At 45.1% G+C, this 72089-nt stretch overlaps 2 protein-coding genes and 1 long non-coding RNA gene across 3 annotated transcripts; all 3 read left to right on the top strand.

Moving 5' to 3' along the window:
* Positions 1-15828: 15828 nt before the first annotated feature.
* Positions 15829-20503, top strand: LOC140722942 (uncharacterized; the record flags this gene model as incomplete). The annotated part of the gene is made up of 1 exon (XM_073037566.1): positions 15829-20503. A coding segment is annotated over one exon (2832 nt), but the record flags the coding sequence as incomplete, so codon positions are not given.
* Positions 20504-22351: 1848 nt separating this feature from the next.
* LOC140722935 (uncharacterized) lies at positions 22352-25367 on the top strand. Its single transcript, XR_012097775.1, has 2 exons — positions 22352-22458; positions 22963-25367. It is a non-coding gene; the product is annotated as an uncharacterized lncRNA (long non-coding RNA).
* Positions 25368-50559: 25192 nt separating this feature from the next.
* On the top strand, positions 50560-65000 carry LOC140722941 (uncharacterized; the record flags this gene model as incomplete). Its single annotated transcript, XM_073037565.1, has 3 exons — positions 50560-53074; positions 58559-58646; positions 64841-65000. A coding segment is annotated over one exon (1629 nt), but the record flags the coding sequence as incomplete, so codon positions are not given.
* Positions 65001-72089: the final 7089 nt, after the last annotated feature.

Here is a 72089-nt window from a genome sequence, read left to right as displayed (position 1 = left end):
AGATAGAAAAGAGCAGACAGATCGAATAGACCTGCGGGGCAATCTCAATACGCAGAGGCAGTGAGTACCTGGATTAAGCTGTTCGGTGTTTGCATCGTTGGTTATCTACCTCGGGTTCAGTATCCTCACCATGTTTGGGAATTCCCACTCACTGTCGTCTGTCTGTGAGCAGCTGGAAATTAAAGAAACACTCAAGATGCTGGAGACCTGAAATCACATCAGAAATTGTTTGAAGCCATTCCGACACAGGGTGTTGGAGCTGAAACTCTAACTTTGTTCGTCTCCACAGATGTTCTTCATCCATTGAGTGTTTCTTGTATTTGCAGGGTTTTTTTTAGAACGTTTCATTGGAATAATTTAAATCTCCTGCGAAATTGGACTGGTATAGGACGAACAATGTAATTCATTCTCTTACAGCAGAGAATCAGGGCTTTCAGCCCATCTGGTCTTTGCCATTCTCTGCCTGAGCCCAGCCATGTGCACCCAGAATCTAGATGTCAATACCTCTCTCATCCATGTACCCAGACAAACTTCTCCTCAATGCTGAAATTGAACCTGCATCCATGTTCGCATCACCTTCTGAGTGAAGTAAAAATCACAACGAACAGGGTTGTTGGAAAAGATCGGTTCAGAACACTCCTGGGTACCGGCTTCCAGAGAGAATACGCTTCTCACTCTACCAGCACCCTCTGCCTCTGTGGTCAGGTCATTTCAGTATCCACAAAGCCAAGTTCTCCTGGACCTCTGTTTCCTGCCACCCTGACCCGGACTAATTTGGGGAAAGTTATCAAAATTCTCACTAAAATCCAGTTTGTTCTTCTGCATGAATTTCAATAAATACTCCTGAATACCTGAAGTGCGGTGAGCAGTGAAAAGATAAGCACAGAATATATCGAAAAGTGAAAAAGACCAAAAAAATGAAGTTCCATTTGGACAAATAAATTGAAAAACGTGTGTGTGTGTGTGTGTGTGTGTGTGTGTGTGTGTGTGTGTGTGTGTGTGAGAGAGAGAGAGAGAGAGAGAGAGAGAGAGAGAGATCCTGTGAACGTATGTATTTTTGTGAGGGAGAAATTGACAGAAACATAGATGGAAGATAGAAAAATAGATAGATGGACAGAAGCACAGATAGACAGAGATATTTCCCCATTGCAGGAAAATTCACTGCTGTAACATGACAGAAAAAAAGAGATCGGTGTGGACAGAAACACCGGCATTGGACATCGTAGACCTCACTACACACATCGATGCTGTGAAACTCCATGGACAAGGTGGAGTGAACTGCCCGCTTACATGAGCAGAATATGTTGATTGCAGAGGGTCATTGTCTGGAAGGGCGGGACAAGAGGAACTGTATCGCTATTGCTCCACTGCCTTTTCTTACCAGATTACTCCCTCTCCAGCCCGTTACCTTTCATACTCACCGGGCTTCATCTGTCACTTTCCCCTCCCCATGATATTTTATTCTGGCGCCTTCCCCGTAACTTTCCAGAACTGAAGAAAGGTCTCGGCCCGATATGTCCACTGTTGATTAATTTCATAAATGCTGCTCGACCTGCTGAGTACCTCCAGCAATTTCTGTGTGTGTTTCTTTGGATTTCCAGCATCTACAGAAATCCACGTGTTTAGGATATTGAAATGTACATACCTTTTGAAAATTGGAAATGGATGGAGACACATGGATGAGTGAATCCATAAGACCATCAGATATAGGAGCAGAAGTAGGCCATTTGTCCCTTCGAGTCTGCTCCACCATTCAATAGTGAGCTGATCCAATTCTTCCAGTCATCTCCACTCCCCAGCCATCACCCCATACCCTTCAATGCCCTGGCTAATCAAGAACATATCTATCTCTGCCTCAAATAAACCCAATGACTTGCCCTCCACGGCTGCTCGTAGCAACAAATTCCACAGATTCACCACCCTCTGACTAGAGTGATTTTTCCGCATCTCAGTTCTAAATGGATGTTCTTAAATTCTGAAGTCGTGCCCTCTTGTCCAAGAATCCCCTACCATGGGAAATTAATAAATCCCCTACCATGCAGATGATACTAAGGTAGGTGGTGTTGTGGATAATGAAGTAGGTTTTCAAAGCTTGCAGAGAGATTTAGGCCAGTTAGAAGAGTCGGCTGAATGATGACAGATGGAGTTTAATGCTAATAATTGTGAGGTGTTATATTTTGGTAGGAATAATCCAAATAGGACATACATTGTAAATGGTAGGGCATTGAGGAATGCAGTGGAACAGAGAGATCTAGGAATAATGGTGCATAGTTCCCTGAAGGTGGAATCTCATCTGGACAGGGGGGTGAGGAAAGCTTTTGGTATGCGGCCTTTATAAATCACAGCATTGAGTATAGGAGTTGTGATGTAATGTTAAAATTGTATAAGGCATTGGTAAGGCCGAATTTGGAGTATTGTGTACAGTTCTGGTCACCGATTATAGGAAAGATGTCAACAAAATAGAGAGAGTACAGAGAAGATTTACTAGAATGTTACCTGGGTTTCGGCACCTAAGTTACAGGGAAAGGTTGATCAAGTTACGTCTTTATTCTTTGGACTGTAGAAGGTTGAGGGGGACTTGATAGAGGTATTTAAAATTATGACGGGAATAGATCGGGTTGACATGGGTAGGCCTTTTCCATTGAGAGTACGGGAGAGTTGGGGGCAAAAATTTAAGGTTAACACTAGGGGAATTTCTTTACTCAGAGAGTGGTAGCTGTGTGGAACGAGCTTCCAGTAGAAGTGGTAGAGGCAGGTTCGGTATTGTCATTTAAAGTAAAATTGGATAGGTATATGGACAGGAAAGGAATGGAGGGTTATGTGCTGCGTGCGGGCCAGTGGGACTAGGTGAGAGTAAGCGTTTAGCATGGACTAGAAGGGCCAAGATGGCCTGTTTCTGTGCTGTAATTGTTATATGGTTATATGGTTATGGTTATTAACTTTACCATATCTAATCTCTTCAGGCCTTTTAACATTCAAAGTGTTAGTATAAATCCCCCTCATTCTCCTGAACTCCAGGGAATACAGCCCAAGTGTTGCCAGATATTCCTCATACGGTAACCCTCTCATTCCTGGAATAACTCTCCTGAATCTTCTCTGAACCCTCTCCAATGTCAGTATATCGTTTCTAAAATAAGGATCACAAAACCGCACACAGTACTCCAAGTGTGGTCTCCGGAGTGCCTTATAGAGCCTCAACATCAAATCCCTGCTCTTATATCCTATACGTTGAGTAATGAATGCCAACATTGCATTTGCTTTCTTCGCCACTGACTCAACCTGGAAGTTAACTTTAAGGGTATCCTGCACAAGGACTCCCAATTCCATTTGCCTCTCTGCATTTTGAAGGATCTCCCCATCTAAATAATACTCTGCCCGTTTATTTCTTCCACCAAGGTGCATGACCATCCATTTTCCAACTTTATATTTCATTTGCCATTTCTTTGCCCGTTCCCCGAAATTATCTGAGTCTCTCTGCAGTCTTTCTGTTTCCTAAACACTACCCGCTCCTCCACCTATCTTTGTATCATCGGCAATTTTAGCCACAAATCCATTAATGCTGTAGTCCAAATCATAGACATATATCGTAAAAAGTAGCGATCCCAAAACTGACCCCTGTGGAACTCCACTGGTAACTGGCAGCCAGACAGAATACGATACATTTATTCCCACTCTCTGTTTTCTGCTGACCTAGCAATGTTCAACCACGGTAGTAACTTCCTGTAATTCCATGACCTCTTATCCTGCTAAGCAGCCCCATGTGCGGCACCTTGTCAAAGGATTTCTGAAAATCCAAGTACACTATATCTATTTCATGTCTTTTGTCCACCTGGCTTTTAATTTCCTTTAAAATTTGCAGTAGGTTTCTCAGGCAGGGTTTTCCTTTCAGGAATCCATGCTGGCTTTGGCATCTCTTTGGCTTTGGCATGTGTCTCAGGTACTCCGTAATCTCATCCCTAAAAATCGATTCCAACAACTTCCCAAACCACTGATGTCAGGAATCCATGCTGGCTTTGGCATCTCTTGTCATGTGTCTCAGGTACTCCGTAATCTCATCCCTAAAAATCGCTTCCAACAACTTCCCAACCACTTTTGCCGGGCTAACAGGACTATAGCTTCCTTTCTTCTTCCTCCCTCCCTTCTTAAATTGCGGGTAACATTTGCAATTTACCAGTCATCTGGTACAATGCCAGAATCTGTCGTTTGCTGAAAGATCATCGTCAAGGCCTCTGCAGTCTCTCCAATTACTTCCTTCAGAACCCTAGGGTGCATTCCATCAGGTCCAGGAGATTTATCCACACTCAGACCATTATCTTCCTAAGCACCTCCTCAGTCATAATTGTCACTTCCCTGATACTCTTGAATGTCTGATATACTACAGACATCTTCCACTGTGAAGACTGATGCAAACTACTCATTCAGTTCCACTGCCATCTCTGCATTTCTCATTACAATATCTCCAGCATCATTCTGTATTGGTCCTATATCTACCCTTGACTCTCTTTTACATTTTGTATACTTAAAAAAGCTTTTAGTATCCTCTTGGATATTAGTCCCATGCTTACTCGCATCATTCATCAGTTCCTTCTGAATGACCTTCCTAGATTTCTTCTGCAAGTTTTTAAAAGCCTGCAATCCTCTATCTTCCCATTAGCTCTGGCTTCCTTGTACACCGTCTTTTGCTTTTGCTTTGGCTCTGAATTCACTTGTCAGCCTTGCTCTTTTCAATGTTTTGGGTGATTTTCACTAATTTCAAAGGACTGTGCCTCAGACAGCTGGGCTGTTGCAATGCATCTCTAAAGTCTGACAGCAGAGTAAGGAGTGAATCTTCGATGGAGCAGAGTCAGAAACCAAAGAGTTGCCAGCCTGAGTCAGGGCTTTGGGGCTCCAGAAAGAGATGGGGCCTGGAGTTTACAAGGAGGAGGAAGATGAGGAATCAGACCAACAGGATGTCGTTACAAATGAAAGATCAGAAACATTTGGAAACTGGTTGATCGAAAAAAAAGGTGGTTTATTTCTGCAAAATACTGGTGGAAATCAACAGATCAGGAAGCAAATGTGGAGAGGAATAAATAGACAACATTTAGGCCGAACCCCTTCAGCATGTCTGGACTGTGTACTCCTCTGCTTAACTGCTGCATGCATTGCAGAGTTCCTCCTGCATTTTATGTGTATGTGTCTACATTTCCAGCAACAGCAGAATCTCTTGTGTTTCATATCTGCATTTTTAAGAATATTCTACTTTGGCATTAAACGCGCAGAAAGTTTGCTGATATTAATTGTATTCATTATGGGGGCTGCTTTCTGTGTTAAAAGAGCTGCTGAGTTTTCTATACACCAAAAAATTGATATGGACATGTAACTGGTGCCTGCAGAAACCTTTAATGGCACCTTGATTACCCAGAAAGCGCTGCATTTGAAAAATTCGGCATCTTTGACGCCTGCGCTGAAGCCCGATTGAATGCGCAGGCGTCAAAGATGCCGATGTGCCCGAATGTTGCGCATGCGCAGTTCACAAAAGGCCTCGGAAACTCGGCGCAGGTAAGAACGATTTTCTGGGTCAGCCTTTACAATACCGACTGAGGGACAATTGCAGTGAGTCCAGTCACTCGACCCTCAATCCCGGCACAGTCCTGCTCTCGTCCCTCTTTCTCAGCCCCACGATCCTTATTCGGGCCCCGGGGAGCTTCCGGCTGATGAGGGAATGGGAACCGATGTGTCTCTCAGACAGAGCTGAGCTCCAGCTATCTAAATGTAAGGATTGGGAACTCGGAGATAGGGCACAACAATCTTTTACATCAGCTGTTGAGAAAATCACATTTGTTTTAACTCCAATCCCAAACAGGAGAAAATCTGCAGATGCTGGAAATCCAAGCAACACACACAAACTGCCGGCGGAACTCAGCATTAGTACTCTTTTCCATAGATGCTGCCTGGCCTGCTGAGTTCCTCCAGTATTTTGTCTGTGTTGCTTTGTTCCACCTCCTCCTGGTCTGAACTTTTCTGCCCGTGAGAACATGTTTTGATTCATTCTCTCTGGGAAGGTAATTATATCAAACAGCTTTTTGCCCTGGGCAACGATTAGCTTTCACATCACAAATGTGCCAGATGTCTCCAATGAGACAGGCTACTGCCCTTCCCTTCAGATTCATTGGCATTGCCATCAATGAGTTCACCTAGGGGAGGGTTCGGGGAAATATTTATGTACAATACAGAAACTGGTATTATCTGTGTCTATTGTGGAGATGCAAAAGTTGCTGGAGAATTTACAAGTGGGAAAAAGTGGAGTGATACTTGGATATGTGACTTTTTGAAGTGTAATTTAGCAAGAAAACCACATATGGACAAAGTGCAAAAGCTCTGGTGAGAAAATCCTTCATTACCCGTTACAGGCCTGTTACATAGGTTGTGTGAGAGTGCAGGTGAACTTGATCAGACCCAGAGGAGATCAAAGTTCCTATCGACAGTGATTTGCTATCTGTTAAAATGAATACCTCTCTATATAAAATTCACTGTGCACATGTTGACACTGGATTAAAAAAATGCACAATACAGGCTTCATGTGCACACTGGTCATTAGAAATTAGAGGGGACATTGGTGGGAAGATGGGGCGACCTCCATTGTCCCTGTTGCCCTCACCTACAAGATGTGCATCCAGATGCAGCTTGTAACCCTGCACTTAAGGAGTTGGAGCTGGAAATGGATGAATTCCGGATCATCCAAGGAGTTGGAGGAGGTGATAGATATGATATGAAGAGAGGTGAGTTACACCCAAGGTGCAGGACACAGGAAACTGGGTGAGAGTCAGGAAGGGGAATGAGGTTAAACAGCCCTCACAGAGTACTCTTGTGGTCAACCCCACAACAACAGGTAGACCACTTTAGAAACTGGTTGGGGGGGTGGATTACCTGGCAGAGGTCATTCAAGGGGTTGATAGAGGATTTGTTAGTTAGGGGAACAGAACAAGAGGGGACTAATACCTTTGTGGTAAGGCTTACTACAGCTAGTGTCGGGGGAGGGGGGGCTGATGTGGTTAAAATAAGTTGTAAGGGGAATGGGAGCCAGAATGAGAGCACAGATAGTGGAAAGGGTGAATTGAATTGAATTTATTACATACATCCTTCATATACATGAGGAGTAGAAATCTGTTGGTTATGTCTCCATCTAAATGTGCAATGTGTAATTTGTAGTAATTCATAATAAATAGTTTGCACTTAGGACAGTCAATATAACATAGAAATCAATTAATCAGTCTGATGGGCTGGTGGAAGATGATGTCCTGGAGCCTGTTGGTCCTTTTGCTGTGGTACTGTTTCCTGGATGGTAGCAGCAGGATCAGTTTGTGGTTGTGGTGAATTGGGTCCCCAGTATCCTTTGGGCCCTTCTTCCTCAGTACAGCTGTTCACCCTCTCAACAGCAAAGGGATTTACCCTGTCTCCATTCCTTCTGTAATCCACAACCAGCTCTTTAGTTTATATGACATTGAGGGAGAGGTTGTTTTCTTGACACCAGACAGATGTTGTTCAGACCTGTTAATTTGTAACAGCTTCCCAATATTTTTTGCTCTATTATTTACCCTCTCTTTAGCTTTTATGTTGGGTTTGGCTTCTCATTTCAGCCATGGTTGTGTCCTCCTGCCATTCTAATGCTTCACTGGGATGTATCTACCGTGCACCTCCCGAATTGTTCCCGGAAACTCCAGCCATTGCTGCTCCATCGACATTCCTACCAGTTTCCCCTTCCAATCAATTTTGTCCAGCTTCTCTGTCATAGAAACCTGGAGAAGTTCAGTGCAGAAACAGACCATTTGTCCATCTAGACAATGCTGAAAACATTTAGGCTGTCTGATGCAATGACCTGCACTGGGATGATAGCACTCCATACCCCTACCATCCAGCTGCCTATCCAAACTTCACTTAAATGGTGAAATCGAGCTCACATGCACCAGTGCTGGCATCTCATTCCACACTCTCACAGTCGATTCAGTGAAGAGCTTTCCCACATGTTCCCATTAAATTTTCACCTTCCTCACTTACCCATGACCTCTGGTTGTCATCCCACCCAACCTCAGTGGAAAAAACCTGCTGCATTTACCCTATCTGTACCTTCATAATTTTGCATACTTCCAACAAATCCTCAAAACAATGTATAGTTTCCTTGTTTATGCTTAGAGCCTTGTTTAGGTGCATAAGATGATGAGGGGCATTGATCAAGTGGATAGTCAGAGGCTTTTCCCAGGGCTGAAATGGCTAACAGGAGGGGGCATAGTTTTAAGGCGCTTGGAAATAGATACCGAGGGAAAGTCAGGGGTAAGTTTTTGCATAGAGAGTGGTGTGTGGGTGGAATGCACTGCCAGCAGCGGTGGTTGAGGCAGATACAATAGGGTCTTAGACAGGTACATGGAGCTTAGAAAATAGAGGGCTCTGCGCGAGGGAAACTCTAGGCAGTTTCTAGAGTAAGTTGCATGGTTGGCACAACATTGTGGGCTGAATGGTTTGGAATCTGCTGTGGATTTCAATGTTCTGTGTTGAACAGTGAAATAACTTTGGCTATCCTACAACCCTCTGATAACCACCCTCCCCCCACCCCCCATTCACTAAGGATGATTTGGTTATCTCTGCTAGGGGCCCGACAATTTCTGCACTTGCCTCCTGTAGGGTCCGAGGGAGCACCATGTCATGTCCTTTTCCACACTCCCATAGACCCTGTGTCCATCTCCTGAGAAAATAGAGATGAAAACATATTTAACATCTCCCCATCTGCTTTGGTTGCACACGTGGATTGCCATTCTGGTCTTCCAGAGGACCCACTTTGTGCCTTGTAATCCTTTTGCTCTTAATCTATCGCTGGAATCCCTGATGATTATCCTTCATCTTTTTTGCGACAGCAACCTCATGCCTTCTTTTAGTCATCCTGATTTATTTCTTATGTGTTCTCTTGCATTGCTTATACTCCGTAACAACCTACCTGCCTATCCCTGTTATACAACTCCATTTTGTGCTTCACCAGGGTCTCAATATTTCTTGAAATCCAAGGTTCCCTACAGTTTCTATCTTTACCTTTTATTCTGAGAAGCACATACCCACTTTGCACTTTCAAAATTTCACTTTGAAGGCCTGCCATTTACCAAGCACACCTTTGCCATAAAGGAGCCTGTCCCAGTCCACAGTTGCCAGATCCTAGTGTCATAATTCCAGGTGTTGATCCATGCCCTGAACACATCCGCCTTTCCTACGCTGCTCCTTACATTGAGATATGACAGTGAGAGTAGGAATGGAATTAGGTGGAGGATGAATGCGTGGTTGAGGGATTGGAGCAGGGGGCAGGGATTCAAGTTTCTGGATCATTGGGACCTCTTCTGGGGCAGGCGTGACCTGTTCAAGAAGGACGGGTTACACTTGAATCCTGGGGGGACCAATATCCTAGCGGGGAGGTTTGCTAGGGCTACAGGGCAGACTTTAAACTAGTAAGATGGGGGGGCGGAAATCAATTTGAGGAAACTATGGGAGAGGAGGTTAGTTCACCAGTAGAGCAAGTAAGTAGACAGTGTGTGAGGGAGGAAAGGCAGGTGATGGAGAAGGGATGCGCTCAGCCCGAAGTTGTAGGGGAGAAGAAAGAAAAGGATAATAAATTTGAATGCATTGCTAGGGATGAAAAGAGAGGAGGAGGTGGAGAGTATCTTAAATGTATCTATTTTAATGCTAGGAGCATTGTAAGAAAGGTGGATGAGCTTAAAGTGTGGATTGATACCTGGAATTATGATGTTGTAGCTATTAGTGAAACATGGTTGCAGGAAGGGTGTGATTGGCAACTAAATATTCCTGGATTTAGTTGCTTCAGGTGTGATAGAGTAGGAGGGGCCAGAGGAGGAGGTGTTGCATTGCTTGTCCGAGAAACTCTTATGGCGGTGCTTTGGAAGGATAGATTACAGAGCTCCTCTAGGGAGGCTATTTGGGTGGAATTGAGGAATGGTAAATGTGTAGTAACACTGATAGGAGTGTATTATAGGCCACCTAATGGGGAGCGTGAGTTGGAAGAGCAAATGTGTAAGGAGATAGCAGATATTTGTAGTAAACACAAGGTGGTGATTGTGGGAGATTTTAATTTTCCACACATAGATTGGGAAGCTCATTCAGTAAAAGGGCTGGATGGTTTAGAGTTTGTGAAATGTGTGCAGGATAGTTTTTTGCAACAATACATAGAAGTACCGACTAGAGATGGGGCAGTGTTGGATCTCCTGTTAGGGAATGCGATAGGTCAGCTGACAGATGTATGTGTTGGGGAGCACTTCGGGTCCAGTGATCACAATAGCATTAGCTTCAATATAATTATGGAGAAGGACAGGACTGGACCTAGAGTTGAGATTTTTGATTGGAGAAAGGCTAACTTTGAGGAGATGTGCAGGGATTTAGAGAGAGTGGATTGGGTCAAGTTGTTTTATGGGAAGGATGTAATAGAGAAATGGAGGTCATTTAAGGGTGAAATTATGAGGGTACAGAATCTTTATGTTCCTGTTCGGTTGAAAGGAAAGGTTAAAGGTTTGAAAGCGCCATGGTTTTCAAGGGATATTAGAAACTTGGTTTGAAAAAAGAGGGATGTCTACAATAGATATAGGCAGCATGGAGTAAAGGAATTGCTCGAGGAATATAAAGAATGTAAAAGGAAACTTAAGAAAGAGATTAGAAAAGCTAAAAGAAGTTACGAGTTTGGTTTGGCAAATAAGGTGGAAGTAAATCCGAAAGGCTTCTACAGTTATATTAAAAGCAAGAGGATAGTGAGGGATAAAATTGGTCCCTTAGAGAATCAGGGTGGTCAGCTATGTGTGGAGCCGAGGGAGATGGGAGAGATTTTGAATGATTTCTTCTCTTCGGTATTCACTAAGGAGAAGGATATTGAATGGTGTAAGGTGTGGGAAACAAGTAAGGAAGTTATGGAACTTATGACAATTAAAGAGGTGGAAGTACTGGCGCTTTTAAGAAATTTAAAAGTGGATCAATCTCCGGGTCCTGACCGGATATTCCCCAGGACCTTGAGGGAAGTTTGTGTAGAGATAGCAGGAGCTCTGACGGAGATCTTTCAGATGTCATTAGAAACGGGGATTGTGCCGGAGGATTGGCGTATTGCTCATGTGGTTCCATTGTTTAAAAAGGGTTCTAGAAGTAAGCCTGGCAATTATAGACCTGTCAGTTTGACATCAGTGGTGGGTAAATTAATGGAAAGTATTCTTAGAGATAGTATTTATAATTATCTGGATAGACAGGATCTGATTAGAGAGTAGCCAGCATGGATTTGTGCGTGGAAGGTCATGTTTGACAAACCTTATTGAATTTTTTGTAGTTACGAGGAATGTTGATGAGGGTAAGGCAGTGGATGTAGTCTATATGGACTTCAGCAAGGCCTTTGACAAAGTTCCACATGGAAGGTTAGTTAAGAAGGTTCAGTCGTTAGGTATTAATGCTGGAGTAATAAAATGGATTCAACAGTGGCTAGATGGGAGATGCCAGAGAGTAGTGGTGGATAATTGTTTATCGGGATGGAGGCCGGTGACTAGCGGGGTGCCTCAGGGATCTGTTTTGGGCCCAAATGTTGTTTGTAATATACATAAATGATCTGGATGATGGGGTGGTAAATTGGATTAGTAAGTATGCTGATGATACTAAGGTAGGAGGTGTTGTGGATAATGAGGTGGGTTTTCGAAGCTTGCAGGGAGATTTATGCCGGTTAGAAGAATGGGCTGAACGTTGGCAGATGGAGTTTAATGCTGAGAAGTGTGAGGTTCTACATTTTGGCAGGAATAATCCAAATAGAACATACAGGGTAAATGGTAGGGCATTGAGGAATGCAGTGGAACAGAGAGATCTAGGAATAACAGTGCATAGTTCCCTGAAGGTGGAGTCTCATGTAGATAGGGTGGTGAAGAAGGCTTTTGGAACGCTGGCCTTTATAAATCAGAGCATTGAGTACAGAAGTTGGGATGTAATGTTAAAATTGTACAAGGCATTGGTAAGGCCAAATTTGGAATATTGTGTACAGTTCTGGTCACCGAATTATAGGAAAGATAGCAATAAATTAGAGAGAGTGCAGAGACGATTTACTAGGATGTTACCTGGGTTTCAGCACTTAAGTTACAGAGAAAGGTTGAACAAGTTAGGTCTCTATTCATTGGAGCGTAGAAGGTTGAGGGGGGATTTGATCGAGGTACTTAAAATGTTGAGAGGGATAGATAGAGTTGACGTGAATAGGCTGTTTCCATTGAGAGTAGGGGAGATTCAAACGAGAGGACATGATTTGAGAGTTAGGGGGCAAAAGTTTAAGGGAAACATGAGGGGGTATTTCTTTACTCAGAGAGTGATAGCTGTGCAGAATGAGCTTCCTGTAGAAGTAGTAGAGGCCAGTTCAGTTGTGTCATTTAAGGTAAAATTGGATAGGTATATGGACAGGAAAGGAGTGGAGGGTTATGGGCTGAGTGCGGGTAGGTGGGACTAGGTGAGATTAAGAGTTAGGCACGGACTAGGAGGGCCGGAATGGCCTGTTTCCGTGCTGTGATTGTTATATGGTTATATACAGGGCTCAGCATATTCACTGCAACATGCTCAACGTTTTTCATTCCTGACCTTGTCTGAGGTCTGAACAACATCTGTCTCCACAACCTCTCCTCTATCTGTTCTGTCATTCCCCCTGCAACTTTAGTTTACCCACCCCCCCCATGCCCCACCCCCCACCATGCAGCTCTATCACCCCTTTGGCTTTCATCTCCCAGATCAATAAAAAGGAGGTGCATACCAGGTACAGGCAGATAGGAACAAATGGGCTACTTATGAGATACAGGAAATTCAAGTGAACACTGATGAAAGAAGGCATGAGGTTGCCCCAGCAGACAAGGTGAAGGAGAATCCTCATGGATTCTGCAGATATGTTAAGTGGAAAAAGATTTCAAGGGAAAAAATTAATCCTTTGCAAAATTAGAATGGTAATCCGTATGAGGAGACAAAATAGATGGGGGAGATTTTTTCTGCATTCGTATTTACTCCGGAGGTGGACACAGAGTCTATAGAAGTGAGGCAAAGCAGCATCAACTTCATGGACCCTGTACAGATTACAGAGGTGGAGGTGTTTGCCGTCTGAAGGCAAATTGCCATGGATAAATCCCCAGGGCCTGACAAATTGTTCCCTCGGACCCTTTGGAAGACAAGTGCAGAAGTTGTCGGGGCCCAAGCACAGATATTTAAATCATCCTTAGTGACAGGTGAGGTACTGGAGGATTGGAGGACAACGAATGTTGTTCCGCTGTTCAAGAAAGGCTCTAAAAATAAACTAAGAAATTGTACATTGGTGTGCTTGACATCAGTAGGGGGAAAGTTATTGGAACTTATGTGCAGGAAATGGATATATAAGTATTTGGATAGATGTGAATTGATTAAGGATAGACAACATGGCTTTGTGCTTGGTAGTTCATGGCTCACCAATCTTATAGAGTTTCTCGAAGTTATCAGGAAATTGGATGAAGGCAAGTCAGTGGATGTTGTCTACATGGACTTCGGCAAGGCACTTGACAAAGTCTCATATGGGAGGTTGGTCAAGAAGGTTCAGTCACTCAGCATTCAAGATGAGATAGTAAATTGGACGAGACACTGGCTTTGGGAGAAGCCAGAGTATGGTAGCAGATGGTTGCCTCTCTGACTGGAGGTCTGTGACTAGTTGTGTGTCATAGGGATCAGTGCTTGATCTGTTGTTGTTTGTCTTCTATATCAGTAATCTGGATGATAGTGTGGTTAACTGGATCAGTAAATTTGTGGATGACACCAAGATTGGGGTGTAGTGGACAGCGAGGAAGACTATCATGGCTTACAGTGCGACCTGGACCAGCTGGAAAAATGGTTTGAGAAATGGAAAATGGAATTTAATTCAGACAAGTGTGAGGTGTTGCACTTTGGTAGGACCTACCACTGTAGGTCTTATACAGTGACTGGTTGGGCACTGAGGAGTGTTGTAGAGGAAAGGGACCTGGGAATACAAGTCTGTAATTCACTAAAAGTGGTATCACAGTTAGGTAGAGACGGAAAGAAAGATTTCAGCCCATTGGCCTTCATGAACCAAAGCACTGACAACAGTAGATAGATGAAAGTTGTAAAAGAGGTTCCGAGAGTTCAGAGAAAATTCACAAGGATTTTGCCAGGTCTGGAGGACTTGGGTTACAAGGAAAGATTGAACAGGTTAGGACTTTATTCCTTGGAATGTAGAAGATTGAGGGGAGATTTGATTGTGATAGAGGGGCATAGATAAAATGCAAGTTGGCTTTTACCACGGAGATGGTGTGGAACTACAACCAGAGGCCATGGGTTAAAGGTGAAAGGTGAAATGTTAAGGGGAACATGAGGGGAAACTTCTTCACACAGATGGTCATCTGGGTGTGGAATGAACAGCCAACACAAATGGTGAATGCGAGCTGGATTTCAACATTTAAGGAGTTTTGTGTAGGTACCTGAATGGTTGGGGTGTGGGAGTGGGGAGTTTAAATAGTTTAGCACAAGCTAGATAGCCCAAAGGGCCTGTTTCTTTGTTGGTACTTTTCTGCAAGAACCTTTAACAGCTGTGCGGACCAACCATTCATCTCAGCAAGAAATTTTTATAAGGCATTAAAATTGTGGCACTTTAAGTTAATAATACATATAAGAAAATCCCAGCTGCACGTCAAGAAAGACTATTTGTGTGAGAATTTTTCAGTTACTCTGTGGCCAGGCACCCATGCAGCTCAGCAGGAACAGGGAATAATACCAATGGAGGGAGCCAAACTGAGCCAAGGCACAAACTGGAGACCACAGAAATGCCCCATTCCTATAGAAACAAGAAGAGCATCAGGGAATTGATGGTTATTTCAGATACCAGCACTGTGCCCAGTTAGAAGATGATTTCTCTGTGCAACTTGGGTGGAACCTCACTGTAACAGTGTGATGCTGGATCAAACCTTGGCAACTCAAACCTTGGCAATCTCATCCGAAGTGTTGACCTACACCCATTGATGGATTTTGTAAATCTTTTTACAGGTTAAAAACGAGAAGGAATTTGTCTCCCGGAAGCTCAGACATGGCACACCAGTTTTCCTGTCTCTGTCTAGATATTTAAGAAGTGAAGCAAGGGATTCAATCGACCATCCTACCTGATCAGACTACGGGGCAGGATTCACTCAGTCATTTGACCAACTGGCACGCCCGTCATTTTACACAGGGGAGAGCCCATTCTTCTGCTCAGACATTGGGAATGGATTCAGACAGTCATCTCAACTGAAGGTACATCAGCAAGTTCACACTGAGCAAGGTCATTCACCTGTTCTGTGTGTAAGAAAGCACTTAGTCTGTCATCCCACATGTGGACACACCAGTCAGAAACTGGTCATCTGCTGATTTTCTGGGAAAGGATTCACTCTGTCATCTGACCTGATGGCACACCAGCGAGTTCAGACCGGGGTGCGGCCGTTCACTTGCTCGGACTGTGGGATGAGATTCACTCGGTCATCCACCCTACAGAGACACCAGAAAGTTCACACTGGGGAGAAGCCGTTCACCTGCTCAGTCTGTGGGAAGGGATTCACTGAATCATCTAAACTGAAGGTACATCAGCGAGTTCACACTGGGGAGAAACCGTTCACCTGCTCAGTCTGTGGGAAGGGATTCACTGAATCATCTAAACTGAAGGTACATCAGCGAGTTCACACTGGGGAGAAACCGTTCACCTGCTCAGTCTGTGGGAAGGGATTCACTGAATCATCTAAACTGAAGGTACATCAGCGAGTTCACACTGGGGAGAAACCGTTCACCTGCTCAGTCTGTGGGAAGGGATTCACTGAATCATCTAAACTGAAGGTACATCAGCGAGTTCACACTGGGGAGAAACCGTTCACCTGCTCAGTCTGTGGGAAGAAATTCACTTTGTCATCCAGCCTGCAGAGACATCAGTCAGTTCACACTGGGGAGAAACCGTTCACCTGCTCAGTCTGTGGGAAGGGATTCACTGAATCATCTAAACTGAAGGTACATCAGCGAGTTCACACTGGGGAGAAACCGTTCACCTGCTCAGTCTGTGGGAAGGGATTCACTGAATCATCTAAACTGAAGGTACATCAGCGAGTTCACACTGGGGAGAAACCGTTCACCTGCTCAGTCTGTGGGAAGAAATTCACTTTGTCATCCAGCCTGCAGAGACATCAGTCAGTTCACACTGGGGAGAAACCGTTCACCTGCTCAGTCTGTGGGAAGGGATTCACTTGGTCATCCCACCTACAGATACATCAGCGAGTTCACACTGGAGAGAGGCCGTTCACCTGCTCAGTCTGTGGGATCGGATTCACTCAGTCATCCACCCTGCAGAGACACCAGAAAGTTCACACTGGGGTGAAGCCGTTCACCTGCTCAGTCTGTGGGAAGGGATTCACTGAATCATCTAAACTGAAGGTACATCAGCGAGTTCACACTGGGGAGAAGACGTTCATCTGCTCAGACTGTGGGAAGGGATTCACTCGGTCATTTGACCTAATGGCTCACCAGCGAGTTCACACCGGGGAGCGTCCGTTCACCTGCTCAGACTGTGGGAAGGGATTCATCAACTCTTCCAGCCTACTGACACACCAGCGAGTTCACACTGGGGAGAAGCTGTTCAACTGCTCGGACTGTGGGAAGGGATTCATCAACTCTTCCAGCCTACTGACACACCAGCGAGTTCACACTGGGGAGAAGCTGTTCAACTGCTCAGTCTGTGAGAAGAGATTCATCAACTCTTCCAGCCTACTGACACACCAGCGAGTTCACACTGGGGAGAAGCCATTCACCTGCTCAGAATGTGGGAAGAGATTCACTGATTCATCCACCCTACAGAGACACCAGAATGTTCACACTGGGGAGAAGCCGTTCACCTGCTCAGTCTGTGGGAAGGGATTCACTGAATCATCTAAACTGAAGGTACATCAGCGAGTTCACACTGGGGAGAAACCGTTCACCTGCTCAGTCTGTGGGAAGAAATTCACTTTGTCATCCAGCCTGCAGAGACATCAGTCAGTTCACACCGGGGAGAAACCGTTCACCTGCTCAGTCTGTGGGAAGGGATTCACTGGATCATCTAAACTGAAGGTACATCAGCGAGTTCACACTGGGGAGAAACCGTTCACCTGCTCAGTCTGTGGGAAGAAATTCACTTTGTCATTCAGCCTGCAGAGACATCAGTCAGTTCACACTGAGGAGAAACCGTTCACCTGCTCAGTCTGTGGGAAGGGATTCACTTTGTCATCCAGCCTGCAGAGACATCAGTCAGTTCACACCGGGGAGAAACCGTTCACCTGCTCAGTCTGTGGGAAGGGATTCACTCAGTCATCCAACCTGCTGAGTCATCAGTCAGTTCACACTGAGGAGAAACCGTTCACCTGCTCAGTCTGTGGGAAGGGATTCACTTTGTCATCCAACCTGCAGAGACATCAGTCAGTTCACACCGGGGAGAAACCGTTCACCTGCTCAGTGTGTGGGAAGGGATTCACTCAGTCATCCAACCTGCTGAGTCATCAGTCAGTTCACACTGGGGAGAAGCCGTTCACCTGCTCAGTCTGTGGGAAGGGATTCACTGAATCATCTAAACTGAAGGTACATCAGCGAGTTCACACTGGGGAGAAACCATTCACCTGCTCAGTCTGTGGGAAGGGATTCACTTACTCATCCAGCCTGCAGGGACATCAGTCAGTTCACACTGGGGAGAAACCGTTCACCTGCTCAGTGTGTGGGAAGAAATTCATTTTGTCATCCAGCCTGCAGAGACATCAGTCAGTTCACACCGGGGAGAAACCGTTCACCTGCTCAGTGTGTGGGAATGGATTCACTGAATCATCTAAACTGAAGGTACATCAGCGAGTTCACACTGGGGAGAAACCATTCACCTGCTCAGTCTGTGGGAAGGGATTCACTCAGTCATCTAACCTACTGAGACACCAGCGAGTTCACACTGGGGAGAAGCCATTCACCTGCTCAGAATGTGGGAAGGGATTCACTCAGCCATCTAACCTACTGAGACACCAGCGAGTTCACACTGGGGAGAAGCCTTTAACCTGCTCAGAATGTGGGAAGGGATTCACTCAGTCATCCAGCCTGCAGAAACATCAGCGAGTTCACACTGGGGAGAAACCGTTCACCTGCTCAGTCTGTGGAAAGGGATTCACTTCGTCATCCAACCTGCAGAAACATCAGCGAGTTCACACTGGGGAGAAACCGTTCACCTGCTCAGTCTGTGGAAAGGGATTCACTTCGTCATCCAACCTGCTGAGTCATCAGTCAGTTCACACTGAGGAGAAACCGTTCACCTGCTCAGTCTGTGGAAAGGGATTCACTCGGTCATCTAAACTGAAGGTACATCATCGAGTTCACACTGGGGAGAAACCGTTCACCTGCTCAGTCTGTGGAAAGGGATTCACTCGGTCATCTAAACTGAAGGTACATCATCGAGTTCACACTGGGGAGAAACCGTTCACCTGCTCAGTCTGTGGGAAGGGATTCACTCGGTCATCTAAACTGAAGGTACATCATCGAGTTCACACTGGGGAGAAACTGTTCACCTGCTCAGTCTGTGGGAAGGGATTCACTCAGTCCTCCACCCTACAGAAACACCAGTCAGTTCACACATTTTGAACTATTCACCTGCTCAGAATGTTGGAAAGGATTCATTCAGTCATCCCAACTACTGGCACACCAGTCAGTTCACATTCTTATTAATTCCTTACTTTTGCTTGCTGAGGACATTCATTTTAAGAGAGCGAGTGATTAAGAAGGCAAATCAGTCGGGCTTGCAGCTTGTTTACATCGCTCACAGCTTGTTTAGTTTTAACCGAGGACTCAGACACTCAGAGTCAGATGGAGATGAAGGAGGAAAAATGGAAGGATCGGAACCAGGGAACTAGTAGCCAAGGGTCACTGTTTAGAGCTTTCCTATGCCCACAAGGGTGGGTTAAGTGTTGATTCACCATACATCGAATGTGTGGTTATCACCTCATTTGATCCATAGGTGTGGATCGGATTTGGGGTATCCTGTGAAGACTACTTATGTGTTAACGCTTGGCTGGGTGTGGTGTGATAATTCACTTGAAGGCGATACCCATTGTGACAAGTCACTTTCGGTGATAATTCGTATGTGGATTTGAAACGATGAAGCATAAAATCTACAGCAACTGTTCTCTCGTTTCACCACAATGGAACCTTTGGAAATCGACGTAATTGCCTTCTCTCGACATTTACCCTGGATTACAAATATCTCTCTCTCATCACCTATTCCGTGGATGAACTGAACTTCCATACTTTACCATCTCAAGACTCTAAGCCTTGTTTCCCCCGAGCTCAATAGTTTGGGAGTTATATTTTGTTACGCCTGTGCCCCAACTCTGAGGGGCTGAAGGGTACAAAGTAGCCCCCACCTTTTTGAGAATCGCAAGATCGTTATTAATTCAGGTCAGGAGACGCAGGAAATGAGAGAAAGACACGCAGAATCCGCATGGGGTTTGGAATGTCCTGGCCCCTCAGCGATACAAAGCCACGGGAAATGGCCATTGTCTCTTGGAGACGGAATTGTGTATTGAGTACTGTACTATTTATTTGAAGCCCTCAGGGAATGAGCCGAGGGGGCTGGCTGAGGGATTGCATCATCCCAACCTGATTGACATTTAAGACCCCGTGAGTAAGGATAAAAGAGGGTCTGGGGAACAACCCCTTTAGACACACCAGGAGAAACGATAGAAATCCCGTGACAGCGTTTAATAGCAACTGCCGGTGGTGACTTGTGTGTGTGTCCATCCTTGCTCGGATGATGAGTTTTCCACGGAACGGCTTAGCTAAAGGACCGACTACAAAAACAGAACTCTCGAAGGATCGACATCATAAAAAGGAAAGCAGGCAAGTTTAAAACATCTGTCTCTCTTGACTCCAACAAAAGGCTGCAGCCTGCATGAACTTGAGTGACTTTTATATTTCCATCGGACAATACATTATCCCCTACACAACGATAGAGTTATTTCTTATTGATTATTATTATACCCGCGCTTTTAGATTTAGTATTGATGATGTATATTATCTGTATGTTTGCATTGATATTATTTTTGTGTATTTTTATCAATAAATACTGTTAAAAATAGTACCATCAGACTTCAACGGACCTCTCTATCTTTGCTGGTAAGTGACCCAGTTTTGGGGTACGTAACAATTTACACACATATATACACATAAAACTGTTAACTTTTGTTTATCTTGCTGAATTTACTTTATTATAAGTAGATACTAATAAAGATAGTGGTTTTAACATCAAAACTAGGCTCCAGGAGTAGTCTATTGTTGCTGGTTAATTTCTAAAGCTTTAGTTTCTAAATATTTGTTCATAACAAAATTGGGGCCTGCATCTGGGATATGAACAAATTTGAGGGCGTGTTGATTAATTAATTATTGATTTCATTGGGGAAATCCCTTTTGATTTATTTGTGTGTGCAAAATCAGCAGCAATGGATGTTGATAAATGTCTGGAAGCACCAACCTCTGAGTCACTAGAGGACGCCAGAAGGATCGTGTTGTTGTGTATTGTGAAAAGGTTTAAACTTGCTAAGGTGAAATTGACAATGAGGAAGGCACAGATGCAGAGGATTATAGCTGAACATCATGTATCTGAGGTGTGTTTAAAGTGGAGGAGTTGGAGGTGTTTCTTGAAAGTAAACCTAGTGAGCTTGAGCTCCATTACAAGTAGGAAAAGTTAAAGATGGAGGCTGCGGAAAGGCAGAGGCAGTTTGAGGCCAGAGAGGCAGAAAAACAGAGGGAGGAAGCAGAAAGACAGAGGGTGTTCGAGCTGGAAAAGATAGAGAGATTGCAGAAAAGGGGTCTAGCGTTAGACTCTGGTGATAAGTTTGAGGACAGTCGGGAAGTTAAATTGGTACCTCCACTTGACGAGGCAGAGGTTGATAAATACTTTCAGCATTTTGAGAAGTTGCTCAGAGTTTAAAGTGGCCAAAAAGGGTTGGGCTATTCTTTTACAATGTGTAATTGAGGGGAAGGCTCAGCAAACCTATTCTGCTTTGACAGTTGATGAAGCAGCTGATTATGACATAGTGAAACAGGCTGTGCTCAAAGCTTACAAGTTGGTCCCAGAATCATACAGGCAAAAGTTTAGAAATTCAAGGAAATCTGTGAACCAGACTTATATGGAATTTTCTTGTGAGAAGTTTGTGTTTTGGCTGGTGCACATATAAAAATATAAATGATGATTTTAACAGCTTGAAAGAGTTGGTTGTAATTGAAGAATTCAAAAGGTGCGTCTCTGATGACATAAAGACGTATTTAGATGAAAAAGATGCTGCTACATTGCAAGAGTCTGCTAGATTAGCAGATGAGTTCGCTTTAACTCATATTGTTAAATTTACCCAGTATAAGAGTTTCCAAAAAGAGTAGCAGGGATCACCAGGGTAAACCAGAAATTAAAGCTGGGACTAGTGATACGAGTAAGGATGTCGGGAAGCAGTTGAAGGAGAAATATTCTGGTCTTACTTGTTACTATTGTAAGAAGCTGCTCATATGATGGCTAACTGTTCTATCCTGAAGAAGAAAAAGAAAAAGGAGGCAGTCCCAAATGCCTGTGTTCAGTATGTTGAAGCACCTATAACCCCACAGGGTTCTGAACATTCTGTTGAGACTCAGTTAAGTACTGAGAGGTCTGACCAAGTTAAGAAGGGATTTGATTATTTTATGTCCGATGGGTTTGTATTAGTAAAGGAAGGGTCTACGAAGGTACCAGTGAAAATTCTTCAAGATGCTGAGGCTTCTCAGTCACTTATATGAGACAGCGTTCTAAAGTTTGGTGATAAGACTGACACTGGTGAGGTAAATCTTATTAAAGGTATTGGGGGCGGCGTGGTTTTTGTGCCATTGCCCAAGGTACCTTTACAGTCAGGGTTGGTTTCCAGACCTGTTAAGATCAGATTGTGCTCCAGTTTACTGGTGGAAGATGTTACTTTGCTGTTAGGGAATGACCTGGCAGATGGTAAAGTTGTTCCTGTAGTGCAGTTGACAACTAAACCAACCACTGACGACCCACAGATGGATTTTATCATTTATCCTTCCTGCGCAGTAACTCACAGTATGGCTAAAAAGTCTGCCGACGCAGACAGTTCTGTGCAGCATGATTCTGATACCAGTGATAGCCAAAATTGGGATTCAAATTATGCTGACTTGTCAGGGTCTTTTCTGTCGTCATTGTTTCAACAGGATTCATGTAGACAGTCTGATGAGAAAGACTTATCCCTGTCTAGGAAGGAGTTTATAGCAGAACAGAACCGAGACCCTGAGATTGAAGCTTTAAAAGAAACAGCTGTCTCTGATGATGAGATTAAGAAAGTGCCAGTCGGGTATTATCCCAAGGATGGAGTGTTAATGAGGAAGTGGATGCCACCTGCTACACCTGTGAGTGAGAAATGGGCAATTGTTCACCAATTTGTAGTTCCTAAATTTTCAGTCCTGTAAACTTTAACTTCGCCCTACAGTGTGTCCTTAGGTGGCCATTTTGGAGTGAATTAAACTGTAAAAAGGATTATGAACGAATTTTACTGGCCTAATTTGAGGAAAGATGTTGTGATCTTTTGCAGAGCCTGTCACACTTGTCAAGTTGTGGATAAACCTAATCAGGTCACCCCAGTGGCCCCACTCCGGCCTATACCTGCATTCAGTGAACCCTTTTCCAAAGTTATAGTGGATTGTATTGGCCCATTGCCAAAGACTAAAGCTGGCCATCGGTATTTGCTAACTATTATGAGCACCTCATCCAGATTCCCAGAGGCAAAACCTCTCAGGAATATTAAAGCTCAAACTGTGACAAAGGCTCTTACTAAGTTTTTTTTACTCTTATTTGGTTTGCCTAAAGCAATCCAGACTGATCAAGGAAGTAATTTTACATCTGGTTTATTCCAGCAGGTGGTTTATGAACTGGGAGCTAAATGAATTACATCATCTGCATACCATCCGGAATCACAAGGGGCTTTAGATAGATTTCATTCCACCCTCAAAACAATGAATAAGACATACTGTGTTGAAAATGGAAAATACTGGGATGAAGGAATATTTTTTTTTGTTCACGGTAAGAGAGTCAGTACAGGATTCACTGGGCTTTAGTCCATTTGAATTTGTATTTGGTCACTGCGTGAGGGGACCTTTGACCTTGTTAAAGGAACAGTGGATTGATGGGATGTACATGTTAACTTCTTAGACTATGTTTTGAAGTTCAAAAACAAACTACACCAGTCCTGTAGCCTAGCAAGACAAAACTTATAGATTTCTCAAAGCAAAATGAAGTTTTGGTTTGATAAGCAGGCTTGTGAAAGAAAATACCAGGTGGGGGGTAAGGTGCTTGCCTTATTTCCAATGTGGATGAATCCAGTTAAGGCGAAATTCAGTGGACCGTATGAAATAGTCTCTTGTTAATGATGTGAATTATGTTATTAAGATACCCGACCGATGCAAACCAACACAGGTGCTACACATAAATATGATACAGACTTATTTTGACAAGCAGGCACCATCTGTGGGTGTTATTATCAAAACATATGAATCTGGCAACCCTGAGAATGAAACAATTAACTCATCTGAGACTTTTCACAAGCCAAACACGGTCCCAGTTAGGCTAATGAACTCGGTTGTTCAAGAAAACATTGATAATAAGTTGGCTCATCTGCAGCCAAAGCAACAACAACAGCTGAAGAAATTAATTCTGAAGTTTAAAGGTTTATTTCCCAATGTTCCCAAGCAAACCACGGTCTCAGTACACGACGTAGATTTCGGACCAGCCAAACTGATTAAACAACACCCATTTGCATGAAGGTAGAAAAGTGTAAATTGGCTGAGCAAGAAATTGAATATATGCTGAACAATGGTATTATTAGACCTGTGATTATGGACTGTGCCTCCAAGAACCATGTCTGTAAAAGAGAGAGAGAGAAGAGCACAAGCAGCTTGTTACAGAGACAGATAGAGCGGAGGGCCTGCATGATGGACAGCTGGTGTTCAGCACAATGGTATTTAAAGGAGTGTTGCTGTTTGTTTTTTAGGACAGGCAGACACACAAAGGCTAGTGGGAAGAGTTGTCACTGAAGTTTTAAATGCCCACGGGGGGGAGGTGGGAGGGGTTTGAGGATCAGTTAAGAGGAATCAGTCTGTGACTATTAGTGCGTGTAAGAGCGACCCTGTGAAATCTGCTAGAAACCCTTGCCTGGGTTGGTAGATAGTCACTTGAAGACGGTGCTCTTTAGCTGGTCATGTTTGGCTAACTTGGAAGATTTGGAGGACATTGGAAGAGAGTCGACGACACCTGTTTGGATGCCAGATCTCTCACTCACTTCAATCCCGTGAACTAAACTAAATATCCTTACCACACCAGCGTAAGACTGCATCATTTACCAGCTAAGTTTGGGAAATATATATTTACACCTATATATGCATAACACTGCTAGATTTTGCACTGATTATGGAAAGGTAAATGCAGTAACAAAAACAGATGCATATCAGAGAGTAAAGGAGGGAGCCAGGGAGACAACCCTGTGGGGTATGTGTTCTGAGGGTCAGAGAGAGAGAGGTGAGGGAGTCCACACTTAGCACCTGCTGGCGATCTGACAGGAAGTGCAAGATCCAGCTACACAAGACAGAGTAAAGGAGACAGCCCTGAGGGGTATGTGTTCTGAGGGTCAGAGAGACAGAAGTGAGGGAGTCCACACTTACCACCTGCTGGCGATCTGACAGGAAGTGCAAGATCCAGCTACACAAGACAGGGCGAAGGCCGATGTCTCTGAGCTTCTTGTCGATACTTCACGCCTTCGTATGGCTACTGCTCTGCCCATGACTGAAAGGAACTGCAGAGAGCTTTGGAGAACAGAGAACATCAGAGAAACAAGCCTCCCCTCCATGGACTCTTCCTACACTTCCCCTACCTCAGAAAAGCAGGATATGAACTCAAAGATCCTCACAACCTGGACATTCTTGCTGCAAACCTGCTCTCCCTTCAAGGAAGTTATACAAAAGCCTTAAAGTGCGTACCACCAGGCTCAAGGTCAGCTTCCTGTCTGCGGTTATAAGCCAAATGTATGATAAAATGGACTCGACCTCACAGTGTAACTCGACGTGACCCTGCACCATATGTCTATCTGCACTGCACTTTCTCTGCAGCCATAATGCTTTGTTACAGTTATTGTCTTGTCGTATATCAACTCAATGTACTGTCGTAATGTATTGATCTGTGTGGCTGGTACGTCAGGCAAGATTTTCACTGTAGCTCAGTACGTGATGATAATAAACAATATCCCCATTTTAATTGTGTGGAAATATTAGACAGACTGAGCTTCTGCTTTGGAATCACAGAAGGAAACTTAACTGTTGCCTTTTCTGAGGAATGCAAATAAATGGAAAAGGCCTCAACCTCGCATTACGATCTACGGTAACTGGGATCAGGTGACCGGTGGTGGGTCTCCCATATCAATATCAGAATCGGGTTTAATAGCACCAGCATATGTCATGAAATTTGTTGTCTCTGCAGCAGCATTAGAACCTAACTCATAACAATAGATATTGACAATTGTGATTTAAAATAAGAATATACATATTAAATAGTTAAATTATATAAGTAGTACAAAAAATGTAATAACTATTTTAATTGTGAGGAACTATTTGACTGACTGGGTTGTTGCTTTAGAAATTCTAGAGTGAAGCTTCGCTGAACTGTACACATTTATGAGAAGCTGAGATAAATCAAAAGGCTAAATTCTCACATAAATGGGTCACACATCCAGAAACATCGGCTGCACTTCAGCAGGTAAAGCAGTGGAATGAAACATGCTGAAAATATTGCAGAAAAAGAACATTGTCCACCCACCATGAGAGGAAGTGACAGATCCGGATCTCACTGCCTTGTCTGTACGGGTGAAAGATGAAGCTACACGTACACGTAGAGCAGTGACCCGCAGATGCTGCAGAGAAACGTGAACAGGAAACGGGATCAGGTGGCGGTTGGAGGGTCAACCACCTGAACCAGTGACTCTGCTCCTCACCCTCACACGCTGCCCGACCCATCCGCCGCATTTCCCACAGTATTCCATATTTACACCAGATACATATTTAGTTTTTCCCTCCATATCTTCCCCATCCCTTTCCCTCCACCGCCCTGGTCACAGAGTCATGGGCTCGATTCACATCCCGGTACAACACACAATTCAGACCCATACAGGAAGTGTGCAGGTTTCATTTAAATCAGTCTATTCACATTCCTCCAGCCTCACTGGACAGGAACACTGAGACATCAAGTGAGAAACAGCAGGAGGAGGCCATTCAGTCCCTCTAACCATCAACAAGATGGCGGCTGCTCTCCCATCTCAGCCACATGTTTCTGCCCGATCCTCATTTCCTCGATCCCTTCGATCTCCACACATCTGCCGGCCTCTGTTTTATGTGAGGACAATCACTGAGTCTTCACCGCCCTCTGTGGTGGGGACTTACAGACATTCACAACCCGCGGAGTGGAGACATTTCCCCTCATCTCAGTCCGGGACAGTCCATCCCCTTTTTCAAAGACTGGGATCCCTGGTTCAACCGGTAATGATGTTGTGCATTTCAATGTGTTCACCTCTCAGTCCTCGATTCTCTAAATGAAAGGGTTATCACATTTGATCTTTCTCCATCTGATGACCCAGCACTCCAGGGAACAGTCTGGTGAATCTTCATTGCACTCTCTATAACAAATACTCTCTAACCTCTTTGTTAATCCTCTATGGAATTAATTACCACCTTCTGCAGCCCGGTGTTGCCCCAAACACTCACCTCCCCCCCCCGTCACTATTTCCATCTTCCCACCTCCCCCCTCACCTGGATCCACCTCTCACTCCCCAGCTCTTGCCCCATCCCCACCCCTCACCTCTTTTCTCTGACTATTTCCCGTCCACTCTCAGTCCAGAGGGAGGGTCTCGGCCCGAAATGTTGACGGTCCATTTCCCTCCACAGATGCTGCCCGACCCACTGAGTTCCTCCGGCAGTTTGTTCTTTGGTCTGTATAACCCGTGTTAGTATGGGGAGCGGGATTTTACACCATATTCCAGGGACAGTCTCAACAAATCCCAAATAATTGTCACTTTGCCCGGATCACTGGCCCCGCTTGCAGGGCAACAGTCTGCCGGTGTTTGCCCTCCAATGTGGTGAATCCCTCTGCTCGACACCACCGTGGGCTCAGACATTTCCACAGATGAGCCCCTCTGTCCCCACCGGGACAAACATCCTGTCCGACCCCGTCTCTCACCATCTTCATCCTTTCAGTAAAATCCCCCTCTCCCTCCCTCACCCCGGGGAACCGGCATCAAACCGACGGGCCGAGCGGTCTCCTCCTACCTCTCAGTGATACATCAGACTCCGGCCGCAGGAGACGCTGCACAAACTCCCCAACTTCCCTCGGAAGGAAATAGAAATAAATCAGAAAGCGGACATTTACATTGAGATTTGTTCCGCTCTGTCCAGACTCCGGCACCGCAGCGAGAGACGAACTCAGCGGGGTAACGCCCTGTCGGCTTGTCCGCTTCCGCTATTGGGTGTAACCAGTGATTGACATTCCTGCGCACCAATGGAAAAAGCGAAGCGCTTGAAGCTTTGTTTTTCAGCGGTGGGGGAGGGGATGGTCACGTGATTGGTAGCTCAGCCGTTAAACCGATAAAGCTCGAGCTCTCCAGCGCACGGGTGACGTAAACACCGCGCACGCGAGGGCAGGTCCCGGTGTGGGGACCTATGTGTGACGTCAGTCGCGTGGATTCACCTATGTGACGTCACCCGTGGGAGAGCGCTCCCATTTGAAAACACCTGAATGGACGTTTCTGATGATTTCAGTGGGACAACAACATTAATCACGGGTTTCTTCAATGAATCCAGTGTTGTGAGATGTAAAGTCCCTGTTATGTGTCCGGGTATGCCGTGTTGTTGGCGGAGTGGGCAGCGTGGTGTTTGTCTCGATACGGGTCACACCACCAGAATTGCCAGCGGGGTCCACACACAGTGTATTAGTCAACAGAAAATCTCTCGTCCCTGCAGTCTTTGTCTCCTGGTAAACTCAACACCCTGACAATGTGGACCATAGACACCCCTTCCTCTTTAAAGTCAGTCATTCATTCAGACAGCTGATCACTGAGAGGAATTATATTTATTGGTCATTAAAGTTCGCCCAGATTCGTTTGGACGGATTTGATGTGGAGTTCGGGGTGTCACAGTGAATGGGCCGGACGGCCGAACTCTCTCTGTTGTCCAAACATCCTTCCAGGTGAGGCGACACTTCACCTGTGAATCTTCCGGGGTCGCCTATTGTGTCCGCTGCTCCCGATGCGGCCGCCTCTACACTGGTGACACCAGCTCCTCCGCAGTTGTGCGGGGTAGGGTTGTATTTTGGGGGGTCGGTTCAATGTTATTGTTCCCTTCTGTGCTTGGGGGTGGGTTTTGGGGTTTGATGATCGGGATGCCGTTCTTTTTGATGCGGGGGGTGGGGTGGGAGTTTGATTTTTCTCTCTGAACGACTTTCATGCTCTTTCTTTGTTTTGTGGTTGTCTGGAGAAGAAAAAAAACCCGCGAGAATTGTTTATGGATACCTGCTTTCATAATAAACTGATCTTTGAACTATCCGCTCCCAGCGGGACTTCCCGGTGTCCAAACATTTTCAATTAGATTCCGATTCCCATTCCCGTCCCGACGTGTCAACCCATCCGCCTCTTGTGCTAAGCTGTGGTCACCCTCAGGGTCCAGGACCTGCACCTTATATTCCGTTCGGGTAACACCCCCCCCCCCCCCCACCACCTGTTGGCAAGAATATCGATTTCTCCTTCCGGTGAACAAATCTCCCTCCCTCTCACTCCCTTTCTTCCTCTCTGACTTTTCACGTCCTCTCACGTGCTTATCACGTCTCTCTGGGGCCACTGCTCCTATTCTCCACTCTCCTCTCTAATCTAATATTAGATTCTATTTTCTTCTGCTCGAGCTTTCCCACCTACCTGGCTTCACCTATCACCTTTCAGCTAGATATTTCCTCGCCTGCCCCGATTTTTTCACATAATTCCCCCATTCCATTTCAATCCTGAAGGAGGGTTCACTTTTCGATAGATGCTGCCCGGCCTGCTGAGTTCCGCCAGCATTTTTGTGTGTGTTGCTCTGAATTTCCAGCATCTGCAGACTTCGTCGTTTGTGATTTACCTCTCCGTTGTCCCTCCGCCCTCCGGCCACAGGTGGTGATGTGCAGACCTACAGCCACTGGTGGCGCCATACAGACCTCCGGCCACTATTGGCGCTACGGTGAACCTCCTGCGTCTTGCCGACCGCAGCGTTTGCCGGTGTTTTTCCTATTTGGGCGGTGGCCAGCTCCGTGTTAAATGTTTAACCTTCACGGTGACTGAATGAAGCTGCAGGTTCATGAGGGACTGTTACTGTCAGATTCGGCAGTTCTTGCGGCTGCTCATCGGACCCAGGACTGATGTTTAATATTGTGGATCTCTGAATGTTGAATCAGTTCTGTATCAAATCCCCTGTCTCAGGTACTTACTGTCTCTACCACACTCACAATGTACACTAGAAAGACCACTCGGCCAATCTGGTCCCAGCCCATATTTCTGTTCCGTATCAGTATATCAAAATCTATTCCTGCTGTTCACCTCTCACTCTCCCCGTGATGACAGGTTGCAACTGGTCACCAGTTCGTCGGAGAAGAGATTTCCCTTGAATTTCAGAGAATCACAGAAATCTACAACACATTACATGACCTTCGGCCCACAATGTTGTGCCGACCATGTAACCTACTCTAGAAACTGCCTAGAATTACCCTACCTCATAGCCCTCTATTTTTCAAGGCTCTATGTACCAATCTAAGAATCTCTTAAAAGACCCTATTGTATTAGCATCTACCACCGTCGCTGGCAGCGTATTCCGCACACAGACACCACTCTTTGTGTAAAAAACTTGGCTCTGACGTCTCCCCTGTGCCTACTTCCAAGCAGCTTAAACCCATGCCCACTCGTGTTAGCCATTTCCGTCCTGGGAAAAAAGCCTCTGGCTATCTGATGCACCATCAATAACTCTCAGAGACATGAGTCAAGGTAGGCTTTTACTGGCTGGAAGAAAGCACCGTCAGCAGCAAGCAACCACCACACAACATCCTGGAGACTGAACGAGGAGCAGTGCCTCCAATCGCCTTTATACAGGGGTTTGTGGGAGGATATATGTCAAACTCAAGGCCCGCGGGCCAAATGCGGCCCGCGGTGGAATTATCTTTGGCCCGCGAGATAATATCTAATTACTATTAAAGCTGGCCCCAGTAATCGAAGCGCCTATGGCGTATGATATGGCTAATACTGAGTTTATTCAGGTACCAGGTTTTCAGGGTTTTTAGTGTTTATTCGGCAGTCTTGCTCGGCAGTCTTCTTCATAAGAAACGGAATTTGTAAAGTGAAACACTTTGTAGTTATAGCAGAGACTGAGACACATGAGAGCAGGCTGAAAAAACGGAGGCAACGAAAGCTGCGTTCGCACGCGTCCGTCTGATCCGGCCCGCATGAAGCTGTATTTTGCTCAATCTGGCCCGTGATCTAAAATGAGTTTGACACCCCTGAAGTAGAGCATAGAATTCAACAAACTGTGCAAATGCAAATATAATTAAATATCAATGAATAATGAAAGCAATGGCTGTAACCCTGGGGATCCTCACTAGGCTGGGCCTTGAGTCCAATAAACAGCCTCCCACCATCACTCTCTGCTTCCTACCATCAAGGCAACCGTGCATCCAGTGAGCCAGCTCTCCCTGGATCCCATGTGATCTAACTTTCCACAGCAACTTCCCATGCTGAACCGTATCAAAGGCCTCACTGATGCCCATATCAGCCTCGATCCTGGGACAGACGTGTCACAGATCAGAGGGCACAAATTTAAGCAGAGGATGAAGAGGTTTAGAGGGATCTGAGGAAGAGATTTTTCACTCAGAGGGTAGTTGAAATCTGGAACACACTGTCCGAGGTGGTGGTGGAGGCAGGTCCCTTCACAACACTTACAAAGTGGATGAGCATTGAAACTGCTGAGATACAGTCGGCTATGAACCAAGTGCTGATAAATGGGACCAGTGTAGACAGTGAGTGGATGGTCAGAAAAGGTGTGGCCGGTCAAAGGCCTGTTTCTGTGCTGTGTGGCCCTCCACTCTGGACACACTAAATTAACGATGGTGGCACCACAAGGGATTGATCTCAAAACTCCACACCCCTGTCCAACCTGAAATAAACCAGACTGCACTCCTTTGTCGCCACTGCAAGTATCTGTTTCTCTCAAGGTAACATAGATTGGTCACTTCTACTGAACAACTGGCAATTGATGAAGTTCCTGTGTCTTCTTCCATTAATATTGCTTCCTCACAGCAAAACTAACCCTCTCACTGTGACAGAATCAGTGACGAAATCTGCCCCAAAACACTGTGCTTTCATCCCTGCACATTGTAACTTGAACCATCTCACTGAGGGGCTGATGGAGACACAACCCCTGCCCCTGCTTCTGACATTTTAAATACCCCCAGAATGGTTTTCTGATTCACTCTAAAGGTGATGGTACATTCAGCTCATCATCAGACCTGACAATCCATGTCTTCCTACAGCTGGTCCCACCTGTTGGTGTGTCCTCTTTCCTCCACCTCCGGCGAAGCTGCATCTCCACACAAACTCCTCACTTGAGTCGACAGTCTGTACCCGTGACACAGGAAATCACATCACTGTCACTATTCCAGCTGCCACCATGCAGGAAGTGGTACCGCAACATAAAAGGCCGGACCGACAGGCTCTGGGACAGCTTCTTCACCAGGACATCAGACTGATGAACACATGCTGATTTGAGTGTACTCTATATTACATTGTCGGTTTTATTTATTATAAACTATTATAAATTACTATGATTGCACGTTGCACATTTCGATGGAGACATAACGTAAAGATTTTTACTCTTCATGGATGTAAGAAATAAAGTCAATTCAATTCAATTCCTGATTCTGTGTCTGACCTACTCGCCTCTGGGTATCCTCCATCAACAAGCTTCTTCCTCAGTCACCACCTGTGAGATTACACACAAAAAACAATCAAAACGATCTATGAGACAGCTCCTGTACCCCTCCACCCCTGAACATGTTTAAATTCTCTCCTCAGCCCCTTCCCTATTACCTTTCCCATTCAGACTCCCGATGTGCCAGCAGATCTCATAGGAGGCTGTACAAACCGGTGACCTTCTCTGATGTACAATTCAGTGACCTCGTTCCCTATCCGCACTCGCAGCCCATGACGGCTGTCCTAGATTCTGGGGCTCTGTAACACACAATTTTGTAACACGTAATCTTGTTAGCAGCGAGATTGGACAGTCATTAAAATGATTGTTGTTTCCTGAAAGGACACGCGAGCTAAGCTGTTTGATCCAATTCACCAGATCCCCCCTTGTTTACAGCTTAATTCGGCTCGGGACCCGGACCCACACTCCATTCATAATCTCTACCCACACACAGACAGAGCCGTCCCTTCACACCAAACCCCTCGGAGAACCACAAGGGACTGATCCCACAGCCGGGGCTCGGTCGCGAAGTCAAAACCGGGGCTGAGGAGAGCCTGGAGCCTCCAGTCGAGACAAAACCGCGCTGCCCACTCAGTCAACAACTGGACACAGGACTTTACGTCACACAGCACCGGATTCAGTGCTGAAACCCCAGTTTAATTTTGTTGTTCCACATCGTACGAAACAAAAGGTGTTTTAAAATTGAAGCGCTCCCCCTCACGTGACGTCACACAGGAGCCGCCACGCGCCTGACGTCACCCACGGTCTCCTCATATCTGCATCTGCTGTCACGAGCACGGTGCCTGACGTCACACACGCGCTGCTGTGCTCGAGCTTTTTCGGTTTAACGGCTGAGCAATTAAGCACGAGCCAACGCCCCCCTCCCCGAACAGTCAACAGAGGAATTGAATTGATTGCAGAGCTGCGCTATTCCCATTGGTGCGAAGTGATGTCAATCACTGGGTACACCCAGTAGTGAAGGCGGACCAGCCGAGCGGGCGTAGAGCCGTCTCCGGCTGCAGCTCGAACTGCACGTTAAAGCGGAACGAATTTCAAAGAAAATGTCCCGCTTTTTGATTTATATCTATTTCCATCCGAGGAAAGTTGGGGGCGCTTGTGAAGCGTCTCCGACAGCCGGAGTCTGAGGAGTAGTAGGAGACCACACGATCCATCGCTCGATGCCGCTTCTCCGTGGAGGGATCACGACATAAAAAGTGAGGAGAGGGGGTATTTTATTGAAAGGATGAAAATGGTGTGGGAGGGGGCGGACAGGATGTTTGTACCGGTGGGGACAGGAGGGGCTGATCTGTGGTAACGAGCAGAGGGATTCACCACATTGTGGGGTAAACACCGGCAAACTGTTGCCTGCAAGAGGGCCAATGGTCCGGGCAAAGTGACAATTATTTGGGATTTGTTGAGACTGTCCCTGGAATATGGTGTAAAATCCCGCTCCCCATACTAACACGGGTTATACAGACCAAAGAACAAACTGCCGGAGGAACTCAGTGGGTCGGGCAGCATCTGTGGAGGGAAATGGACCGTCAACATTTCGGGCCGAGACCCTCCCTCTGGACTGAGAGTGGACGGGAAATAGTCAGAGAAAAGAGGTGAGGGGTGGGGATGGGGCAAGAACTGGGGAGTGAGAGGTGGATCCAGCTGAGGGGGGAGGTGGGGTTGGAAATAGTGACAGGGGTGGGAGTTGAGTGTTTGGCGAAACACAGGGCTACAGAAGATGGAAATTAATTCCATATAGGATTACCAAAGTTTTCAGAGAGTATTTGTTACAGAGAGTGCAATGAAGATTTACCAGACTGATCCCTGGAGTGGTGGGTCATCATATGGAGAAAGATCAAATGTGATAACCCTTTCATTTAGAGAGTAGAGGACTGAGAGGTGAACACATTGAAATGCACAACATCATTACCGGTTGCACCAGGGATCCCAGTCTCTAGAAAAGTGGGTGGACTGTCTGGGACTGAGATGAGGGGAAATGTCTCCACTCCGCGGGTTGTGAATGTCTGTAAATCCCCACCACAGAGGGCGGTGAAGACTTGGTGATCGTCCTCACATAAAACAGAGGCTGGCAGATGTGTGGAGACCGAAGGGATCGAGGAAATGAGGATCGGGGAGGAACGTGTGGCTGAGATGGGAGAGCAGCCGTCATCTTGTAGATGGTTAGAGGGGCTGAAAGTCCCACCTGTTTCTCACTTGATGTTTCAGTGTTCCTGTCCAGTGAGGCCAGAGGAATGTGAATAGAAATTAGTGTTTATAAACATAGACCGATTTAAATGAAACCTGCACATTCCCTGTGTGGTCTGAATTTTGTGTTTGACCGGGATGGAAATCGAAACTCTTAACTCCGAGAACTCTGTGACCTGGCAGTGGAGGGAAAGGGATCGGGGAAGATATGGAGGGGAAAAGCTAAATACGTATCCAGTGTACGTATGAAAATAGGATAGGGAAATAATGAAATGATGTGGGAAATGTGGCGGTGGATTGGGCAGCGTGTGAGCAGGGGAGCAGAGACTCCGGGTCACGTGGGTGACCCAAAGTCACGTGACCACGTTTCACCGCGGATCCGCAGCACCTGTGGGTTTGTTTCTGAGGCCCCGCCCACTGCCTGATGACGCTATTACAGATCGCGCATGCTCCGTTATTTTTTCGTTCTTTGTGGAAGCGGGTCGGCTTAGGGATCGGGATCGAGAGGGGTCCTCCACCCCTAGGGCGGGGAGCCAGGAACGGATTATTCTCTGCGGGGCAACACCAACAATTTCCCTTCGGTGAGTACTGAAGCTGGTCCCGAGCGGGGAGGTCTGACGTCGGGCAGTGAGTTAAACTCAAACAAGAGAAAATCTGCAGATTCTGGAAATGCGAGCAACGCGCACAAAATGCTGGAGGAACTCAGCAGGCCGGGTAACAGCTAGGAAAAAATTACAGTCAACGTTACCGGCCGAAACCCTTTGGCGGTTCTGGAGAATAAAAGATGGTGGGTGGGGGGCGGAGAGAAGCACAAGGCGATCGGTGAAACTTCAAGGGGGAGGGGATGAACTTCCCCGAACTGGCGGCCTCGCCTCGCTTCCTTCACAGAATCTGCCGGGGTCGGTCCGGGTTGTGAGACCTTCACACCGACCCGTCTGAGATGAGCCGCCGCTCAGCGCCTGTTGCTCTGGTCCTGTTAGCAGGATGACGTTAAACGTATTTCTATCTCTTTACTGACGGAGAATTGTATAACTTATGTTCCGTGTTATCTGAATGTACTTGCCTGTGATGCTACAAGTCAGTGTTTCTCCGTACTTGTGCACTCGACATCAAATTCAGCAGGACCTGAGAAATCTCAGTGAGATTTGATCAGTAATGATCATCTTGGCAGCTCGGTAGGTCGAATGTATGAGACAGTACACTGTTAAATGCAAAACCCTGAACAGTGCTGATGATCAGAGGGATCTCAGACTCCAAGTTCATCGCTCCCTGAAAGAGACTGCACAGATTGATCGGGTGGTTAAGAAGGCAAATGGCGTGGCTGTCTTTATTAGTTGAAGCGTTGAGTTCAAAAGTCGGGAAGTTGTGTTGCAGCTTTATAAAACTAGTTAGACCACACCTGGAGTGCCCTCATTTTCGGAAGGATGTCAGGGCTTTGGAGAAGGTGCAGAAGAGGTTTACCAGGATATTCCATGGATTAGAGGGCATGAGCTATAATGAGAAGTTGGACAAAATTGTGTTGTTTTCTCCGGAGCTGTGCTGGCTGGAGTGAGACTGGATAGACGTTTATAAGATTACCAGAGGATTAGAACTAAATGCTAAATGGACATTGAACCCCTAAACACTACCTCACTTTTAAAATATATAGTTTTTCTGTTTCTTGCACGATTTTTAATCTATTCACAGAAACATACAAAACCTACAGCACAATACAGGCACTTTGGCCCACAAAGTTGTGCCGACATGTCCCGACCTTGGAAATTTCTAAAGTTACCCATAGCCCTCTAGTTTTCTAAGCTAGTTTTTCTCTTTTTTTCTCTCATGTCTCCAGGTACCTATCCAAAAGTCTCTTAAAAGACCCTATCGTATCCGCCTCCACCACTGTTGCCAGCAGCCCATTCCACACACTCACCACTCTCTGAGTAAGAGACTTGTCCCTGACATCCCTCAGTACCTACTCCCCAGCACCTTAAACCTGTGCCCTCTTGTGGCAACAATTTCAGCCCCAGGTAAAAGCCCCTGACTATCCACACGATCAGTACCACTCATTACCTTATGCACTTCTGTCAGGTCACCTCTCATCCTCTGTCGCTCCAAGGAGAAAAGGTCAAGTTCACTCAACCTTTTTCCATGAGGCATGCTCCCCAATCCAGGTAACATCCTTATAAATCTCCTCTGCACCCTTTCTAAGGCTTTCACATCATTCCTGTAGTGAGGCGACCAGAACTGAGCACAGTGGGGTGTGTCAAGGGTCCTATATATCTGTGACTTTACCTCTCATCTCCTGAATTCAATCCCATGATTGATGAAGGTCGATACACTGTATACCGCCTTAACCACAGTGTCAACCTGCGTGGCAGCTTTGAGTGTCCTCTGGACTCAGTCCCCAAGATCCCTCTGATCCTCCACACTGCCAAGACTTACTGTTAATGCTATATTCTGCCATCATGTTTGACTTAACAAAATGAATCACTTTACACTTAAATGGGTTGAACTCTATTTGCCAGTTCTCAGCCCAGCTGTAACCTCTGACAGCCCTCAACACTATCCACAACACCCCCAACCTTTGTGTCGTCAGCAGATTTACTAACCATCCCTCACTTCCTCATCTAGGTCATTTATAAACATCACGATGAGCAAGTGTCCCAGATATACATATACTGCATATATGTTAAACTCAAGGCCCACGGGCCAAATCCGGCCCGCGGTGAAATTATCTTTGGCCCGTGAGATAATATCTAATCACTATTAAAGCTGGCCCCAGTAATCGAAGCGCCTACCGCGTATGATATGGCTAATGCTGAGTTTATTCAGGTACCAGGTTATCAGGGTTTTTAGTGTTTATTCGGCAGTCTTCTTCAAAAGAAACGGAATTTGTAAAGTGAAACACTTTGTAGTTATAGCAGAGACTGAGACACATGAGCGCAGGCTGAAAAAACGGAGGCAACGAAAGCTGCGTTCGCACGCGTCCGACTGATCCGGCCCGCATGAAGCTGCATTTTGCTCAATCCGGCCCGTGACCTAAAATGAGTTTGACACCCCTGATACTGTAACTGATCTAGTTATTTATTTTTATTGTTTCATTTTGTGTTTTCTTCTCTTCTGTATTATGCATTGCATTGAACTGCTGCTGCAAATTTAACACATTTCATGACACATGCCGGTGATAATAAACCTGATTCTGATTCTGAGAGGCACATTCAGAGAGCTCAGAGGTAATCTACTGTAAACAGAGTACAATTTGTCCGTAAATGTTTGAAAATGTTTTTTTTTCTGTGCACTTCTCTCACTGAATCACCTACTGCAAGTTCTAATCTGTGATTAAGACAGTGCCAAATTGTCACATCAGGGTAATGTTCCTTGAGAATTGTAGCAACACCAGATTTGACACTATGCATTACACTCACTCCGTCACTAGCAAAAGCTACAAGGTTCTGTTTCAGGTAAGAGTCATCAAACGCATGGTTATTGAGACAGTTCAATAGATGCTTAGCAATAGTTGCAGCTTTCTGATCAGGCAGTTCGATTAGATCTAAAAACATAAAATGGGGATCACCTGCCTTATCACTTTCACAGTTCAAACCACCTGCCTTATCATTTTCACAGTTCAAATAATCTATTAGGGTGGTCTTACTGCTTGTTGATTCATCCATGAGAACAGAAAATTTGACATTTATCTGCTTGATATACTGGCAAATTTTCTTTTTCATGTTAATGGCCACAGTTAAAATGCAGAAGTTTACACACATTGTAGCCAATTACATTTAAACTCAGTTTTTCACAATTCCTGACATTTAATCCTAGAAAACATTCCCTGTATTAGGTCAGTTAGGATCACTATTTTAAGAATGTGAAATGTCATAATAATAGTAGAGGGTGTAAAAGAGGTTTACAGGATAATGTCTAGATTAGAGTACATGAGCTATAACGAGAGGTTGGACAAACTTGTGTTGTTTTCTCCAGTTACCCGGGCTCGTCAAAAATGTGTAGACTTCTCTTCATTTGCATTCAGTGATCCAAACCAGGAGTCCGGGCTGTCTATTTTTGCAGAATTGAAAAGGAAGTCCCACCAGCAGGTCACTTGAGGCTTTTTACCGCAGATCTGGCCTGCCCTCTGTTTTGTGATGCAAGATCAGGTGGTGTGTTCGCACAGTCTCCGGATGGGTGGTGATGCTTCCTCTGTGTTGTGTTGGGACATCTGATGTTGGCCACTGAGTCCCGTTAACTTCCCTCAACTGGCCTCGCTTCCTTCAGCTTTATGGCTGTTGTTTCTCCCCAATTGTGGTGGGTGAGAAAGAAGAACGTCCCAGGTTGTGGGGATCTTTGATTTCACTGCCTGCTTTACCGAGGGACTGGGAGGCCTAGGGGGGAGAATGGTTTCTACGATGTGCTGATCTGTATCCAAAGGTCTCTGCAGTTCCTCGCAGTCACGGGCAGAGCAGTTACCATGCAAAACCTGAACTGTCCAGATGGGAAAGTTTCTATGGTGTGTTGATAAAAATGTGGTGAGGGTCAAAGTATATGTGGCAAAGTTCTTGTTGTTTGTTCTAACTTTGTCATTTTAGAATCTTTCATACGGTAGTGTATGCTGTTAATTCAGTATCTGTGTATTGATCACTGATTGTCCTTGATCCCTTCTCCCACCTGGTTCCATCTGCTCATTCTCTGCCTATCTTGTTCAAGCTCTGTCCAGTCTCCTCACTCGCACTTCAGTGATATACATCAACCATCTGGGTCAACCTCGGTCCACCCTGTATCCCACCTCCGCAATGTTATATATCAGCAATCTTTCTTTTAACCTGTGTCTTCATTGTGAAGTGTTCTTTTGCACCTTTGGCCTCGCTGAGTTATTTCCAGAATCGGTTTTTGTTAGCTGGAATGACGGAGGGTCATCAGGTACCAGTTGTGTTGTGCATTGGTGTGGAGGTGCTAGTTTTTGAATAGTGACTTGGTGACACATTATAGCATTTTACTGGCAGCAAGGAGTACTGGGAGAGTTGGTGCTTGGGCTATAATCCTGCGATCAGCATTCCAGGCATATGGAACTGTTGGTGTTTTGGCTTTGACTTTGGTTAGTGCTTCTACAGATGGGGCTGGATGCTCGTCCTTCTGCAATGAAGAAGATATCTCGAGAAGCTGGACATTGGTTGTGGGGAAATCCCGGATTGCGCTACCCAGTCTGAGATGTGCTGACGATATGTGAGACTCTCAGGGTGGGTAAGTGGCAGGTTCAGCTGTGTGACTCTGTGAGGTTGGATATCACAGTTTTAGATCCAAGTAAAATGCCCTTGGGGATCAAGCTGTCAGGCAGTGGGAATCAAACAGAAACTCAAGATACTGGGCATCTGTACTAAAAACTGAAAATGTTTGAAGCCATTCTCATGAAACGTTATTAACCTGAACTGCAAGGATTGTTCCTCTCCCTACAGCTGTTCCTTACCTGCTGAGTGTTTCTGGTAATTCCAGCTTTTTATTACATTCACCCTGGAATGGTTTATATTTCCTGAAATGGATCTCTTTGAACCTGGAAACAGAAATGGCTCGTTCTGTGATGGTAGAAGAGTGAAGAAAGCACAACTTTGCCTGCAAATTACCCTGGTACCAATTTGTCTCTTATTCCTGGAAATGTGTGCAGTACAGTTGTTGCTAACAAGGTTTGCAAGAATAATATCAGCAATGATTGACTTTATGTATGAGGAGCACTTGATGGTTCTGGACTTGTGTTCAATAGAGTTCAGAGGGATGGTGGGGGTGGTGGAGGGATGTATGGTTAAGTAAACCTACCGAATGCTGAAAAGCCTGGATACAGTGGACATGGAGAGGATGTTTCCATTAGACAGAGAATCTGTGATCTGACAGCACAGTCTCGTAAAAAAGATGTTTCTCTTTAAAACTGAGATGTGAAAAAATATTTGCCCAAAGGATGTCTGATCTGTGGAATTTGTCGCCGCAGATGATGGTTGAGGCTGCCATTTGCGTATGTTTATGAGAGAGATTAATATATTGATGATTGCTAAGTCACTTTAGGGTCACAGTAGGAAGGCAGGAATATGGTGTTTGAATAAAAATCAGCCATGGTTGAGTGGTGGGGCAGACCAGATGGATTGAATCACCGAATTCTGTTCCTGTGTCTTATGTCTTACCATGACTGAATGACGGCTCCTTCTTATCCCATATCGTTTTGTGACGTGTGAGGGACAATAAAAGATTGTTCACTGAGATCATTATATCTGCCGTCAATGTTTACATTTCAGTGAGTTTTGCTCTTAGTAACATTAAGCAGAAATGTTTGGTTCTTTTTATTGTTATTGTGCTTCATTATCTTTCATGTTAAAGTTAGACCTGGGGTGAGAGATTTATTGGAAGAAAAACCCCAACTGGAAGGAAACCACGACTGAAGACGAGGGAACAGCAAGAAGTGAACCAGCCCGAGGATTGAGAGCATCAACTGGAGAGAACCCATCTGACTCGGAGATTCCAGTGATTCATTCAGGAGAAAGTTTGGTGAGTCTCATTTACTCAATCACTGGTCATTTAGACAGTACATACCTGTACAAGGGAAGGTAGGGAATAGTTGGAGTGAGACTGAATGTGCCCAGCAGAACCAGTTATGCCTCTGTCAGACACAGTTGCAATCACTCCGGGTCTGGTAATGTGCTTCCAGCAGCTCAGTCCTTTAAAGCCACTCCCATTCTGTGGAAGGCGAATCTGGAAAAAGTCACTCAGAGACCGTATAAATACAAACTCTTTACTCCAAGCACCCAGGCCTTACTCAGTTAGTCGCTCAAACAGGAACAGTCTATGACTGTTGCTGCCCAATCCACTAACTGACTAACAATACCCCTTACAGCACAGATATATCCGTCCAGATACTCCCCACACAAGACAGGCTGGAGCCAAAGTTATTTACTACATGACAGCCCCTGAAGACAATTTACAAAATAGTCATAATGGCTTACACACACAGACCAGACTGCAGCTGTCCTATCTGTACGCATGAGTGCACAAGGAGATAAGCATCTTGAAGCCCTATCTATCTTCCCTCAAGAAGAAATACGGCTCAGCATGGCTTAGCACATCTGTTGAATATCAGCAGTTTCTTTCAGAAAAACAGGCTGCTCTTGTTTAACAAAGTGTTAACCCTTTTACATACATTATCATTCCTTCCTTTTGATCATTATGTACAACTATTGGGCCATAATGCAATATCATGCCCGACATATTACCTAACAGGTCTTCAACCCTTCGGTGAACCCATGTAAATCCTACCCTACTTTCTTGATGCTGTCAATCTCCTTGGCAGTGTGCTTGGAAAGGGATGTAATGTTAATGGACTCATCAGGGATATAAGTGCAGCATTCTATGTCACTAATAGCACAGGTTCCCCCTTTCTCAGTGAGGATAAGATCTAAAGCCAAATGATTCTGTAGGACTGTTTGCTGGATTGCACTCATTTCAGTGGATATTTCTGTTACTTGGGTCTGTGTTTCTGTCAGAGCCTCTGCAGTATTGTGGCCAGCTCCTCAAGTGCTGTAGCCAAATTGATTATCTCTGGTGAATTCCTGGCTACTCCATAGGAGAGAAAAGTGATCATCCAAAATCGCTCAGTCTCAGTTATTCCTCTCCGCTGCTGGGCACCTGCAAGTATGGCCAGGATGCATGTTTCCCAGTCTAGGAAGTTCTGTTTGGTGGGAGCCTGAGATACCATCCCTCAGAACGCTGACAGCCACAGTCATCTCTGACTGGACCGCAGTTCCTCATCTCACTTCCCCGGGTGTTATTTGAGAAAGCCCAGGCTGAGAGTTCCTCACTGTGGTTGAGTGGGATTACTGTCATTGGAATCATAGTTTTTCCATGCTGTGGAATTTTGACACAAACCCAGCAGGTTCTACATTTTTGGCATAGGTGGGGCAGAGTGACAGAAAAATGTTAATGTGGGGGCCCCTGGATGCTGGGGTGAGCCCTCTCAAAGACAAACACAAACACCACAATCAACCAATACATTTTCCTTTAGTCCGAGAGAGTCCTTCTACTCAATTCCTTCAGTAGCACATTTGTAGTCTGTTTGATGTATCCACTGAGATTGCTCTTCGTGGAGTGGTCAGTAACACCTGATATGGTTGCTCCACCGAGATCCGAGTTTCCCACAATCCCAGTTCTTGATCAGGACAATATTCCCAGGTCCTATGGTGGGATAGTCACTCCTCTGTGCGGGGTAGTTCTCTTCCTTGTAAGCCTGTTGTACCTGTGAATGTAATGCTTGGAGAATTTTGGTTGGTTGGCATATATATTTCCCCATCACTTCCCCTAGGGTATGCAAATCCAATTTTGCTGGTAGACTTTCTGGGAGCAATGGTACACAAGTCCCCAGGGTGTCCTCATGGGCCATCCATACATGATTTCAGCTGGTGACAGCCCTCTTTTCCCCTGTGGGGTAACCCTCATGTAGAATAGGCTAGCAATACGACCTTCAACCGAGTGAGTCCAGTCTCCGCTGTTGGTTTGGCTAATTTACTCTTCAAAGTGCCATTGACTCTTTCCACTAAGCCAGCGGCCCATGGGTGGTGTACACAGTGGAAATGTTGCTTGATAGCTAGGTTGTTACATATCTCTTCATTTATTTTTGCCACAAAGCGTGGGCCATTGTCAGAGCTCAGCATCTGTGGCAGGCCGTACCTGGGAGTTATTTCCCGTAATAATACCTTATCAACAGTCATAGCAGTATTACTGGTAGTTGGAATAGCTTCAATCCATCTACTGAACACATCTATAATAACTAAGCAGTATCTATAGCAATTTACTCTAGACAATTCAATAAAATCAACTTGTAGACACGAAAAAGGTCCACCTGTCAAGGGAGTCATACCCGGTGTGCAGGGTACAGTTTACCAACCATTCCCTCCTTTCCCAGATGCGTACAGTAATGTATATTACAAATCAGTATTGGTGAAAAATGTGTAGGAACACAAACCTGTCCCGCTGGGGTGATCCAGAAACCTCGGTCGGGGTCTTTCTGGCACCCCACCTGGAACTACAGCTTGCACTCCTCCTCAGAGGCGTCCCCCTGAAAAGTACGTACCTCCCACATGTCTGGCAAACCCGTTCTGCTTAAGTCACGGAAGGTTGCTTGACTGGAATCCCTGTTTCGTCAAGGTGTAAGTGAGGAACCCTAGGCTCTTTGGCTTGAACCCAAGGCAAACCCTCACGGTGGTATGGGGAACCACCAGTCCTCTCTGTCGCCAAAGGAAATCCGGAACTTTGGCCAGAAATTCACTGCCCTCTCTCTTCCTTTAGCCTCTCCAATCACCGTGACTGGGAACTAATGGTCCTCGAGGGGTGCATAGTATTGGCTTAACTTAGTTGAGCACCCCATAGGGTCGTAGCACAGAGTCACATGATAGTTGGCCGCTGCCAGAAGGGGTTCAAACGCAGTGGAGTCCAGATTAAGTGCCACCATTGGGTGGTCAGAAACTGGGGAAGATGTCTGGTGGTGACTGAAATGAAACGTCACGCTGGTTCCCCCGGAATTCCATCTGCAGAACCCAGACGGACTGATTGTGGCGTCTGATGGCTGAAATACCTTTTCTACTATTATTTCCTGATTGAGAGTGTTTGTGATTGCCCCCACATCAATCAGAAACAGAATTGGAATTCCAGCAACCTGCAATATTACATTAAGCTCTTCCTGAGAGGTGGTACTCACGGTAGGAAGCATCCTTGCTCGTCAATTTCTAAACAGGTCGTTGTCCCCACCTGTCCCTTGGTAGGTTTTTGTTCCCATTTCTGATCCCCAGATATAACCCGCGTCCTTCTTCCTGCTGAACATATTCACTTTTAGTATTAGTTCCCTTCAGGGTTGATCAGGATTCGAAAGCCCGGTCACAATAATATGTCAAAGCTCGTCACATTCGATTTCGGTCATTGTCAGGCCAATCCATATAATTTATTTTAATCATGTTGGCTAACCTAGTTGGTAAGCATTGGAGGAGTAAGTCATTAAACCTGGGGTACAGATTCCCATCTTTAAAGGCATGGTCTCCTACAGAAGGGCTACAGCAGGCCTCAAATCTCTCCCAATAGTCTGGTCTCAATTTCCCAGGCTTTGGTTTGCATTCAAGTACTTTAGTGATGTTTACAGGTTGCTGGAGAGCCCTTTCCAAGGCTTGAATAATCTGGTCTGTCTGTTCATTCTCATTATGGTTTCCCGCCTGTAACTCCTGACAGGTTTGGTATCTCAATTCTGCTTTCCATTTCCACTCCTCAGCAGCTGAGAGAATCGTGCAGCAGAGACCGAATAAATCTTGTGGGGTGACATTAAACATTTGTATAGTACTGCGGACACACTGAGCAAACTGTGCTGGTTTTTCTTTTCTATCTGGGACCTGATTCATGATCATTATCAGTTCTGGAGGCTTCCAGGGTGCATACACAGGAATCACTGAGGGCTGCCCCTCCTCCTGCTCATGGATTGGGCAGCATTCGGGTGGGCAATTGACTTTGTGGAGCCATTAACTGGGGTTTTATTGGATTCTTCCCTCCCTGTCTCAGAATAATTCTAGGTATTCGCTTTCTGGATCTCAGGGTATAGGGACCTCCCATTCCCTGCCACCGCTGTCTTACGCGAGCCGTCTCTGTCTCTGAGGTGGGTGGGGGGGGGGATACGGTGGGTGCCCATTCCTCATCACGGTTACTGTCCTCAAACAGGGTTGGTATGCCAGACATAGGTTTGGGATCCCTTGTTTCCCTATCAGTTCGAACTTCAGAGTGAAATTCCTGCCCTTCTCTCCTATCTAGGCCGGCCTTGGTTTGATTACGTTGTTTTTCCTGCTCTCGTTTGTGGCTCCCATCCAGCCATTCACGTTCCGCTGTTAGCGTCTCCCAACCTTTGGCGTTCCTATTTAATTGTATCCCTTATACATAATTGTATCCCTTTCTCACATGCATTATTCCTCCAACTTGCTAATAATATATTGTTCCACTTTACTTCTGTCTTTTTCTTCAAATCCCTTTTCAACAATTTCCACTTCTTTCCACATTTCTTTCTCCATATCAAATTTACTGCTTGTTTTCATGAGGTAATATCCCTGGTTCCTCCCCAGTGGCCACATTTTGTTCCCCAATTTCTTATTCAGCGCTGCACTCAACATTCGCAAATCTTTTTCCTTGTCTGGAAAACTGTCACTCATATTGTGTAGGGCTGCTCCTGGCCCATTCAAAGCAATTGACGGCAATTGACCCATGTTTTCCAAGTAATATACCCTGCTGGTACCCCCTGCCCACATAATAAATTTACCCAGCACATCTGCCTCCAGCCCACTTAGTAAAATTTTGCCTACCTTATACAAGTCTCCCGACAGATTCTTTCTCGATCTCATCAAGGTATGCGAACAGCCTTGGGCGAGGGACCGTACCTCCAAAGGAACTAACGGAAAACGACAAAAGATAAAATATCTATTGGGCGCCCAGTGAGTCTCCGCAGTCCCCAAAGTGGTCCAGCTGCTTACTCAGCCCGTCTGCTTGGCACTCCCTATATTGGTATCCTGTTGGTGACGCTAAATGTTAAAGTTGAATCTGAATAAAACTTGGGAGACCAGCTTCTTTTCATCACCGAGGGACCAGCTATCATCACCACAGTTTATTGTGCATTCTCCTGTAGGAGTTTGAGACCCAGTTGTCAAAGGGAAGGCACGTAAGCACTGCCACCTTCTGACAAGTGGACTGACTCAGTCAGGTTACAGCCATATATTTATACATAGTAAACCCCAGACATTACTATTGCAGGATGTTATTTGAACTGGTACGCCCACTAAGTCTGTTGGTGCAAAACTTTATTACATAGATAAGAGCGTTCTCTAAATTAAGGTTTTAATTACAGATGGATGTACTGTCCAGTCATCAGTTATTCCCTTTGCAAGGCCCTGACTTAATTACAGACAGATGTTGATCCCTGTCCTTATCGTCAAGCCCTCCTCCCTTTACTCAAACGAGGGTACAATGTATAATGTTATCAACTAACGAGGGTACAATGTATAATGTTATCAGCTCTCAGTGAGTCTCTCTGCAAGTTGCAGAGAACCGATAATGAGCCTGTCTTAGCTAACTGTTGAAGACAGTTCAAAAATTCCTTTTCAGTCTCAATTATTCTTATAGCCAGAGGTTACATAGGTTCAAAATGATTTTCTTTTTCTTTATATTCTCAATTCCTCATGAGGGCTCAGCAGAAACATTTATGTCCAATACAGAAACTGGTGTTACCTGCGTATATTGTGGCAAGGCAAATATTGCTGGAGAATTTACAAGTGGGAAGAAGTGGACTGATATTTGGAAATCTGACTTTTAAAGTGTAATTTAGCAAGGAAACCACAGATGGACAATGTCCAAAAGCTCTGGTGATAAAATCCTTTATTGCCCATTACAGGCCTGCTACAGAGGTTGTGTCAGAGTGCAGATGAACTGGATCGAACCATTCGGAGATCGAAGTTCTTATCAACAGTGATTTGCTAGCTGTTAAAATGAATACCTCTCTATATAAAATTCACCGTGCACATGTTGTCACTGGGTTAAAAAAAAAAGCACTGTACAAGATTTATGTGCACACTGGTCATTACAAATTAGAGGGTACATTGGTGGGAAGGTGGGGAGACCTCCAGTGGCCCTGGTGCCCTCGCCTACAAGATGTGCATCCTGCTGCAGTTTGTAAACCTGCACTTTAAGGTGTTGGAACTGGAAATGGATGAATTCCAGATCATCCAGGAGTTGGAGGTGGTGATAGATATGACATGAAGAGAGGTGAGTTACACCCAAGGTGCAGGACACAGGAAACTGGCTGAGAGTCAGTAAGGGAAATGAGGTTAAATAAACATTGCAGAGTACTCTTGTTGCTATCTCGCACAACAGCAGGTGGACCACCTTAGAAACTGTTGGTAGGATTACCTTTCAGAGGAGAGTCAAAGGGATGATCGGGGATTCATTACTTAGGGGAACAGGACAAGAGGGGATTAAATAAATGTGCATTGTGTAATTTATAGGAATTTAAAATAAATAGTTTGTACATAGGACAGTCAATATAACATAAAAATGCATTGTATCAGCATGAATTAATCAGTCTGATGGTCTGGTGGAAGATGATGTCCCAGAGTCAGCTGGTCATTTTGCTATGGTACTGTTCCCTGGATGGGAGCAGCAGGGCAGTTTGTGGTTGTGGTGAATTGGGTCCCCAGTATCCTTTGGGCCCTTTTTACACACCTGTCTCTGTAAATGTCTTGAAAAGTGGGAAGTTCACATCTGCAGATGTGCTGGGATGTCCGCACCACTCTCTGCAGGTTCCTGTGATTAAGGGAAGTACAGTTCCCATACCAGGCAGTGATGCAGCCAGTCAGGATGCTCTCAATTGTGTTTCTGTAGAAAGTTCTGAGGATTTGGGGCTCCATCCCAAACTTTTCAACTGTCTGAGGTGAAGGAAATGCTGCTGCGCTCTTTTCACAACACATCTGGTATGTACAGACCATGTGAGATCCTTGGTGATGTTTATGCCGAGGATCTTAAAGCTGTTCACCCTCTTAACCCCAGATCCATTGATGTCAAAAGGGGTTAGCCTGTATCCATTCCCCCTGTCCTCACAATCAGTTCCCTTGTTTTTGTGACAATGAGGGAGAGGTTGTTTTCTTGACACCAGTCAGATGTTGTTCAGACCACAGATAGAGTCAGCAATCAAATGGTTGAGCCTGGTGCAATGAATGTGCTGAGCTGTGTATATCACAATGCAAGAAGCATCGTAGGAAAGCCAGATGTGCTCAGGACAGGGAATTATGATACTGAAATTATGATTATGAAATATGACCATGCCAAGAGACAAAGGTTGATCCAGTAAATTTTAACTTCCGTATATTGACTGGGACTCCCATACTGTAAAAGGACCAGATGGGATAGAGTTTGTCAAATGTGCCCTTAATCAATACATAGAATTCCCAAATTAGAAGTGTGCAATAAGCTATTAGGAAATGATCCAGGGCTGGTGACAGAAATTAGTGATCATAATGCCATGAAATTGAAAATAAAGATGGAAAGAGAGAAGTCTGGACCACGGGTTGAGATTCTAAATTGGAGAAAGGTCAATTTTGATGATATCAAAAAGGATCTGACAAGTGTGGTTTGGGACAGGCTGTTTTCTGGCAAAGGAGTACTTGGGAGGCCATCAGAAGTGAAATTTTGAGGGTGTGGAGTTTGTATGTGCCTGTCAAAATAAAAGCTGAAAGGTGACTGGTGCAGGGAACCTTGGTTTTCAAGATATATTGAGGCCCCGGATATTTTGTTCCTCTGAATGCCTCAGACTGTTGGGTACTACCAAGACTCATTAATGACTACAATATCAGAATTTCATGCACTGAGCTCATCTGAATTGTTATTTAGTCATCTTCTGTTGGTTTCTAAATGCTTCTCAATAGTTTTTGCTCTTTTGTTTGCCCTCTCTTTGGCTTTTATTTATGCTTTGGCTTCTCATTTTAGCCACAATTTTGTCCTTCTGCCTTTCAAATGCTTCCACTTCTTTGGGATGTATCTATCACTCAGCTCCCGAATTGCTCCCAGAAACTCCAGTCAATTGCTGCTCCATTCTCACTCCTACCTTTTCACTTCCAAACAAGTTTGTCTAGCTTCTCTGTCATAGAAACATGGAGAAGTTCAGTATGGAAACAGGCTATTTGGCTATTTGCTGAAAAAACATTTAAGCTGTCTAATGCAGCTGCCTGCCACTGTGACTATTGCCCTCCATACCCCTACCATCCAGGCTCCCATCCAAACTTCTTTGAAATGGTGAAACCGTGCTCATGTTCACCACTTGTGCTGGCATCTCATTCCACACACTCACGACCATTTCAGTAAAGAGCTTTTCCAAATGTTTCCATTAAATTTTCACCTTCCCTACTTACCCATGACCAACCCACATAATCTCAGTGGAAAAAGCTGCTTGCCTTTACCCTATCTATACTCATATACTTCCAGCAAATCCTCAAAGCAATGCATAATTTCCTTGTTAATGTTTGGAGCATGTTTTAGAAGTATAAGATGATGAGGGGCATTAAGCGTGCGGATAGCCAGAGGTTTTTCCCAGTGTTGAAACAGCTAAAACGAGAGGGCGTAGTTTTAAGCTGTTTGGAAATAGATACCAAGAGGATGTCAGGGGTTGGTTTTTTACACAGAGAGTGGTGGGTGTGTGGAATGCACTGCCGGCTATTTGCATGAGAGTGTTTCAGTTACTGTGGGGCCAGGCACCCAGGCAGCTCAGTGGGAATTGGGAATAATACCAATTTAGAGAGTCAGACTGAGCCAGGTCACAGATTGGAGATGGCAGAAAAGCCCCATTCTTATAGAGACAGGAGGAGCATCAGAGAATTTGATGGTCATTCCAGATACCAGCACTGTGCCCAGTTAGAAGATGACTTCTCCAACATGTGTTGAACATCACTGTAACAGTGTGATTCCAGATCACACCTTGGCAACTCAAGTGATCACATCTGAAATGTTGACCTTCACCCACTGATGGATTTTGTAAATCTTTTTACAGGTTAAAAATGACAAGAAATTTGTCTATGGGAATCTCAAACACGACACACCAGTTTTGCTGTCTCTGCCCAGATACTTAAGAAGTGGAGCAAGGGATTCACTCAGTCATCACAACTGAAGGTACATCAGAGAATTTACACTGACGAGAGGCCATTCACCTGGTTCACTCAATCATCTGACTGACTGGCACACCCATCATTTTACAAAGGGGGAACCCCTTCATCTGCTTAGACAGTGGGACTGGATTCAGTTGGTCATTTCAACTGAAGGTACATCAGCAAGTTCACACTGGACAAGGCCATTCACCTGTTCTGTTTGTGAGAAGGGATTCAGTTGATCTTCCCACTTGTGGACACACCAGTCAATTCACACTGGGCACAGGCTGATCATCTGCTGATTTTGTGGGGGAGGATTCACCCGATCATCTGACCAAATGGCTCACCAGCGAGTTTACACCGGGGAGTGGCCGTTCACCTGCTCGGACTGTGGGAAGGGATTCACTTGTTCATCTAAACTGAAGTTACATCAGCGAGTTCACACTGGAGAGAGGCCGTTTACCTGCTCAGAGTGTGGGAAGCGATTCACTCAGTCATCTCACCTACAGAGACACCAGTCAGTTCACACTGGGGAGAGGCCGTTCACCTGCTCAGACTGTGGGAAGGGATTCACTTGCTCATCTGAACTGAAGCTACATCAGAAATTTCACTCGGGGGTGAGGCCATTATCTGCTCAGACTGTGGGAAGGGATTCATTGAATCATCCTCCCTCCAGAGACACCAGTCCGTTCACACTGGGAAGTGGCGGTTCAGCTGTTCAGACTGTGGGAAGGGATTCAATCGGTCATCTCACCTTCAGACACACCAGTCAGCCCACACAGGGAAATGGCTGTTCACCTGCTCAGACTGTGGGAAGGGATTCAATCGGTCATCTCACCTACTGAGACACCAGTCAGCCCACACAGGGAAATGGCCGTTCACCTGCTCAGACTGTGGGAAGGGATTCATTTGGTCATCCACCTTAAAGGCACATCAGCGAGTTCACACCAGGGAGAGGACATTCACCTGCTCAGAGTGTGGGAAGGGATTCATTCGGTCATCGACCCTAAAGGTACATCAGCGAGTTCACACTGGGGAGAGGCTGTTCACCTGCTCAGACTGTGGGAAGGGATTCATTCGGTCATCCGACCTACTTGCACACCAGTCAGTTCACACTGGAGAGAGTCCGTTCACTTGCTCAGACTGTGGGAAGGGATTCACTCGCTCATCTGAACTGAAGGCACACCAGTCAGTTCACACCGGAGAGAGGCCGTTCACCTGCTCCGACTGTGGGAAGGGATTCACTCGGTCATCACAACTGAAGGTACATCAGAAAATTCACACTGACGAGAGGCCGTTCACCTGCTCAGACTGCGGGAAGGCATTCAGTCGGTCATCTGACCTAATTGCACACCAGTCAGTTCATACTGGGGAGTGGCCATTCACCTGCTCAGACTGTGGGAAAGGATTCACGCAGTCATCCACACATAAGGCACACCAGCGAGTTCACACTGGGAAGCGGCCGTTCTCCTGCTCTGACTGTGGGAAGGGATTCACTTGCTCATCCCAACTGAAGGTACATCAGCGAGTTCACACTGGGCAGAGACCATTCACCTGCTCGGACTGTGGGAAGGGATTCACTTGCTCATCCCAACTGAAGGTACATCAGCGAGTTCACACTGGGGAGAGGCCATTCACCTGCTCGGACTGTGGGAAGCGATTCACTTGCTCATCCTATCTGAAGGTACATCAGAGAGTTCACACTGGGGAAAGGCCGTTCACCTGCTCACAGTGTGGCAAAGGATTCACTGGATCATCCCAACTACAGAGACACCATCAAGTTCACACTGGGGAGAAGCGGTTTACCTGCTCAGACTGTGGAAAGAGATTCAGTCAGTCATCTCACCTACAGACACACCAGTCAACCCACACAGGGAAATGGCCATTCACCTGCTCAGACTGTGGGAAGGGATTCACTCACTCATCTCAACTGAAGGCACATCAGCCAGTTCACACTGGGGAGAGGCCATTCACCTGCTCAGACTGTGGGAAAGGATTCACTCAGTCATCCCACCTACGGAGACACCAGCAACTTCACACTGGGGAGAAGCCGTTCACCTGCTCAGAGTGTGGGAAGGGATTCACTCGGTCATCCGAACTACGTGCACACCAGTCAGTTCATACTGGGGAGAGGCCATTCACTTGCTCAGTGTGTGGAAAGGGATTCACTCGATCATCCTATCTACTGAAACACCAGCGAGTTCACACTAGGTAGAGACCGATTTCCTGCTCAGACTTCAGGAAGAGATTCTCTCAGCCAATTCAACCAAATGTGCATCATTGAGTTCACACTGTGGAGAGGCCGTTCACCTGCTGTGAATGTGGGAAGGGATTCACTCAGTAATCTAACCTTGTGACACACTACCGGGTTCACACTGGGGAGAAAGTTTCAATAAGCTGCATGCTGGATATTTGTCCATCACCGTTGCTGAATGCAATTTCGAGAGTGACTGTCGGTGCTGAACTCTGCAATTATTGCTGCTGCTCACCACACCCAGTTCTGCACCCTGGTCACTGGGCATGGGAGGAGTTTCTTCTGCTGCACATTCACCTTTAATGGGACTGGTGTTTAATATTCTGGATCTGAGACAAATAAATCAGATGTATTTTAAACTCTGTCTCCGGTACTTAGTGAATTTATCACAACTAGTGTACAGTAGACAGTCTACTCAGGCTGGCTGGATCCTGTAAGTGATTCAGTTCCTCAACAGGCCTTTTAAATCCTCCCCTGTTGTTCACTGCTTGCTCTCCCTGTGAGATGTTTTTCAAACAGTCACCACTCTGTGGGTGAAGAGGATTCCCTTGAATTTTCTGCAGACTGAAGCAGTCGAGCTGGCTGCAGTTCTGTCTGAGGTGTTCTTTGGCCCTCAAATCTCTGCACTGTGGAAGAATGACATTGGGATTTAACCTCCTTATTCACGGCTCATTTCCACATTATGAGTCATTTTGCCTGCTTCTAAAGGGTTGCTGGAAAACACCACTGTCCTCTAAAGACTGAAAGCAGAATGGGAAACCATTAGTTGGATGTTCAACAGAAGAGGGTCAGAAACCAGAGGCGGGTCTGCACAAGGCAGAGTTTGGGGCTCTGGATGCTGGTCAAGGTAAGAGTAACACAGATATACTTTCAAATCTAACACCTGGATAAACAATCAGCAATTACATTGTCAGTCCCCTTTACATGTGGTATTTTAATATTGAATTCTTGTAACAACAGACTCCAAATTAATAACCACCTATTTTAATTCTTCATGTTAGTCAAAAATACCAATGGGTTGTGATCAGTATAAACTATCAATGGCTTCTGTGCCGGACAAATGCAAACCTCAAAATGCTGTAATGCCAGAATAACCGGGTTACCAAACCAGCAGAAATGGAACGATACGTTGGAGTCTGGTGGTACTGTAACTAAAGGAGTTTATTAGTAAACTAAGTAATACGGTATCAAGAATGCAAATATACATTTAAAACAGGTTAGCAGTAATAAATACAGAAGTGTAAAAAGAATCAAAACCAAGCTCTATCAAAGTCTAGGGGTAAATGAACAGTTTTAAGATAATGCAGAGTTCAGTTCAGTTCAGTTTAAGTCGAGGTAGCTGCTGTTGTGACCAGAGAGAGAGAGACAGCTGCAGCAGGCAAACCTTCCGTTGTCTTTTTGTTCCGTTGCACTGACGTGGTCATTCGGTTATGACCCCTCTGTTCTCAGCTAAACCGTTCTTCTGTGGTGGACTCATCACTCTGGCATGAGTGGACACACACACAAGCCCCCACCGGTCCTGCCATCACACCTTGAGCTTTGTGACTAATCTCCTGATTCAGTCCTCCAAGCCCCCACCTTCCTGTGGGTGCACAACGCTCTTACAGTGTCTCGTGGCGTGTCTCCCGGTGTCTCAGCAGACCCGTCTTTTATCTCCCCTGACGGGGTATCAGCCATCCTTCCAACTGGCCAATCCCTGCTGTCTCAGCAGGAATGTTAACTAGCAAAGAAGTGTCCTTGCAGCAAAAGGTAAATAATCAGTGAATAAACCATAATACATAAATCATGTCTCTCTCTCTCTCTCTCTCTCTCTCTCTCTCTCTCTCTCTCTCTCTCTCTCTCTCTCTCTCTCTCGCTCTCTCTCGCTCTCTCTCGCTCTCTCGCTCTCTCGCTCTCTCGCTCTCTCGCTCTCTCGCTCTCTCGCTCTCTCGCTCTCTCTCTCGCTCTCTCTCTCATTACCAGCATAGTTCCCGGGGTGGGGGTGTCTACTCTGGACCCCATATCCATCTGGTTTTCTCATCACACATAACGGTATATAGAAATGTCCCGGAAAAGAGGGGAGAGTTTTCAGGAGAGAGGCAAGAGTTTATGAACGGGTGTGAGCAAGAATTTGTTCTTCATCCAGAGGAACGATATATTTTCTATTTGTCCAAATTTCCACTACTTCCTTGGCAGCCCGTTTCACCTATATTTGGGTGAAAGAAGTGTCCCGCACATGTCACTTCCTCTCTCTTCTTAAAACCTCTGACCCCTACTCTGTGGCTAATAGAAGACCGTGGCTGTACCTACATCTCTCAGTATTTTACATTAATCTTAAATGTCATGCCTGAATGTTCAATGTTAATGGGAAAGTTCTAGCCATCGATCCCTGCATCACCCTTGCGACTGTCTCCAATGTAATCATACCCATAATGAAGTGTACCATCAGAAGTGTGCCCACAATGCTAGCTAGGGTCTATCTAATGTTCCTAAAAGTTCCTCCAAGTTTGTGTTCTGTGCCACAGTTAAGAAGGGCAAATTTTGCATAGGCTTTCCTCACTGTCTATTATCGTTTCAACTTTTCATAATTCATCACTTCACACAGAATTAAATGCTACCTAGCGTTTACTTACCTAATTTACCAGGTGATCCATATCACTGTACCTTCTAATTTTGTACCTTCCAAACATTTGCAGAATATGCACTCCCCTTCGCAACTCGATTTACATCTAAACTGTTTACCTGGATGTCAGTCATGCATGGAGTTCGGTAACCAGGGACACCTTCTCTTCGTGATTTTTATAAATGACCTGAATGAAGAACTGATGGGATAGCTTAGTAAATTGCTGATGAAACAATGGTTGGGAATGTTGTGGATAGTATGGAGGGCTGTTAAAACGAATATCGATGGGATGCAAACTGGGCTGGGAAGTGGCAGACGGATTTTAACACAGATAAATGTAAGGTGGTTCAATTTCGTAGGTCTAATCTGACAGCAGAATATAGTAATGATAAGAATCTAGACAGTGTGGAGTATCAGATGGATCTTCTGGTTCCAATCTTAGTCCATTTAAAGGTTGACACTGTTGAAGGCATAGGGTGCATTACCATTCATCAGCCATCTGATTCAGTTCAATGGCAGAGAGGTAGTGTTACAGTTATATAGGGCACTGGTAAGACCCCACGGAGTATTATGCTCAGTTCTGGTCACCTCACTGCAGGAAGGATGTGGAAACTATTGAAAATGTGGAGAAGAAATTTACAAGGACAATGCCTGGATTGGGGAGCATGCCTTATGGGAACAGGTTGAGTGAATTCAGCCTTGAAGCGGCAGAGGATGAGAGGTGACCTGATAGAGGTGTATAAGATGATGATAGGCATTGATCGTGTAGATAGAGGCTTTTTCTTAGGGCTGATATGGCGCAGTTTTAAGGTGCATGGAAGTAGGTACAGAGGAGATGTAAGGGTTTTTTTTTAACGCAGAGAGTGCTGAGTGCACGGAATGGGCTGCCAGCGACAGTTGCGATAGGGTCTTTTAAGAGACTCCTGGATTGGTACCTGGAGCTTCAAAAACTAGGGGGCTATATGTAACCCCAGGTAATTTCTAAATAGGTAATGTTCGGCACAGCATTATGGTCTGAAGGGCCTGCATTGTGCTGTAGGTTTTCATTGTTTCTATGTTTCTATTGCACTCCTTATAAGCAACCCTGGTCCATAATAGCACAATGTATAGATGCAGGACATCACACTGTAGATGTATTCCTGGTCTACTGTGCTATTTGATACATGCTAAAACTAGGAAGAATGAGAGGGTGTGTTATAGAAGCATACAAAATTGTGAAATGGGTAGATGAGATAGAGACAGGAATGTTGTTGTACTGGTATGTAGGATTACTACTTGGGGACATAGAATCAAGATTCAGAAGAATTGATTTTGGGTGGCGAAGAGGAGGATCTACCTCTCCCAGAGAAATGTGAAGTTGTGGAATTTTCTGCTCATTGAAGTAGAGGGGCCACCTGATTATAAATTTCTTCAATGACTTTACTAGGAAGCATGACGAAGGAAAGGCAGTTGATAGTGTCTATGTGCACTTTAGTAAGTTCTTTGACAGCGTTCCGTATGGTAGGTTGATCAAAAATGTTGAATCACTTAGCATTCAGGATGAGGTAGTAAATTGGATTAGAGATTGGCTTTGCTGGAGAAGCCAGACACTGGGGTAGATTTTGCCCCTCTCACTGGAGGCTTGTGGCTTTTAATGTAGTATGGTATTTGGAGCTGGGTCTGCTGTTGTTTCTGATCTGTACAAATAATCTGGATGATAATGTGTTAAGATCGTCAAAACAAATTTGTGGATCACACCAAGATTCGGTACATAGTGGACAGCGGGAAACGTTATCAAAGCTCGGAAAGGGAGTTGTCCTAGTGATAATCGTGGCAGATGGAATTTAATGCTGACGATTGTGAGCTGGGAAGAGAAACTTAGTAGCACTCGTAGAGAGCGCGGTAAGGCACAAGAATTGTGGGAAAATAGACAGATCTGGGAATACAGATCCATAATACCATCAGAGATACAAAAGGATTTTAAGAGATCTTTTGACACATAAGCATTCATGAATTAAAGTATTGAATGCAGGAGTCTGTAGGTTGCACAAGAAATTGTTGAGGCTTAATTTTAGGTATTGTGTTCAGTTCGCAATACCTTTCTACAGGAGAGATATCAATGAGTTTGCAAGAGTGCAGACAGAATTATAAGTAGAATGCCAGAATCTGAGGACCTGATCTATAGGGAAAATTGAATGAATTAGTACGGTATTCCCCAGAGCATAGGGGAAAAATGGCAGATTGATTGAGGTGCACTTTATTGTGAAGCACAGACTTCGGGTAAATGCAAGCAGACTTTTCCACTGAGGTTGGGTGTGATGGAACTGGAAATTAAGAGTGGAAGTTGCAATGTGTAAAGGGAGCATGAGGGAGCTCTTCAATCGGAGGGTGGTGAAATTGTGAAGAAAACTGTCAGTGGAATAGGTGAATTCAGGCATGCTTTCAACATTTAAGGGCAATTTGGATACATTCATGGGTGAGAGGGTTATGGAGGGCGCTAATGCAGCATCAGTTGATAGGGCTAGGCAGAATAGGAAAGTTTAGGTGGGCTGCAATGCCTGTTTATATGTTTATATATTCTATGACTCTATCGCATTTCAGGTACTTTCTGATATTTCAATGAGAAAGATATTTGTAACTAATGCAGGAAAGCAGGATCACTGTACACGGGCATTACGGTGCTCATAGATGTGAGGGGACGAAAGGCCTGTTTCTGTGCTGTACAACTCTTGGTCTCTTCCAATGGGCAAACTGTCAGCCCTTTCTCCTAATATCACCCACCATGGTCCACCAATTTCCTATCTAAAAGGGAGGGAGATATTTCATAATTTTACAGCTAATAGCATTGTTCAAGAGAAATCCATTCTTCTGGTTCTGATGTTTCTTGTCAATGTGACCTGAAAATTGGTTTCCAGGCATATTCAGATGTTTATGCAGCAAGGAAACCTGTACTCCTGTTAATCCTTAATCCATACTTTCTCAATAAGCCTTGCATGGGGTACCTTATCAAAGGCCTTGCTGAAATCCATATACACTACATCTATGGTTCTACCTTCATTAACGTGCTTAGTCACAACCTCAAAATATTCAATCAGGCTCGTAAGGCAAGATGGGTCTTTGCCAAAGCCATACTGACTATTCCTAATCATATGCTTCTTCAAATGTTCATAAATCCTGCCCCTTAGGATTTTCTACATCAACTTACCAACCACTGAAGTAAGACTCACTGGCCTATAATTTCCTGAGCTATCCCTTTAATGTTTTTTACCCTTTAATTTTGTTTGCTTCAGATGGAGGAAATGTTCCAGCCAATGAAGTCTGTCCTTGTAGTTCAGGCCTTTCGACAACATCCTTGTGAATCTTCTTACCAGGTGGCACGAGTAATATTTTATTAAGTCCTTCAAAGAATTCTGTTCCGTGCCCGGCTAAACAAAGGCAGATATCCTATTGAGAGTCCTCATTGCATGCACCTGTTTCTGCACCTTCAGGGATATCTGTGCCCCTACATCAATGCTTGAACTTCTGGAAGCGATTCAACAGGCACAGGATGGATACATCTCAAAGTAGAAGTATTTAACAGAGGGATGAGCCAAAACATAGGAGGGGCATATAATTTTGCAAAAAATACTGGGTGGTGAGAGGATTGGGAAGCTGTTAAAAACCGACAGAATAAAACTTCAAAGGTTCAAATTACATTCATTATTAAACCATTTTTTCCTATAAAAAACCTTGTGATTTGTCTCCTCACAGGCAGCAACAATGCAAAGAAACTCAATATAACCCATTAACAAAGCAAATCATCAAACGCGAAAACAAGGATATTATGCTGACAAAGAAAGTAAGCAAATAAAATTCAGAATTGAAGTTCCCGAAAGCGAGTCGACAGCCACTAAGTCCCTTATCACTGCAGCAGATTCACCAGTCCACTAGCTTCAGACCAGCGCAAAGACGGTCAACCTCATGGAGCCCTGAGCAGAAACAATTTGTCCCTCACCTTCAGCTCCGATGACATGAACATTTAACCCTGGCATGGCACATAAATTGTCCAACTCCCCGGTCATTTCTCACCTTCGGTCCTGGACCCTGCCGCTTTGATCTCAGCCATCTGAATCCACAATGTAACAAAGGAAAACTCAGTCAGGATACAAAATAGGAAATATCAGGGTAAGCTAGCCAGAAGCATAAAACACGAAACTAAACTTAAAAAATATCCAGTATAGGAGAGGCAAGAACGGATAGCAGACCGCCTTACAATGGTGTTTCTGGAGGAATAATGCCGATCAAAGAAATGGCAGACCAACTCAGTGACTATTTGCGTCTATGTTCCCTTTGAAAGACAGCAGCAGTATGTTTAAGAGTTGAGAGTCAAGAGGTATAATTGTGTGTTATTGCGATTACTAATGAGAAGGTGCTTGGGATACGGAATGTTTTCAGGGTAGATAAGTCACCCGCTCAAGATGGATTACTCACCAGAACTCTGAAGGAGGTAGCTGAGGCGATTCTGGAGGCATTAGTAATGACCGCTCAACAATCATAAAATTAAATTCCATAGAATGGAAATTTCATAGAATACATACAGCACAATATAGGCCTTTCAGCCCACAAAGCTGTGCCAAACATGTCCCTACCTTACAACTGTCTGGAATTTACTCATAACCCTCTATTTTTCCAAGCTCCATGCAGCCATCCAGTCTCTTTAAAGATCCAATCGTGGCCGCCTCCACTCCACTCACCACTCTCTGCGTTTATATAAAAAAATACTTACCCCTGAAATTTCCTCTGTACCTACTTCCAAACACCTTAAAACTATGCCCTCTCATGCTAGCCATTTCAGCCCTGGAGAAAAGTCTCTGACTATCCTCTCTCTATCTTGTACACCTCTATCAAGTCTCCTCTCATCCTCCGTTGTTCCAAGAAGAAAAGCCGAATTCACTCAACCTATTCTCATAGAGGGTGCTCCCCAATTCAGACAACATTCTTGTAAATCTCCTCTGCACTCGGTCTATGACTTCCATTAGAACGGGAATGGTGTCAGAGGATTGGCGAACTGTTTATGTTCTTCCATTTTTTAAAAGGGGATCGAAGAGTAAACCTTGCAATTATCGTCAGTGGTGGGTAAATTAATGGAAAGTATTTTTTAGAGATGGTATATATAATTATCTGGATAGACAGGGTCTGATTAGTAACAGCCAACATGGATTTGTGCATGGAAGTTCATGTTTTACAAATCTTATTGAATTTTTTGAAGAGGTTACTAGGAAAGTTGACGAGGGTAAAGCAGTGGATGTTGTCTATGTTCAGTAAGGCCTTTGACAAGAATCCACACGGTAGGATAGTTAGTAATGTTTAATTGTAATGTATTAATATTGAAGTAGTAAAATGGATTCAACAGTGGCTGGATGCGAGATGCCAGAGAGTAGTGGTGGATAACTGTTTGTCAGGTTGGAGGCCGGTGACTAGTGTTGTGCCTCAGGGATCTGTACAGGGTCCAATGTTGTTTGTCATATACAGTAATGATCTGGATGATGGGGTGGTAAATTGGATTAGTAAGTATGCAGATGATAGCAAGATAGGTGGGGATGTGGATAATGAAGTAGGTTTTCAAAGCTTGCAGAGAGATTTAGGCCAGTTAGAAGAGTGGTCTGAACGATGGCAGATGGAGTTTAATGCTGATAAGTGTGAGGTGCTACATTTTGGAGGACTAATATAGGACATGCATGGTAAATGGTACGGCATTGAAGAATGCAGTAGAACAGAGTGATCTAGGAATAATGGTGCATAGTTCCCTGAAGGTGGAATATCATGTGAATAGGGTGGTGAAGAAAGCTTTTGGTATGCTGGCCTTTATAAATCAGAACATTGAGTATAGGAGTTGGGATGTAATGTTAAAACGGTACAAGGCATTGGTAAGGCCAAATTTGGAGTATTGTATACAGTTCTGGTCACGGAATTATAGGGACGATGTCAACAAATCAAAGATTTACTAGAATGTTACCTGTGTTTCAGCACCTAAGTTACAGAGAAATGTTGAACAAGTTAGGTCGTTATTCTTTGGAGAGTAGAAGGTTGACGGGGGACTTGATAGAGGTATTTAAAATTTTAAGGGGGACAGATAGGGTTGACGTAGATAGGCTTTTTTCCATTGAGAGTAAGGGAGAATTAAACAAGAGGAGATGAGTTGAGAGTTGAGGAGCAGAAGTTTAGGGGGAACTTCTTTACTCAGAGAGTGGTAGCTGTGTGGAACGAGCTTCCAGTAGAAGTGGTATAGGCAGGTTCGATTTTGTCATTTAAAGTAAATTTGGTAAGGTATATGGACAGGAAAGGTATGAGGGTTAAGGGCTGAGTGCAGGTCGGTGGGAATAGGTGAGCGTAAGCGTTCTGCACGGTCTAGAAGGGCCGAGATGGCCTGTTTCCGTGCTTTCATTGCTATATGGTTGTAACATATGCCTCACTTCTTCCGTACTTTTCCCTGAGAAAATCTATTTCCAATTTATGGTTCCAAGTTGCTGCCTGATGTCCTCATAGTTCTCCTCGCTCCAACTAAACGTTTTCCAAACTTGTCTGTTCTTATCCCTTACCAATGCCATGGTAAAGGAGATAGAATTGTGATCACTATTTCCAAAATGCTCTCCCACTCAAAGACCTGACACTTGACCAGGTTCATTTCCCAATACCAGATCAAGTACAGTCTCTCATCTTGTAGACTTGTCTACATACTGTGTCAAGAAACGTTCCTGAACACACCTAACGAACTCCGCCCCATCTAAACCCCTCTAGGGAGATGCTAATCAATATTTGGGAAATTTAAATCTTCCACCAGAACAACCCTGTTATTACTCCTTTCCAGAATCTGCCTCCCTATCTGCTCCTCTATGTCCCTGTTACTATCGGGTGGTCTATAAAAACACCCAGTAGAGTTATTGACCCCTTTCTGTTTGTAACATTCACCCACAGAGACTCTGTAGACAACCTCTCCATGTCTTCCTACTTTTCTGCAGCCGTGCCTCTATCTGTGATCAACAGTGCCACGCCCCTACCTCGTTTGCCTCCCTCCCTATCCTTTCTGAAACATCTAAAGCTATGCACTTTAATGCGCCATTCCTGCCCCTCCACCATCCAATTGTCTGTAATGGCCACATCATACTCTAAGTGCTGATCCACACTCTGAGCTCACCCGCTTTATTCATGATACTCCTCGCATTAAAATAGACACATCATACCATCAGACTTTGCGCATCACTTCTCTATCACCTTCCTATCTCCAATTTCGCAATATCTCCAAACTTGCTCCATTTGTGAGCCAACTTCCTTTTTCTCCGTCAGTTCAGTTCGGTTCCCCCCCCCCCCCCCCCCCCCCCCAGCAATTCTAGTTTAAAGTCTCCTCAATAGCTTTAGCAAACCTTCCTGCCAGGATATTGGTCCCATTTTGATCCCCGTGCAACCCGTCCGTTTTATACATGTCACACCTGCACCAGAAGAGGTTCCAACGATCAAGAAATCTGAAACCCTACCCCCTGCTCGAAACCTGCCACGCATTTATCCTCCACCTAATTCTATTCCTATACTCACTGTCGCGTGGCTCAGGCAGTAATCCCGAGATTACTACCTTTAAGGTCCTGCTTCTCAATTTCTTTTCTAACTCCCTGTAGTCTTCTTTCAGGACATCCTTCCCCCATTTTCTGCCTATGTCGTTGGTACCAATATGTACCACGACATCTGGCTGTTCTCCTTCCCACTTCAAGGTATCGTGGACGCGATCAGAAACATCCCGGACCTTGGCACCTGGGAGGCAAATTACCATCCGCGTTTCTTTCCTGCGTCCACAGAATAGCCTATCGGACCGGCTAACTATAGCGTCCCCTATCACTGCTGCCATCCTCTTCCTTTCCCTGCCTTTCTGAGCCACAGGGCCTGACTCTGTGCCAGAGGTACGGCCACTGTTGCTTCCCCTAGGTAGGCTGCCCCACCCCCACCAACAGTACTCCAGCAGCAATAATTATTGTCAAGGGGACAGTCACTGTTTTACTCTCTTGAACCTGGTTCTTTCTTTTCCCTCTCCTGACTGTTACCCAGTTTTTTCTCCCCTGTGGTCCCGGGGTGACTACCTGTCGATAGCTCCTCTCCATCATCACCTGACCAGACGAAGGTCATCGAGCTGCGGGTCCAGTTCCCTAAGGCGGTGTCTAAGGAGCTGCAGCTCGACGCACCTGGTGCAGATGTGGCCGTCCGGGAGGCTGGGAGACTCCAGGACCTCCCACATCCGACACCGAGCACAGAAAACCGGCCTCACACACATACTCTCTGAGTTTATTTCAAGCAGATAACCGGTTTGACCTCGACCCTTTGTCACCGAAGCCCCATTGAGCCAAAGCCGCCCTACTCTGTCGTCTGCTCCTCCGACGCCTGCTTTGTCTCGCTTTTAAACTCCTCACTGGCCGACCTCCACACGCTTGTGCAGTCGTACCCCATTCAAACTGCTGAAGAGATAACAATAACCAAAAAAATAATCTGGCATTGTTTGAGTAGACTGAGAATGATAAATGGCCCTCCGATGGGAGGGAGGCATAAGAAAGGAAATGGTAGGTGTTAGCCTGTCCTTGAGTGCCTCAGCCAGAGTCCCGACCTTACCCCGATCCAAAATCTCTGGCAAGAACTGAGGATTGCTGTCCACTTGCGCTGCGCAGCTCACCTGGCACATCCTCGGCAATGTTGCAAGGAGTTGTGTAAAGCTGAAACAGACTTTTCCAAAAAGTACACCGGCTGTGAGGGATGATTCAACTAGGTATGAGTAAGGGGCCATGAACACTTTTGAACTGCTAACATTTCCGGTTTTGAATTTTCAGTTTATCATGCTTTACAATTTTCCCTGTTTGTTTTCCGGGGGCAGGGTGGGGGTGTCCACTATGTAAAAAACAAACAAACGACCATAACATTCACGAATAAAAACTCTGAGTTAAATTGATCAGACTCCCTGGTTGTAATACTGAATAATGTGAACAAGGGATTAGTGACTGAATATATTTTGGCGGATGCTCCAGTCTTCGAATTCGTCCCAGTGCCCCCACCTGGGATGCAGCAATATTTGCGTGGAAGAAAAGCCTGATAATCTACTCCCTATCTTGCTACGGAAACCCCATGGACATCTGCACTATCCATCGGTTTGTCATGTCGACCTCGACTGGATAGCAGTCAACAACATCAAAAGTTCCTTATGCATTCTTTTTCATTGCCGTCTACAGGTGCACATCTCTCATTACCCAATGTTCCCAGATCTTGTAACCTTGTTTTTACTCCTCCCAGACACAGTTTGAATTCAAAACCACTTGGCTTCAAATAACTCTCAGAGATCTGTTGTGTGCTTACCCCGTCACAGTTTGCACCCGATTTGTACTTTCCCCAGATCCTGCCTAAAGTAAGGCTCACTAGCCTGCAACGCAGACACCAGTCTGAAGGAACTCAACAAGCATCGTTTGAAAAGAGTCCTAGTTTCGGGCTGAGAAGATGCTATCAGCACTGGAACAAATATGGTGCAGGGACGTGAGGAAGGAGTACAAGGCGCAAGATGTTCATTAGTTTGTCCTGATTTTAGTAAAATCCCCCAAGATTACGTCCTTCTTTGGGGATGACTGTAATCAAAACTGTTCTCCCACCGAAATTCATCAATTATAAGGCTTATGCCCCAGTGCAAGGTCACTTAAGTGTCCCGAATTCATCTGCTTCTACCTCAACCCCAAGAGAAAATTCCACATGTTTCGCGACATATGACTTGCATTCAATGCTTTCTTCCAACCACTTTGAAATTATCCCCCTTGCTGCAGCCACCTCCCTCCCTGGGGAAATATCTCTGGCTGTTCACTCGATTTATCTGCCATAATGTTGTATACCTCTTTCAGGCACTTCTCATCCTGCTTCCCTGCAAAGAGAAGATCCCTATGTTATTCAAATTACCCTCACTGGTCATGTTTAAAGTAAATTTGTTGTCGAAGTTCATATGTGCCATCATTTACCAACCTCATATTTATTTTCTTGCAGGCATACACAGTAAATACGAAGAAACACAATGGAATCAATGAAAAACAGTTCACAACAAAGGCGGACAAAACGTCAAAGCACAAAACACGACAATGGCAATGAATTGTACAAATAAAAAGCATACATGACAGTAAATATGAAATAAATGTCCATAACTGCAGTGGTAGAATACTTGATGTAGGTTCTTTATAAACCAACTGGACTTATCCCCTTTGCCTCGAGAGCCTGATCATTTAGGAGGAGTAGCTATTCCATAACCCGTTGCCGTGAGACCGGGCGCTCCTATAATTTGTTCTTGCTGGCGCAGTCGAGATGCGAGCATCAACCGGAAAATGGGGGTCGTTGATGGTAAATGCTGTGTTCCTGCGACCCCTCTCCTTGTAGAGGTTCTCAGTGGTGGGAAGAGCTGTGCCTGTGATGCCATGAATTGCAGTCCAGTGTCAGGGTTGAACAGACCTCTGTTCTTGAAGTTCTTGGGTTGCACCAGTGTTTCCCGGTGGAGTACCGTGCTGGGTGTACAAATGTCAGTGCGATCACTACACAGGTTTCAGAGTTCTATACGATTGTGCCCGAGAAGTGAAGGTCTAGGCGTTGTAAAGTTCACTGTCTTGGTAAATTAACTGCTGACTATTCTTGTACAGGCTCGTAATCAGGTAATGTTTGTACCATAGCTACACACTCCTCTTCCTCAACATGTTGAGTTGCATCAGGGTTTGACCCTGCAGGACTGTGTTTGGTTTCTGCTTGTCCGCTTCCCTGATGTGCGGCGCTGGGCAGTTGTGTAGCTGTACCTGGCAGTGTCCATGCAGTCCGGAGCTAGCTTGCAGGTCTTTGTTCTGCCAGTGTTGGTGGCTCGTGTACTCAGCGGGATCTCTGTTGGGTTGTGTATAATGAGGTATTTTTCATGCCTTTTTCTGTACAGAATATAAATGGTGCTGCAATCTGTGGTCCCAAAGAGCAGAGATGGGTTTGCTGGGACCTGTGATACATCATTTTGGTTCTATTTTTGAGAGCCTCAGGGTTGTCATAGACTGCAGAACAGAGTGAGGGTTGTATTATTGTGAAATTTGTGGTCATTACAGGGATGCTACCAGTCTTCTATGACACCGGATAAAGACAGTTAAATGTTGGTATATAGTAAGATTCTCAGCCGTTCCAGTGCCGGTTCATGGTTGTGCATCTGTTTGATTGTACACCTGACCCCATTAAGCATGCGAAACAATATTTGTAAAGGTCTGTGCCCTTACCGTACAGTGCTAGATGTTGTCAATGCATGCAACCTTCCAGTATGACAGCCGTTATAGCAAAGATCTTTATCCTTAGAGTATGGAGCAAACGGCTGTAAGAATCAGTTACAGTACGATACTGGTTGTTATAAAGGTCAGAGCTACAGCAAAAAATTTAAATATATATATGTACACTGGGATTCTCTTGGTCTGTGTCAACAGTGTAATGTTTAGTTAGATGTCTCTCCTTGTATTAGAGTCTTTCCTGGCCAGTGTCGTCACTGGCCAGTGTTGCGCTCTGGCAGCTCAGTGTGCGTGGAATACAATGCCAGCATTTTGACAGCAGAGTGACCTTATTACACAAACTTGCCTTCTACACCCCGGTAGATGTGTTGTCTCCAGGCGACCATACTGGGATTTTGATATCATTAGTGAACAAGGTATCATTGTGGGATGGCACACCATTCAACCCAGAAAGTCTGTACTAGCTCTTGGTACAACGTTTCAATTGCCCTGTTCTCCACACTCTTCAAACAGCTCAGCAGTTGAATTCCCCCGAATGAACTGTCGTGTTCCACTTTGAACACCCTGATTGTTTGTTCCCACCACACGTATAGGCAGTTTTCCAGATCAGAACCGCATTCAGCGTAGAACTAAGAATTTCATCACATGTGCCCTTTTGGTCCTTTGCCCACTGGGCTTCAAATCATTGACCAATAAACTGTGAACGCACAACACAGAGAAAGTCCCCCCAGCTCACGATATGTGCGTTGACCATAATGAAAATTTTAACTATGTTTCCCTGCATGCATCGGTGTCTCCTCATGGACTAAATCCCCTGAAGGATTCAACCACCTTAATGCTCTTTGAACTAAATTCATCTCGTCCTTGGTGTCAACATATCCCCTCGAGATTCCACTCTCGCTCATGTTCCGTCCCTCGCCATCAATCCCCGATGTGTCATTTTCTCTCTCTCGCTCGCTCAAAATAATTGTGTTTTTGTCACTTTGTAGCACAGTTAAAATTCTAGAATTGCGTTTCAATCTGCTGTAAAGGTCTGTCTCCTTATAGCAGACTGACGATAGTTATAAAGATCTGTACCCTTCCGGTATCATCCGAGATGTTGTCAAGCCCTGCACCTTTCAGTGTGACAGCGGCTGCAGCGAAGATGGACATTCTTACAGTACGGTGCCAGCTGGGCTAAATATCAGTTACAATCCTCCTGCTGGAAGATAGTTGACGGTGGTAGAGATAAGGAGAACCCACAGGTAGACAAGGATTCGAATAAACGCGGGAACGAAAAGACCGATTTTGATGGGAGTAGGAGTGTTTGATACAAACGAATATATACTCCCGGGTCACGCAGCGTAGACAATGCCGGGAAGCTGGGGTAACACGTCCGCCTGAAACTTCACTTTTAGGTGTGGTGAGGTACAAAGCACATTTCTGAGGAAAAGAGTAAACTTGCGAAGTTTGGTTCCGACCCCGTTCATTGGACTCTGAATTACTGTGAGTTGTTTTGTAGCAACTTCAGATTTTAACGTGTTTGATTTGTAACTCTATTCATCACACTGCTCCCATTTACTCACAAGTGGGGCCACGGAGCAGGGAGAATGACGGCAGCTGAATTGTAATACAAACAACATTTATTTCTAACTTTTAATGAGTTTCCAAATCTGCTTCACTGGATACTTGATCATATCCTTGAGTTCCTCCCGGAATTTGCTCTGAGTCAGGGCGTAAATACATGTGTTGGTGCAGGAACTGACAACCTGCAGCATAGACGATGTCAGTAACGCGATGTAACCAGGATCCGTGACAGAATAAACAAACCTCATTGAAATCCGTTCATAGATATAAAATACCACCTGTGTTACCCAACACAATATGAAACTACCCGTTATGCTGAAGAGCAAAACGATGGATTTGCGTCGGTTCTCCATCTCCCGGTCCTTGTCATTCTCTCCATTCTTTTGTCCCCGGAGCCCCCTGCGGGCGCGACTGGCCTCTAGAATCCGCCGGACAGTCAGAATATTGAATAGCAAAATCAGAAAGAACGGGACACAAGGGGTTAAAATGCGGTGAAAAATCTCGAATGCCGCCCATGATGAAGAGTTTAGGAAGCTCTGTGTAAGGGCACAGTCCCAGGGAACACCATCAGTTATTACTTTGGGCCCGTATATAAAGCCCCAGGGAACACACTCCAAACAGGCCAGCACACTCACTGTCCCGATGACCACAGCCGCCGTTCTCTCGGTGCAATATTTTGTTTTCAGCTTCTCACAGCAAATAGCCATAAATCGATCGACGGTGAAAGCGACAGTCAGCCAGACCGAGGTCGCAGTGCTTGCAAAAGTTAACCATCGACAGAGTATGCACAAGGGAGTAAGGAAAAGGAATGATTGGAGAAAATAAAACTTAGCAGACCACGTCAGCAGCGGATCGAAGGTAACGACCAGGAGATCAGCCGCGGCCATTCCCACCATGTAGCGAGTAACACATTTGGAGAGACCGCATTTCCCCCGGGACAGGATCACAATCGCCACCAAGTTCGCTGGAAGAGAGACAGGGAACAGCAAGCTGAGAAAATACAGAGCACACTTCAATACAGTTGTTGCTGGAGATCCTGCAATACTTGCACATTATTGTTGCATTTAGCGGTGGAAGAGTCGAGAGAAGGTGCACCGACGTCGTAGAGAAAAAAAACAACAAAGTATCCCCTAAACTTGTCCATCTGGTCTGAATACAGATTAATATCCTAATGACTGAAACGTGAAGTGGGGGCGGAAAGCTAAAACCGGATAGCTGCCTCCTCGGATTCAATACGTCATTTTCTACCCGCGGGGTGCTACAGTCATCAGCTTTCGTGGCGCTCCCCGCCAGCGATAGAACACCGGAACACGGAACAGAAACAGGAAATGCTGGAATACAGAATAACTGGAAAAGCATATAACGCGTCTCGTCTCAGAACTGTTGTGCTTCTGTTCAAGTTTCTTGGGATGTGGCATTCCCGGTGTATGGTTCCTAATCCTGCAGTTGCCACCTCACTGACTTAACAACAGACATAGTCTGATTCCAACAGATACTGCGCAATCAGTACCAACCCCATAGACAGACATGACGCCTCCCGCTGAGTGCATTACATGGAAGCAGAGAAGAGGAATTCTCCGGCCAGCAGCAAGCTCGTTACCGTAGTTAGATGTCTGTAACCGTGTCAGATGTTGATGTAATACAACACAATTTCGCACAACTATGAAACAACACGTCTGCTGTGATATTTGGCGCAGCAACGGCTTCATTGTGTTGTCCATCAACGGCTTCACGTTCAGTCACAGCGCACACAGTTATTAAAAAACCTCACGTTTCAAGCTACACATGGAACTCCTCACATTTGTTAAAGTGTGATGGTTTGATTGTTACACCTACCTCAGACAATCGCTCACATACAAATGCAGACGACCAATGGTATAACCTCCGCGGGTTGTATTCACATAATATTTGCAAATGCAGAACAGCTGCTGCAAACCAAAAGCACAGAGACCCCGAACATCACTTTATTGAACGCAAACGACTGCAAAAGCGCTGCCTAACGTTTTGAATTCCATAGTGTTGTTTAAATCCCTGCAATTCTGCACGTTCTGTCTTCAGTTCCAGTTCCCAAAATCCTCCGTACCTGAATTTCCATTCCGTTCCTGAAGATCGGAATTCTGGAAACGGACATGTGGCAGTGCAGACCAGCGATAAACAAATGACAACACTGGAATTAAGCTTCGTTTCCCACCGACGGCAGCTGACATTGGGGCTTACCGGGAATTCCAAAGGCTGAAATAAGAGGATAGAACACTTTTTCTAGCTGCGAGAAGGCAGGATTCTCCATGTCAGAAGATCTGTGACTTTTGTCGACCCTGTGTTCACAGTTCTGGCAGACACTGAGTTAATGCATTCCAAACAGCCATGATTTATACAGAGGATCCGTCGCTGGAGATACGGTTATACCCCTGACTAACGTTCTTACTTACAGTAGCTTGAACAAACAGTTTAGTTATACACCACCGACTCTGATGTAAATATTGGGCTGATTAAAGATAAACACATCAAAATTCTTGAGTCAATACCTCAACAGTGACTCATTTGGTGGAAATAATGCTAGAGCTCTAATGATAAACACTGAACTTTGCCACTGATTAGTCACACTAATGATTTACTAACGTTACTATTGGCTAATTGTTCATCTGTAAACAGAGTTCATCAATAGCGTCCGACCCCTAACTTCTGTCAGTGTGGTTCCCATTCTGAACTGTCCTTCAGTCCCTCAGCCCCTTGACACTATACACTCACACACAGAGAGAAATGTAGACATTGCGAGGAATTATGTCAATCTGCAAAGGAATGGGCAGACCAGTTAAATAACAGAAAACAATAGTCTAAAATGTGAGAGGAATAGATACAGGATGTCTGGAGATGAATAACAAGAGTCAGTTAGAGTGTTGAAAAGTGTGAAGGAGAGAGAAGGAGCGAATAAGACAGGCAGATCCCTCCCCTTCAGTGACCATGGAATTTCCTTCCACCCACACGTCCATCAACTCCTGTCAAGGCAGAAGGTTCAGACCAGCCGCTCCGCACTATTGTAGAGCTCAGCTCGCAAAACCAGTAATTGGAAGTTTGCAGAGAGTGTTTTGGGATGCAGACTGAAGTGGATGAGTGAGGATGTGGCAGATGGTCAGAGTGTGGGGAAATGTGGCGCCATCCATTCCGAGAGAGACAACCTGGGAAACGACATTTTTACATGGCGACAGACATGACTGTCCAGAGGGACCTGAGGAGATAGATAGATAGATAGATAGATAGATAGATAGATAGATAGATAGATAGATAGATAGATAGATAGATAGATAGATAGATAGATAGATAGATACTTTATTCATCCCCATCGGGAAATTCAACTTTTTTTTCCAATGTCCAATACACTTGTTGTAGCAAAACTACTTACATACAATACTTAACTCAGTAAAAAAAATATGATATGCATCTAAATCACTATCTCAAAAAGCATTAATAATAGCTTTTAAAAAGTTCTTAAGTCCTGGCGGTAGAATTGTAAAGCCTAATGGCATTGGGGAGTATTGACCTCTTCATCCTGTCTGAGGAGCTGGTGAACAAATCTGTGAGCGTTACCGTGAAGATACATCATGTAATAAAGGGAATAAAGAGATTTCTGTGCCGTGATGCAGGAGGATTGGAGTAGAGCTGTAGAGGTGTCGTACTGGGAAATGTGTTATGGGCTCTGGTGAGAATGCAGATTGAATCTTACTTACAGGCCTCGTCACACTCCCTCAGGCATGTTATCCCACCAGCAGTGGGAATACAGAAACAATCCTCACACTGACTGGACTGGTTCCAGCGATGGCCGGCTCCCTGTGTGTGGGGAGAATGAGTTCACTGGGTGGAATTTAGAGGAGAATTGATGGATTATTTCAGAGTATTCAGAACAATTGCAGGGATGTCTTCCCTGGATGAGATTTCTAATATTATGGATCACGGTCACAGAAAGAAGGAACAGCTATTCAGGATAAGAGAAAAATATTTTTTCTTAATCAGTGATTCTTTCTCGACTTAGAACATATACCAATGCAGAACAGGAAGACGCCCTCTGCTCTGTGAGGTTTTGCGGACATAATTGACCATAAGGCGATAAGATATAGGAGCAGAAGTAGGCCATTCGCCAATCTAACGTGGGCTGATCCCATTATTTGGAATGTTTCTATGAGATCCCTCTCATTCTCCTGAACTCCAGATAATACAGCCCAAGAGCTGCCAGACGTTCCTCAAACGGTAACCCTCTCATTCCTGGAATCAATCTCGTGAATCCTCTCTGAACCTTCTCCAATGTCAGTGTGTCCCTTCTAAGATAAGGAGTTATGCACAAAGCACTGCAAGTGTCGTCTCACAAGTGCCTTATCGCGCCTCAACATCACATTCCTGCTCTTTTATTCTATACCTCTAGAAATGAATGTCAACATTGT

The sequence above is a fragment of the Hemitrygon akajei genome, unplaced genomic scaffold (genome assembly GCF_048418815.1).
Source record: "Hemitrygon akajei unplaced genomic scaffold, sHemAka1.3 Scf000094, whole genome shotgun sequence".
NCBI lineage: Eukaryota > Metazoa > Chordata > Chondrichthyes > Myliobatiformes > Dasyatidae > Hemitrygon > Hemitrygon akajei.
Note: the sequence above shows the minus strand (reverse complement) of the source record. Positions and strands in the feature narration are given on the sequence as shown.